Source organism: Pseudorca crassidens, chromosome 19 (assembly GCF_039906515.1).
Source record: "Pseudorca crassidens isolate mPseCra1 chromosome 19, mPseCra1.hap1, whole genome shotgun sequence".
In the NCBI taxonomy this organism is placed as follows: domain Eukaryota; kingdom Metazoa; phylum Chordata; class Mammalia; order Artiodactyla; family Delphinidae; genus Pseudorca; species Pseudorca crassidens.
The window spans coordinates 16,100,431-16,161,378 of NC_090314.1; the positions used below are offsets into that span (position 1 = coordinate 16,100,431).

At 41.1% G+C, this 60,948-nt stretch overlaps 1 protein-coding gene across 2 annotated transcripts; it reads left to right on the forward strand.

Moving 5' to 3' along the window:
* Window positions 1–15,828: 15,828 nt before the first annotated feature.
* YWHAE (tyrosine 3-monooxygenase/tryptophan 5-monooxygenase activation protein epsilon) lies at window positions 15,829–60,567 on the forward strand. Of its 2 annotated transcripts, XM_067716724.1 has the most exons (7): window positions 15,829–16,009; window positions 48,601–48,800; window positions 51,172–51,278; window positions 52,136–52,342; window positions 54,676–54,812; window positions 57,934–57,980; window positions 59,602–60,567. In XM_067716724.1, the coding sequence occupies exons 1-6, from the start codon at window positions 15,946–15,948 to the stop codon at window positions 57,939–57,941; spliced, it is 723 nt and encodes a 240-aa protein (XP_067572825.1). In that variant the 5' UTR covers window positions 15,829–15,945; the 3' UTR covers window positions 57,942–57,980; window positions 59,602–60,567. The 2 variants fall into 2 exon arrangements, with proteins under 2 accessions (XP_067572825.1, XP_067572824.1); XM_067716723.1 differs by lacking the exon at window positions 57,934–57,980 and having other exon boundaries at window positions 15,830–16,009.
* The last annotated feature ends 381 nt before the right edge of the window (window positions 60,568–60,948 follow it).

The following is a 60,948-nucleotide window of genomic DNA, read 5'->3' on the forward strand; positions in this document are numbered from 1 at the left end:
CGTTCAAAAAGAGCAGGGCTTAAGGATCCTCTAGGGACACAGGTTGAAGCGAGCTTAACTTGCCTCCCCCTCTGGCTTAAATGTCGCTTTCTCAGAGATGTCTTCCCTGAACCCCTAAATCCCGTTTATAATCATCACATCATTCACCTTCACAGAGCTCCTCTCAGATTGTAATTATTTCTGTGATTTCATTCCACCTCCTCTGTTAGACTGTCAGTCAGTTCCATCAGGGCAGGAGCCACATCTAATTTGTTCATTATTCTATCGCCAGAGCCCAGCACAGAGCTTGGCTCACAGTCGGCAGTACATATTTGTTGATCAAATAACGTTTTCCTTAGCAGGGTTTGAGTCTGGGGAATAGGGACCCGACCTGTTACCTCTCAGCTGCTGTCCCCAGTATCCCTGGTCTTATGTATGCTCGAAGGCTGTAGGTTCGTTTTAATATCGGTCAGAATAACACCCATTTCCGAAGGTCTTTCTGTTGTAGAAACATGAAATGCTTGACAAAGCCTAGTCTCAAGTTCTCGTGCTTTCCTGTTCTTTGTTTTTCCATAGAAAAGGAGGTGACTGGATTATTTAGAGGGGAGCTATATTCATACAATGAAGATTATTCACTGGGTGGTATTTTAATTTCTAGGTTTGACAATATTTTCAAAAAGGCTGAATTTCATTAACAAAAGTGTCAAGATTATGTCTAAATTATCTTGTTCTAAAATACCAATTGTAATGGAAGTAGCTTAATATAGCCTAAACAATATTCAAAGTAGTTATTCCTTATCCTGTTGTCATTTAGGTCTTTCAGTAACAGACCTCAGAGGAAGCAACTCAAGAAAGCATCTAAGAGGGGCAGGTAAATTCTCTCTGTGCATTATGGTAAAGGGCATGAACCCATTCTAATGTGAAAGTAGGTAGGAAGTAAAGACAAAATTGGCCTGAGTCTGAGGCCCAAGTCCTTTTATGAGCCTTGTGATATAACAAGAGAAAAGGAGAAAGCCAGATCCCATCCCCAAAAAAGAAGGTAACGAGGAAGTGGTTTATGTAAATTCTTTGGCCACATCTTTTCTCCCACTAGAATCAAGTTCTTCCTCTACTTTCACTTTTTCTTTTGAATAAGAAATTGCCCCAGTTTCTTATTTCCCTTGTTAAACATGCCTGAGGGGTTAGGTTTATGGCTGAACCAGCCAGTTGTTTCTTGTTCCTTAGCAAGCTCTGCCATTTGATCAAGGGCAGTCTTTTTTGTTGTCATGGCAACCAACATTTACATAAGCAAGAACTAGGGGAAAACATTTGTTTGGAATGATTTGTGGTAAATTTCATCGTAATGGAAAGGTAAAACACCAACTTGGTGGGCTAGCAGCTAGAATTGGGAAAAACAGGATGAACTTTTCCGGTTCTTTTTAGTGAGATCTATTTGATAGGTACCACTTTTGGCTATCAAAAAACCCTGATGTCTAGGAAAAAAGGAATACATGTAATGATCTTTAGTTCTGTCCTTGATCACATTTTCAATAGCAATTAGGACATGGTGTATGTGTGGATGCCTGTTCTTCTAAAGCAGAGGTTATTGATCCAGAATCTTGATCCCTGGGGAATCCACAGATAGACTCATAAAGGGTGTGGCAGAGATAGCTCACTCAAAGCCATGTTCTTTTCTTCCTGTGCATCGTACATTTTCCAGGCTTCCTTGTATTACATATGACCATGTGATTGAGTTCAGCCAATGGACTGTGTACAGAAGTGCCTGTACCACTTTCAGGCCTGGCCTGTAGAAACCTTCCACAGGTGTTCCTCCATGCTCTTCCTTTCCATCAGGTGGGAATGGAGATGACACCCAGGGCAAATCCTTCATCCACCTGAGCCCAAAGTGACTACACAGAGAAGGGCCTCTTTGGCTTGGTGACTGGCTTAATTAGCAAGAAATAAACTTTTGTTCAACCATATGTTTTAAGGTCAAATAGTTACATTAGTTAGCCTACTCCGACTAATCCAATTCAACTCCACAAGGGAGTTGAATTGGATAGGTGAGAGGTTGACCAACTGGCAGGTTGTTAGGACTACATGATGCCAAAGCTTTGTTGAAATCGATAAGATGCTTCAGGCACCTCAGATAAATAACTTTTTAGTGTATGTCTGTCCTGTGTAATACCTGAAATTGAAATTTAACTGGGCATCCTGTATTTTTATTTGCTAAATCTGGCAGTTCTATCCCTGGTCTCCCCTTTAGAGAAATACTGCTGCAGGGCTGCTGCTCTTTCCTCCACGGGAATTGAATTCTTCTGAAGGAGAAACAATCCAAACTAGGACACCTAGGGCCAACCAGCTCATTCCGTAGCTCACATTCTTGTCATCTTTGCTAATTGCCCCAAGTGTAAATCCCCCTAGTCACCTCTCATTTTGTCACTGGCATCCTCAAGCTGTACTGGGTCTTCTCTTCTGTCCCCCATTTTTGTACGTTACTCCATCTTTGAAGCTTTTGCCAAGCTGTTAGGCTCCCTGCCACTTTACTGTTGCCAATCAAATTTCTCCTCATTTATTAAAGATTTTTGACGTCTGGCTCACAGTGTTTCTTCTTGCCAAGGTCTGCTGTCTTCTGGGGTTACCCATCCATCACCTAGCTTTTCACTTTATTGACCACCTCAAATCCATTATCTTGTACTGTTATATCCCCGGAATCTTAAACATCTTACTCCCTGACCACTACTTTCTAGCCTTCCAGTTCTCTCACTGTCTTCCCAAAGCCTTTGCTCTTCCATTTCAAGGCACCTTCTAGTTCCTAAACTCTTCAGCTACCAGCCATCTACTACCCTTTTTTTTTCTAGTTAGATATGAAGAAATACATAAAATATTGTCACGTCTCAGATATATCCAACTGCCCACTGGACACCTTTTGGATATCTTGAAGGCACCTCAAACTCAGTATATTCCAAACTGGATTCATCATCCCTTCCCTTATCTGCCCCTCATACACATTCCCTATCTCAATGTCTATCACCAATTGGCTAAGCCAAAAACCTGGGGACCGTCTTTTATTCCTTCCTCTCGAGAGTTCATCACCCCATTTCTAGTCATTTACCAAGTCCTAACTCCTGAGCATCTAAAATCAGTTTACTTACCTCCATCCCCACTGCTGCTACCTTAGTTCAAACTACCAATGTTTCTCATCTGGATCAGCTCAAAAGCCACCTGGGTGCCTTTAGTTTTGGTCCCTCCAATCCCTTTGTTATATTGCAGCCTTGGTGAGCTTTCTATAATTTAGATTAGATTAGATTAGATTCTCCTTCAGCAGATATCTAAACTGCCTGCAAAGGGATACAGAGCTCTTTATGTTCTAGTTCCTGCTCCTCTCTCCAGCCTCCCCTCTTGTCACTTTCTCTGCTGTACTCTGGGCTCTAGCCATACTGAGTTAGTATACTTTTTTACCTGACCCACCTGCTCACCCCTCCAGGCTTTCGTACAGTCTGTACCTCTATCTGGCTCACCTTCGATTACTAGTCTTACCAGACACTCTGATTTGGGTTATGTATCTGTTCCATGTCCTCTCTTGGCAATATGTGCTTACAGTTGTCACAATGAACTGAAATTGCCTGTGCATGTGTCTGTCACAAGACCAAGACTTCTCATTGTATTTCCAACACCCAGCTCTGCTTGACACACAGCAGATACCCAGGGTATGTATTTTGAACAAAAGAATGAAAAACAGGATAGGTGGGCTAGAGGTCATCAAAAGCCAAGTGGGAGCAGTGGGTAGTATTACTCCTAGGGACTTAAAGTTAGTGTCAGTTAGCTTTTGCTGCAAAATAAACCACATCAATACTTAATGGCTTAAAACAACAGTCATTTATCTTAACAATTCTACAGCTCAGCTGTTTGGGTTGGGTTGGGTTCTGCTGGACAGTTCTTCTGGTCTGGTCTAGTCTCACTGATGTATCTGAGGTCAGCTTCTGGTTGGCTGGGGGCTGGCTGGTCTTGGATGGCCCTTAGCTGACCGAGTTTAGTCTCTGCTTCCTGTGATCTTCCATCCTCCAACAGAGCAGCCCACACTGGTTCTCATGGCTATTGACAGGGTTCCAAGAGAACAGATGGAATCACACAAGGCTTCATAAGGCCTAGCCTTAGAACTGACACAGTGTCAATTCCACTGCATTCTATTGCTTAAAGCAAGTCATAAGGCCAGCTCAAATTCAAGGAGTGAAAAAATAGATTTCACCTCTTGATGGGAGAAGCTATATAGTCATACTGCAAAGGGGTGTGGATATAGGAAGAGTGAAGGATTGTGGCTACTTTTGGAAGCTACACAGCTACCCCAAAGAAACTATTTGACTAAAATGTGTGAAGAAGCACAGATTCCTAGGAAGCATCATCACTGGGTGAGTCAATACCCAAATGTTCATAGTTTTTCTTCATTTTATTTTGTAACTTGAACATTTTGCATGTGTAATCATGATTTTCAGTACCTGCTAAAATAGGTGTTTGGAACTGGACCATGGGGACTGTTTGAGAAGAAAGGCACTTGCAAAAATGTCACTGAGAATGAAGACTCTGACAGGAAGCTTCATAAGGGAAGGGGCTGTGTCCACTTTATCAACTTATATCTGTAGCATCTCACATGATTAGCACATGGAAAGCACTCAGCAAATATTTGTTGAATGGTTAATAGTAAACGTCTATTTACTGTTGAACAGGAGAGCTGAATGTCTAGTCTTAACTAGCAGTATGGCTGCGTGTGGACATGCAGGTGATGCCCTTTCCAAGGACATGCCGAGCAAGGAGGAGTGGAGCCGAAATCCAACCTGCACTGGGCTAGCCAAGAAGCAGGCCTGGTCCCTGGCTTCATCAACCTGCAGGAGGCATCATTTTAAATCAAAAGCACATTTTGCTTGCTAAGCATTGAGCCCCTAGGGCTGCATATATGTGGAAAGGGCACCTATTTTATGTCTCAGAAGTGCCCTGGGGGCTAGCAGGGCCCCGATACTCAACCTAAGGTAGCAGAGAAATGGTTTCTGAGAAATGGAACATGAGGTGGCACAAAATGCACAAAGCAAGAAAAGTAAGCACAAAACACTGTTCTTATAAGTGGATCAAGATAAATGAATGAGGGATTGAGAGAACCAGGAGCAAGAAAAAGAGACTTAGGTTAATATGTCTGAATCGAATTCAGACACCAACTGAAAGTTAACAGACCAGAACATTGAAGCACCCAAAATGTGATTTGTTTCTGTAAAAGGCAAATCTGTATAGAGAGAAAATAGATTAATGGTTGCCTGGGGCTGAGAGTAGGAATGGGGATTGACTGCAAATGCGCTCACAGTTTCATTTTAAGGTGATGGAAGTGTTCTAAAATTAGATTGTGGCCGTAGTTGTACAGTTCTGTAAATGTACTAATGGTATATTGAATGGTATGCTTAAAATGGGTGGATTGTATGGTATGTAAATTATATCTCAATAAAACCATTTTAAAAACATGGTCTCTTCAGTGTTAACGTCACTAAAAGCGAACAAGACATTGTCTCTGTTGTGATACAACAGGAAGCTCACAGCAAGCATCACCTCTGAGGCATTCAAACCCCCCAAAATTGACCCTGACTCTAATCCAGCTATTAGTTTACAGGAAATGTGAGGAATAGGGGAACAAGTTAAATAACACCATAAGAAGCTGAAGAAACAAATCCAGGATGGGAGATGTTCTATAAAACAAATGGCCCAGTTTCTTCTGAAATCAGTGACATGAAAAAGGACAGGAAGGGATATCTGTTATGGATAAAGAGACTTCACAGACCTATCAACTGACGCTCTCTGTGAATTTAGTTTGTATCCTGACTCAGGTAAACCAACTGGAAAAAAACACCAGACAAACATGGGAAAGTGAACACAGGTTGGATATTAGATGATGTTAAGAAATGTGAATCTTCTGGGGTGTAATAATGTTACTGTGATTATACTAACAAAATCTGTTAGTGATACTGTGGGAGACAAAATAATAGACCCCCAAAGAGGTCTACATCCTGATCCCTGGAACTTGTTACCTTACATGACAAAGGGGGTTTTGCAGTTGTGATTAAGTTGAAGATCTTGACCTGGGGAAATTACCCTGGATTATCTTGGTGGGCCCAATGTAATCACAAGTGGCTTTATAAGAGGGATACAAGAGGAGTCCGTGAGAAAAAGAAGATGTGACAGTGGAACCAGAGGTTGCAATGAGGCACTTTGAAGATGGAGGAAGGGGCAGTCAGTAATGGAACACAGGCAGACTGAGTTGGAAATGGCAAGGAAATGGAAACCCTTTTAGAGCCTCCAGAAGGAACACAGTCCTGCTGACACCTTGATTTTCTTATCCACCAGAAACATAAAATAATATATTTGTGTGTAAACCACAAAACTTGTAATTTGCTGTAGTAGTTATAGGAAAGTATTACAAATATCTTCATGAATATAGCCTTTTGGTTCAACTGAATTATTTTTAGCACAAATTCCCAGGAGTAGGACTACTGGGTTGTGGCTGTTACCACCATGATTATATTGCTCTCCAAAGGACGTTTACCAATTGTCAACACTGATAACAGAATAACCTAGAAAGTGTGGACCACCATTAAGCTTCTTTTTTTTTGCGGTAGGCGGGCCTCTCACTGTTGTGGCCTCTCCCGTTGCGGAGCACAGGCTCCGGATGCGCAGTCTCAGCGGCCATGGCTCACTGGGCCCAGCCGCTCTGCGGCATGTGGGATCTTCCCGGACTGGGGCACGAACCTGTGTCCCCTACATCGGCAGGCGGACTCTCAACCACTGCGCCACCAGGGAAGCCCCACCATTAAACTTAAAAGATAAGTTAGTGGGGTTTCCCTGGTGGCGCAGTGGTTAAGAATCCGCCTGCCAAGGCAGCGGTCATGGGTTCGATCTCCGGTCTGGGAAGATCACACATGCCACGGAGCAACTAAGCCCGTGCACCACAACTACTGAGCCTGCGCTCAAGAGACCGAGAGCCACAACTGCTGGGCCTGCGTGCCACAACTACTGAAGCCCGTGTGCCTAGAGCCCGTGCTCTGCAACAAGAGAAGCCACTGCAATGAGAAGCCTGTGCACTGCAACGAAGAGTAGCCGCCCCCAACTTGACAAAACTAGAGAAAGCCCCCATGCAGCAACGAAGACCCAATGCAGCCAAAAATAATAAATAAATAATTTTAAAAAAAAGGTAATTTAGTATGCTTATAAGTATGCCTCCTATAGCAATGTGAATGTACTTAACATTACTGAACTCTATACTTAGAATTGGTTAAGATAACTGTTATGTGTATTTTACCACAATTAAATTTTTTATTTTAATTTTTAAAAAGAATTAAAACATTAAAAAAAATATTTAGTTGGTTGCGCCAGGTCTTCATTGCGGCTCGTGGGCTCCTTCGTTGTGGCACGCGAACTCTTAGTTGCGGCATGCATGTGGAATCTAGTTCCCCAACCAGGGATTGAACCCAGGCCCCCTGCTTTGGGAGCATGGAGTCCCATCCACTATGCCACCAGCGAAGTCCCTAAAAATTTAAAAAAGTATATCTCAGCCACTTTTTTTGTATATTTTTATTACCAGTGAAAATGAATCTATTTCCATTTATTTACTCCTTGAATTTCCTCATATATGAATTACCAGGTTATATCCTATGCATATGTTATTTATTGGACTTACTGTTTATTCAAGTAGTCGATTGTTACTTTTTAAAAAATAAATTTATTATTTATTTATTTAGTTAGTTTAGGCTGCGTTGGGTCTCCATTGCTGGGCGCGGGCTTTTTCTCTAGTTGCGGTGAGCCGGGGCTACTCTTTTCGTTGTGGTGCGCGGGCTTCTCATTGTGGTGGCTTCTCTTGTTGCGGAGCACAGTCTCTAGGCACGTGGGCTTCAGCAGTTGCAGCACGCAGGCTCAGTAGTTGCAGCATGCGGGCCCTAGAGCTCACGTGCTTCAGTACTTGTGGCTCGCAGGCTCTAGAGCGCAGGCTCAGTAGTTGTGGCGCACAGGTTTAGTTGCTCCGTGGCATGTGGCATTTTCCTGGAGCAGGGCTCGAAACCATGTCCCCTGCGTTGGCAGGATTCTTAACCACTGCGGCAAAACAGAGAAGTCCAAAGACACAATAACCTTTTAAAAAAATAAGCCCTAAACTGCAAGATCCTGTAGGCAATGAGTAATCATATTTTTTAACATCTTATTTCCTTCTTGCAGTGGTTAGTACACTGCCATGTGTCGGCGATTATTTCCTCAAGACAGGTCAAATGAGTTATTTCTATTAAAGGAGATTCTTCAGTAAAGTTGGAAAACTCCAATTTAGGGGTGTGATCTATTGACCTGGTGATGTTGGTGACATGTCCATCAACACAGCAGCATGAGAAGTGCAGTACCATACTGTGGGAGCCAACCTCAGTTCAGCACCATGATTTTTTTTTTTATCAGTTTATAATCCCAGATGCTATATCATAAATATTTCTCTTTATATTTTTGTTGCCCTGTCCACAATTTCTGTCCCTTTTAGTTCTGTTGGTTGAGAGAACAGGCAGTACAGAGGATCAATCTAAGGTTTCAGATTTCTGCCTTTTCAGCAGTTTCTGAAAAGGCACCTTCAGATAGACTTTAGCCAGTCTTGGGAGACTATTCAGGAGAGAAGACCCAGTGGTTAAAAAGATGTTACTCCTAATCTCTGCATATCCTGTGGTCAATATGGCAGCAGGGCCAGCTTTGTAAGGTGGGGTGGGTTTTGCGAACATGTGGACCAACTCTATGATTTGGCCACCCCTATTGGGGGATCACCCCTATTAAATGATCACCTTCTACCTTTTCACTGCTACTCTTCTCAAGAGAACCCTACACTTACCAATTCCACGTTCTCGCCTTCTTTGTGCTTCAACCAAATGCAGTCTGGCTTCCAAACACCCTTTTGAAACTGATCTTGAATGAAGGTCACTAATGACCTAATTGCTATAACCAGTGGCTTTTCCTCAGTGCTAATCTTGATGTCTCTGGAGAATTTAATTCGACCATCCCCTTATTTTTGAACGCTTCTCACTTGTATTTTATGACACTAACTTCTGGTTCTTGCTCAAGCGTGAACCATACAAACATTAATAAACATAGCTAACATTCATTGAGTATCAGGTTCTTTTCTTTCAATCTCCCACTTACAAGGAAAATTCTATTCTCATTTTATAGGTGAGAAAACTGAGGTGTAAATAAGTTGAGTAATAGGCTTCCATTGCACAGGTGATAAGGAGCCATTGAACCCAGGGATTCCAAGAGCAGAGCCCATCACCTTTGCTGTGATGTGTCTGGGAGGGATTTCTAGAGGTCAGCAAATTCAGCTGTTTCACTTCATTTCTGCAAAAAATGCCATTGGGATTTTGATAGAGATTGCATTGAATCTGTAGATCACTTTGTGTAATAATGTTATACTAACAATACTGAATCTTCTGATCCGAGAACACAGAGTGTCTTTCCATTCATTTAGGTTTCTTTTAATTTCTTTCAGCAGTGTTTTGTAGTTTTTCCAGGACATCTTTCACGTTCTTGATCAGTTTATTCCTATTTCATTATTTTTGATACTGTTATGAATAGAATTGTTTTTCTTAATTTCCTCTTTGTATTGTTCAATTTGCGACTGTATAAAAATACAACCGACTTGTGTGTTGCTTTTTGTATCCTCCAACTTTGCTGAATTTGTTTATTTTCTTACCATTTTTTTTTTTTTTGTAGAACCTTTAGAGTTTTCTACATACAAGGTCATGTCTGTGAACAGAGATAATTTTGCTTCTTACTTTACAATTTGGATGCCTTCTATTTCTTTTTATTCCCCAATTGCTCTGGCTAGAATTTCTAGAACTATGCTTGAATAGAAGTGGCAAAAGGGCGCATCTTATCTTGTTTATGATCTTAGGGTGAAGCTTTTGGTCTTTCACCATTGAGTATGATGTTAGCTGTGAGTTTCAAATATGGCCTTCATTATGCTGAGGCAGTTCCCTTCTATTCCTATCTTATTATTTTTATCATGAAAGGATGTTGGATTTCGTCAAATGATTTTTTTTTTGCATCAATTGAGCTGATGATTTTTTTTGTTCCCCTTCATTCTGTTAATGTAGGGTATCAATTACGTGGATTGAATTTCTTGAAACAGCCTTCCATTCCTTGGTTAAATCCTACTTGGGGGCTTCCCTGGTGGCGCAGTGTTTGAGAGTCCGCCTGCCGATGCAGGGGACACGGGTTTGTGCCCCGGTCCGGGAGGATACCACATGCCGCGGAGTGGCTGGGCCCGTGAGCCGTGGCCACTGAGCCTGCGCGTCCGGAGCCTGTGCTCCGCAACGGGAGAAGCCGCAGCAGTGAGAGGCCCGCGTACCGCAAAAAAAAAAAAAAAAATCCTACTTGGTCTTTTAAATTTAATAGGCTGCTGAATTTAGTTTGCTATTATTTTGTTGAAGGTTTTTGCATCCGTATTCATAAAGGATATTGGCTTGTAGTTTTCTTTTCTTGTAGTGTCTTTGTCTGGCTTTGGTATTAGAGGCCAGGTAATGCTGGTCTAACTAAATGAAGTAGAAAGTTTTCAATTTTTTTGGAAGAGTTTAAGAAGGATTAGTGTTAATTGTTTATCGTGTTTTGTAGACACATTCACCAGTGAAGCCATCTAGTCCTGGGATTTTCTTTGTTGGAAGATTTTTTTTCTTTGATTGTGGTAAAGCATGCATAACATAAAATTTACTCTTTTAAGAATTTTTTAGTGTACAGTTTAATGGCGTAAGTACATACATTCACATTGTTGTGCTGTTGGGAAGTTTTTTGTTTTTTTTTTTTTTTTGCGGTACGCGGGCCTCTTACTCTTGTGGCCTCTCCCGTTGCGGAGCACAGGCTCCGGACGCGCAGGCTCAGCGCCCATGGCTCACAGGCCCAGCCGCTCCGCGGCATGTGGGATCTTCCCGAACCGGGGCACGAACCCGTGTCCCCTGCATCGGCAGGCGGACTCTCAACCACTGCGCCACCAGGGAAGCCCTGTTGGGAAGTTTTTGATTACTGGTTCAATCTCCTTATTTGTTATACATCAGTTCAGATTTTCTATTTCTTCTCGAGTCAGTTTTGGTAGTTTGTGTGTATAATAATCTGTTTCTACACACAACATTTCTGATACCAAGTGTGTGTGTTTTCCACATCAAGCAGTTTTCCAATTCTCTGTGGATACCAACTGGGTGTTCTATAATTTAATTCATTTTTGACACTACCTGGAGTTAATACAACCAATTATACATTCAAATTAGGGGGAAAAAAAAGTGCTGCTGGAAAATGGCACCGGTAGACTTGCTTGACGCAGGGTTGCCACAAACCTTCAATTTGTAAAAAACCCACAGTATCGGGCTTCCCTGGTGGCGCAGCGGTTGAGAGTCTGCCTGCTGGTGCAGGGGACATGGGTTCGAGCCGTGGTCTGGGAAGATCCCACATGCCACGGAGCAACTAGGCCCGTGAGCCACAACTGCTGAGCCTGCTCGTCTGGAGCCTGTGCTCCGCAAAAAGAGAGGCCGCGACAGTGAGAGACCCGCGCACCGCGATGAGGAGTGGCCCCTGCTTGCCACAACTGGAGAAAGCCCTCGCACAGAAGCGAAGACCCAACACAGCAAAAATTAATTAATTAATTAATAAACAAACAAACAAAACCACAGTATCTGCAAAGTGCAATAAAGTGAAGTGCAACAAGACGAAGTATGCCCATACAAGAGTTTTAGGAGCTCTCTGTTAAGAACCAAGGACAAAGACCAAATATATATTTCTTATTGTATCATGATATCAGTGTGTTTCTAGGAATTTGTTCATTTCATTTGTTATCCAATTTATAAAACCCTTACACTCCTTATTTCGGTAAGGTTGGTGGTAACGTCCTCACTTTCATTTCTAATTTTAATAATTTGAGTCTTCTTTTTTTCATAGTTAATCTAACTACAGGTTTTTCAGTTTTGTTAATCTTTTCAAAGAACCAACTCAGTTTGTTGATTTTCTTTTTTTTCTGTTTTCTATTTTACTTATCTCCACTTTAATATTTTTTATTTATTTCCTTACGTTGTACTTCTTGTAGTTCCTTAAGTTGTACAGTTAGGTTATCAATGTGAGAGCCTTCTTTTTTAAAATCTGTTTAACACATATATGTTTTAATTGAAGTATAGTTGATATACAATATTTCAGGTGTACAGCAAAGTGAATCAGTTACGTGTGTGTGTGTATATATATATATATATATACAGATTCTTTTCCATTACAGGTTATTACAAGTTATTAAATATAGTTCCTTGTGCTATATAGTAGGTCCTTGTTGTTTATCTGTTGGTTTTTTTTTGGCTGCGCCACGCGGCTTCTGGAATCTTAGTTCCCTGACCAGGGATTGAACCGGGCCCTCGGCAATGAAAGCAATGAGTCCTAACCACTGGACTGCCAGGGAATTCCCATTGTTTATCTATTTTATATATAGTAGTGTGTATCTGTTAATTCCAAACCGAAATTCCCAATTTATCCGCCCCCCCTTTAACAAGTATTTATTGAACACCGGAAGTGTGAGTGCTTAGATCTGATCCCCAACTCCTACGTGCTAATTGAGATATTTACTCCTCACTCCCTCAGGTTTTCTAAGGATGAGACTGCTCAGTGAGACTCTGACTGTACCTGCTGCATCACAAAGATCTACGCAGAGCACGATGGGCATGGGGGCTGAGGGAGGAACACCCATGTAGGCAGTGTGGATCTCACCAGGTACATTTATTCATGCCAGCAGGTCAGTGGCAGGTTCCCATCTGACACAGCTTGCTGAAATCTACAGCCAGACTGACGTTCCCTCCAAGTAAAGCTGGTTAATGATGACCAAGAGCAGGCGCAGGACTGCTCACGGTCATCATGAGCAGTCAAATTTCAAAGCTTTACTTCTTTTATCAGTACTCCTGATTTTGTCTGTTTGTTTGTGTTTTGTGGGTTTTTTTGCAGTACGCGGGCCTCTCACTGTTGTGGCCTCTCCCGTTGCGGAGCACAGGCTCTGGACGTGCAGGCTCAGCGGCCATGGCTCACAGGCCCAGCCGCTCCGCGGCATGTGGGATCTTCCCGAACCGGGGCACGAACCCGTGTCCCCTGCATCGGCAGGCGGACTCTCAACCACTGCGCCACCAGGGAAGCCCAGTACTCCTGATTTTATAAATGAAGCCCACCAACTCCATTCCTACCCAAACCTCTTGGTAAACTTGTGTATAGTAGGGCTTCACAGGGATCCAAATATTTTTTTTTCCAAACATTTTTAATAAAGCTTTGAAGCATATGGGAGTAGGACCAAAGACTCAGGCTGACCCAACCTGCAAGATCCTTCTGCTTTTTAAAAATTTTTTTAAACATTTTTTTGTTTGTTTTTTTGCGTTGGGTCTTCATTGCTATGCGTGGGCTTCCTCTAGTTGTGGCGAGCGGGGGCTACTCTTCGTTGCGGTGCGTGGTCTTTTTGTTGCTGTGGCTTCTCTTGTTGCGGAGCAGGGACTCTAGGTGCATGGGCTTCAGTAGTTGCAGCACGCGGGCTCAATAGTTGCGGCACGCGGGCTCAGTAGTTGTGGCTTGTGGGCTCTAGAGTGCAGGCTCAGTAGTTGCGGCGCACAGGCTTAGTTGCTCTGCAGCATGTGGGATTTTCCTGGACCAGAGATCGAACCCATGTCCCCTGTGTTGGCAGGTGGGTTCCTAACCACTGCGCCACCAGGGAAGTTCCCTTCTTTTTAATGTAGACATTTACAGCTATAAATTTCCCTTAGCAGGATTTTTGCTGCATCTCATAATTTTTGGTATAGTGTATTTTAATTTTTATTCATTTCAAGGTATTTTCTAATTTCCCTTGTATTTTCTTCTTTGACCCATCAGTTAGTTAACAGTGTTATTTAATTTCCACATATCTGCAGATTTTCCTAGTTTTCCTTCTCTTACTGATTTCCAACTTCATTCCTTTGTGACAAGAAAAGACACTTTGTATGATTTCAATCTTTTTTTTTTTTTTTTTTGCGGTACGCGGGCCCGTCACTGCCATGGCCTCTCCCGTCGCGGAGCACAGGCTCCGGACACGCAGGCTCAGCGGCCATGGCTCACGGGACCAGCCGCTCCGCGGCACGTGGGATCCTCCCGGACCGGGGCACGAACCCGTGCCCCCTGCACCAGCAGGCGGACTCTCAACCACTGCGCCACCAGGGAAGCCCTGATTTCAATCTTTTAATATTAAGATTTGTTTTGTGGCCTAACATATGGTCTCCAGTTAACTTTACAGATGAACATGAAGCTTGGAGGTGAAATGACTTTCTGAAGGTCACACATTTGTTTAGTTATAGAATTAGGGCTAGAACCCAGGTCTTTTGATTCTTAGTCATTCATCATTGACATTTGATAAGGTGTATTAAAAGTGTGAAGGGGCTTAAGGAGCCAAACTTTGCTGGCTCTTCTGCTTTCTCCTATCACTTGAAAGTAAGTATTCTCCAAGGTTTTGTTTGTCCTCCTACCTCCACACATTCTCTAGCTGCTTCCATTGCAGCCTCCCTCCAGCTTGGAATGCCAGTCCCCTTTTCCAATTCCATGCCTGTTATTTCTACTTTAGTGATATGTGAGAACCTTAGAACCAACATGTGATAAAAGGAACTCACGTTTTTCTCTGCATTCCGTCAGCAAATTTTCCTAGCATTCCTTTTTTTGTTGTTAATGGTACTGCCACTCATTATCCCAGTGACTCAGGGTGGGAAGACTGCAGGTCAATTTTAATTTTTTTCCCTTCACAAGGTCTTCAAATCTGATTAGCTGGAAACTGTTGTGGTTTCCCTCTGTAGTACTATTCCTATTTGTCCTTTCTTTCACATTTTCACTGCTATTCTATTACCTTTTGCCTGTATTACTGTAATAACCTGATAATTCATGCTGCTCTTTAATTACTGCTATACAATATTTATAATCTTTTAAAAGAATAACTATGACGGTGTCATCCTCCTCGCAAAATCATCAAATAGCTTTCTTGCGCCCACTGAATAAGGTGCACACTTCTCAGCTTGCCATCCAGGGCTCCTCATAATTTTGTTCCAAGCTTTTTATTCCACATTTATTGCAGACTTTACCACACGGCATATGCTCTAATTACCTAAGCCTTAGTCTTGCAACACATACTGTACTGAGTACAAGGTGCTGCGAATCCATTGGGAAGCAAAACAGACCAGGTCCTTTCCCATTCTTGCCTCCTGGATCTCAGTCTGATCTTGGACCTACTCTTCTGCACCTTGCACTCCAGACCAGGCTCCTGTAAGAACTTCCCTGTTCCTACCCATGGTGGGCCTAAAGGGAAAAAGGCGGCTGAGGGAGAGGAACAGGAAAAGATTGCAAAGTGCGAAGGTCAAGTGTGAAATCTGCAGCCCTTCTTCCCCTATCAACTACAGCACGGCCCAACTCTTTACCCCGGAGTTAAACGGGTCTGAATAAGGGCCAGGACTGGGCTTGGCTGAGAAAACAGGGGCAATGGGAGAGAAGTTGGTTTCGGAGAGGAAAGCTTGCGATTTCAAAAACCTTTACAGCCTCTCGTTTCTCAGTCCGCAGTCCAGGCTCTCCTGCTCACTCTCTCCTGGAGCAGTCCAAGCTAGCCTCACCTGGCCTCCCTCGCTCCCTCGTGGCGCTCTCCCTCCCCGCAGTCGCAGTTCCCGCCTAGAGCAGCCGCTGAGCCCACGGAGGAGGGGCGTCTAGCTGGTTCCAGCCTCTTCGGGCACTTAGCTCGCGGACCCGCCCCCCGCGCCAGTTGCCAGGGAGCGGTTGCCATAGAGCTGAGCAGTTGTCCGCGTGCGCAGGCGGAAGTCCCGGATTGAGGCGCCGCCATTTTTGCAGCCCGGGCGCGGAGCGAGAGGCTGAGAGTTGGAGACGCTATCCGCTTCCATCCGTCGCGCAGACCCTGCCGGAGCCGCTGCCGCTATGGATGATCGGGAGGATCTGGTGTACCAGGCGAAGCTGGCCGAGCAGGCTGAGCGATACGACGGTGAGTTGGCGGGGCAACGGGGGGCTGGAATTCTCGGACCCTCTGCCGCCGCCCACAGAGGCCGGGAGCAGGAGACAAAATGGCGGCATCGTCTCTAAGCCTAGCCCGGGGACGTGGATTCGGGAAGCAGGAAATGGCCTCTGGGCTCCCGGAGCGGTGGGAGGCTCCAGGCTCAGGAATTTGACCTGTTCGCAGTCCTCAGCTGCAGACATTCGCGAGCCGAGGAGACCAAGGCCATAGGGTGGAGGAGTTGGTTGTAAAATGGCGGCTTGGGGGGGGGAGGGCGAGTCCCGGGGCGGGGGCGGGGGAGGAGATGGCGGGTGCTGTCTCCGGGCGAGCAATCCCCAGGGGAGTTTCTGGGCCGGTTTTGGGACGTGGTGAACAATTTGGTGGCGTGATGAGGGAAGAAACACCCGCCACATGGGGGAGAGTGGCGACTCGGCGCTGTAGCGCGGGCGCCTTTCAGGGAAATATGGCGGGTGGGGGCGGTGGCTTTTCCCCGGAGGCCCAAAGTGGGGCGGCGGCTGTGGAGTCTCACAAAGGAGAACCCTTGCAAGCGGAGGGCTTCTCTGGGCTTGTGGTGGGGGGCCGTCTTGGATGAGGGTGGGGGAAGGGGGGAGAGAGTGGGAATCACTGCAGTTCATCCTTGGGCGGAGGCCAGCTGAGATGCTACGGTCGGATTTCCTTCCCGTAGGCCGGCACACCTTGTAGCGGGGTTTTTTAGGCTTTCCGTTCAACCTCGCTTTTTTCTAGGGAGGTCTAGAAAAATCTCTTTCACGTTCCCTGTTCTCAGACTTATCCCAGAGAGCTCGAAGTTTCTGTAATCATTTTCTGGCTCCATAAGTTGTGGGTTCTGCTGGATAGAACATTGAACAGGAAACAAGGAGATCATGACTCTTAGTCTCTTTTCCATGCCTGTGCTTCAATCTACCGGTATTTAAAAATGATGACTTTCCTGTTTACACGCAGCGTTATGACAAATGGAAGGACCTGTTGAAAAATAAAGTTTTTTCAAATAACGTGTAGTAACTATTTTGGTTGACTCCCCTGGCTTGGAATGCGTGTTCGTACTTCATTGGGGATATTCAGTTATTCCAAAGCACTCAGCAGAGACTTCGGTTTTTGTATTAAGAACATAAGGGATCCCAGCAGATCCTGTTTTCTTTTCTCCAGTTTTAATAGACGGCTTTATATACAGATTGGAACAGTTCTTCTTTGTTCATCGCTCCTTTGTTCCTAAAGGTGCTATAGTCATTTTTCAGAACTTTATCGAAGTGGCCATTGTGTCTGTTTGCTCAGTCCCAAACTGCTGCTTTTTTTAATTGCCCCTCCCGGCCTGGGTCCCTCCCTTCCCCCATTTTGGACCTAGGTATTTGAATTATCCCCACATCCTTTAAACTAGTATTATCAAAACAAAAAATCATATGTATGCTTTTTGTGTTTTTAATGCTGTTGTGGGGTGAGACATGGTTGGAATCAAGTGTCAGTGATCTTTAGATTTTGCTTCATTAAACCATTTATTTTTCAACATGCTGTGTGGGAACCTTGCTTTCCTTGAATGCCTGTTTGGTCATGTGAATAGCTTCAGGGCTAGTCCCAGTGTGTCATCATACCTTAGGATTCAGGAATTTGAAAATTAGGAGAAAAGACCTCGAACTCAAATTTAGGAAAGATCACTAAATTTCGTTTTGTAAATCCTTAAATTGCTGTTTGTATTGAACAAGATTTCTGTTGGGAGGAGGAGGGGAATAAGATGGGGAAATACAGCTCAAGGTCAGACTTGTCTTTATTTCAGTATTTAAAAGTCAAACAAATGTAGGTGTGCTTGTAATGGAAGTTTTTTTCTTCTTCCCCTCTCCTGCCCCAAATAGGTTCCTCTCTTAATCTATCAGTGCCCTTGGGAAGAAACTCTAAATTGTATTTGAATGTTTTTTGTTGTGTAGGGATTTAGGCTTTGAGTAAACCTGCTGTGATCACCAAAAAGGACATGGAGGAAGGTTTTTTTAAGAACTTATTTTAAAAACTGATTTGGAAGCTTGTGATTGTAGCTTCCAAGTAAGTGACAGTTTAGTGTGAAAATCATATTTTTGGAATTGGGTGTTGAGGATTTTTGACCAAAGGCTTAATTGGTTATTCATCACAGGACTATAGAGCCACATCCTTACTGTTGTTTAAACATTAGGGTTGTCCTTCAGGATCTAAGGGTGGGGGGTATATAGGATCTCCCAGGTTGAGAGGATCTCTTGTGACTTTTGGGCACAAAATTGGGAGGGATTCATTGGAAAGGAAGAAGAGGAAGACAGTCATTAGGAATCATCCTCTACCTTTGTCCACTCCTTTATTGGGTGCAATAATTCAGTTTTGTTTGTGGTCACAAAAAAAATGACCCCATAGTTATAAGTTGCCAAACAATATATCAGGTATGGGGAAGGTGAAGAGTGCTTTTGATGATTTGGTTTGGTGTAGTTGGATATACATATTGGCTTTTTTCCTTGTTCTCGCAGTACCTTTAGCTTTTATCTTGCATGTTATGTTGAACCTAGTACTTCAACTTTTTTGTGGCATCATTTAACTTTGTCCTGGTGAATTGGAATCAATTGATGCAGATTATTTAATGGTACTGGAGGACGAGCTAAGCTGTGTTCAGGAAAAGGACAGTTTGGTGTTGCAGATGGGAAATATTGAAGTTTGGGGCTGGGACTGTTCACTTTGAAGATTAAATCTAGCATCTTATCATGTAACAACAGTAGCCTAAGGGATGGTTTTTATATCATTCATAACCATATTAAGCAAACCCATCATCTTTTAGCATTTCTGAAGTCTTAACTTCTCATGTATATAAACCATATTAGTATGGGAAAGTGGGGAATATAGAGGGGAGAAAATGAGTACTTTCTACATTTTTTGAGAATAGAGCAGTCACCATAAACTACATTTGGGTTGTGGGGTAGTGCTGGTTTTGGCCTTTTCTCACTTTTCTTCTCCATGTGATGATTAGCTCCACATGAGGTAGGGGTAACATTTTGATGGTCGAGTTTGATTCAGTCTGTGAACGGAACACCAGGAATGCATCTGTTCTGTGTCACTTGAGAGCTGTCCTTTTAAGACACCAGAGCCTCATCTCTGGCTTATTTTGGTAGTCAGTGAGGGGTGGGGGGCATGTTTTGAATTACCTCCTTAATATACATCTTGTTAGGGAAAAAAAAATGGGTAAGAGTAAATTGACTTTAGTAATGAGTTTAAAAGCACAGGTTAATTATCAGTTCCTTGATTATAGGCCAGTAATAATTTTTATTGTTGCTATTTCACTTAATGCTGAAATTGCTATTTTAGTTAATGGAGTTAAATTTATTGAATACATTTCTCCTATCTAAACATAAGCAGAGTTGGATAATGCAATTTAAAAATTCCTCCTACAGTAGCTTTTAGTCTTTGTGTTTAAGGTAGATGCTCTTTTGTGTATATTTTAGTGCATATACACAATATATAGTTCAGTCTATTCTGTTGGCTTACAAAACTATAGAATATAATGAAATCATGAATCATTGCAATTTGAGGTGGTGATGGGGTAAATTCTTACTGTGGACATTTCTAGGCACCCTTTTCACCTTTGAATTCTAGTATGGGGAAGAACACAGATACTAAACTGAGCAAATTTTGGATTCATTAAGTACAAGCAAACCCGCTGAAAGTCCATACGAATAAGCAGGCTTTTCATAATTGTTTTATAGCTTGGTCAAGGGAATATGAAATATTCAGAAAATTTCTTGACTTTAACCTGGTATAGCAAGTGAAATTTCAGCACAGTGAATTAATGTATCTAATTTTACAAATGAATTTCAAATACTTTAAGAAGCTGATCTGAAAGCATGATTTTTTTTTTAAAGGGCTGTAAGGCTGATTTTCCAGCAATTTTTTAGCCTTATATTTAAGTAAAGTGTATTTAAACAGTAGTGACAGGCATAGGATAAAGGTTAAAATTTTAAAGTTTACGTTATATAATTTCATATTTATATAGAACTTCACATTTCACAGACCACTTACAGAAAATTTTTTACTTATTTCATGTGATATTGAAGTAGGTGATGTTAATTCCATTTTATGGTTCAGGAAAGTGAATTTGAGAAGATTTAGTGATTTTTTGTTTTGTTTTTTAATTTTCCTGTATCACATGATTAGTTGGCAAGTACATGGCAAAGCCAGAACTTGTCTGTCTGATGACCTTTAGACTGGTACTCTTATTTCTCCTGAGCCACTCACAAAAGACCCATGTGTAACTAAATCAGATGGTGCCTTGTGGGAGGAGGGGTATGCTTATTTTTTTAGCAGTTACTTCACATAATATGTTTTGGTATTTATGACTTGACTCGTATCCATTGTAAATAGGTAAGATATCTTCATACTTTTCTAAAGAAACCTCTTGTTTTCTTTCAAAAACAAGGCACAGTGAATGAAGTTAGAGTGATGAATTTTAGGTAGTCTCAGAGTGTGTTTATATTTAGATTTTTTGCTTTACCACAATTTCTGTATTGAGATACAACTTAATGCCATGCATTTCTGTAAAGTACTTCTAAAACGTTTCTGTCCCTCACCTTAGTCTTAATGAATGCAGCCCTTAAATTAATGATATAGTCATAAAAATTTGGGGGGCAGGGAGGTTGGCAAATGATTCTCAAATGTTCCAAATAGTAGCCTAGCTAGCTGTTAAGCAGAATCTATTCAGGGGTAGTGGGGAACAGAAACAAAATTGTTTTCATGGTTTTTGAAATGGTCAGTTAACAGTTGGATACAGTTAAATACAGATACATCCCAGTTGACAGATTGGTTTACCAAGATAACATTACTTTGAGCTCATTAACTAAATATTCATGCAAGTCCTAGGAGCAATTTCAGAAGCTCGTTTAAGTTTACTAAGTTGTAATAACAACTGCCATAATAATAGAAGGGTCATCATAATTTATTCAAGTCAGAATACCTTGAAGTGAAGGGGTGCCAATTCATAATTGTGCTGAAACTGCAAATTTGCCCTATGGTCGTCCTACTTAAGACCATTTGTTGCTACTAGTTGTCTCATTTAGAAAGTTTCCTAAGCTTTGCCCATCCCTCTACCACCAAGATATCTTAGATCTGAATCCCCACAATATTGGTTTTCTTCTTTTAAATGAAGTTATTATTTGGCAGAACATAAGACAGATCAAAGGCAAAGTGAAAGCTTTCCTCCTCTCACTCCCCTTTCCCCCAAATGGGAGCTGGAAAAGTCAAGAATACAGTAGTTGCTGAAAATAGAGCTTACTGGCATACTAACTAGTCAATCAGACTGATAGTGTCAAAGCCAAGTATGTTTTATGTATGTTTACCTTGAGCTAGATCTGTGTTTAAAAATACTTGACTTAGGGCTTCCCTGGTGGCGCAATGGTTGGGGGTCTGCCTGCCGATGCAGGGGACACAGGTTCGTTCCCCGGTCCGGGAAGATCCCACATGCCGCGGAGCGGCTGGGCCTGTGCCCCATGGCTGCTGAGCCTGCGCTCCGCGGTGGGAGAGGCCACAGCGGTGAGAGGCCCGCGTACCGCAAAAAAAAGAAAAAAACTTAGGTGTAGACCCTTAGCAGCAGGGTCTGTCTTAAGTTTAGAACTTTCCAAATAATATTTTTAAAGTCTCACCCACGTCTTGTTATGATCATTGTGTTTAGAACACTGAATCCTGAATAGTTTAGAAAAAATATGATCATGATGCTGGTTTATCTTTTTGAAATTTAATCTTGAATTTATTGCTCTTCTTCCAGTGATTGATCCATCATAGTAGCTGGGCATATCTGTCATTGGTAGGCTTCATTTGTGATCAGGACAGGATTTTATCTAGCTAAAGCAATATGAAATGTGTTAAGCCCTTCTCTTCACATATAAAAATTTGGAGGAGATGCGTTACTATGAGTAAGAATTAATGACTTTTGGACTTCCCTGGTGGCGCAGTGGTTAAGAATCCGCCTGCCAGTGCAGGGGACACATGTTCGACCCCTGGGCCGGGAAGATCCCACATGCCGTGGAGCAGCTAAGCCCGTGCGCCACAACTACTGAGCCTGCGTTGCGTTCTAGAGCCTGCGAGCCACCACTACTGAGCCCGTGTGCCATAACCACTGAAGCCCGTGCGCCTAGAGCCCGTGCTCCGCAACGAGAAGCCAGCGCAGTGAGAAACCTGGGCACCTCAACGAAGAGTAGCCCCCGCTCACCGCAACAAGAGAAAGCTGGCGTGCTCAACGAAGACCCAACACAGCCAAAAATAAATAATAAATAAATTTATAATAAACAGTTACCTTGTTAAATTTGCTTGTTAAGAAGTCATAATACTTAAAAAAATGACTTTCATACTTTGGTGGATGTAATGTAGTGCAAAGGCCTTGGAATCATTTGGATTCCTCATCTGTAGAATGGGGATTAATGATATCTACCTTGCTTGCTAATTTCAAGGGTGGTTATGAAGTTGTGGGGTTTTGTAAACTGCGAAGTATAATTATCAGGTAGTAGTCTTAATTGTGAAAATTTACTTTTACCCATTGTCAGAGATGAAGTAAATGTTCTTCTGTTGATCTACATTCATATTAGAGGATAACGTACTTTTTTTTGGGGGGGGTTATACGCGGGCCTCTCACCGCCGTGGCCTCTCCTGTCGCAGAGCACAGGCTCTGGATGCGCAGGCCCAGCGGCCATGGCTCATGGGCCCAGCCGCTCCGCGGCATGCGGGATCCTCCCGGACCAGGGCACGATCCCGCGTCCCCCGCATCGGCAGGCGGACTCTCAACCACTGCACCACCAGGGAAGCCCTGACGTACCTTTTTTGAGTTATTCTTAGAAAGTGTACTGTCATGGGTTTAGTGTCCAAGTTAGATTTGCATAAAGGTTAGTTCCCAAAACAAAATCCTTAATCTTAACTCATCTGTAAAATTGCATATCCAGAGTATGAAGGTTGTCCAAATTTATTCCCAAGCAGTTTAACCTATACTTTGGCCATGTTGAGGTATGTAGTACCTGATTTTTTTGGCTGCACCTTGTGGCATACAGGATCTTAGTTCCCTGACCAGGGATGGAACTTGCGCCCCCTGAAGTGGAAGCGCGGAGTCCTAACCGGTGGACCGCCAGGGAGTCCCTGGTATGTAGTTCTTCCTTTTTTCTTTTTAAATTTATTTAATTTATTTATTTTTGGTTGCATTGGGTCTTCATTGCTGCATGCGGGCTTTCTCTAGTTGCGGCAAGGAGGGGCTACTCTTTGTTGCAGTGCATGGGCTTCTCGTTGCAGTGGCTTCTTTTGTTGCAGAGCATGGGCTCTAGGCACGTGGGCTTCAGTAGTTCTGGCACTCGGGCTCAGTAGTTGTGGCTCTTGGGCTCTAGAGCGCAGGCTCAGTAGTTGCGGCACATGGGCTTAGTTGCTCCGTGGCATGCAGGATCTTCCTGGACTGGGGCTTGAACCCATGTACCCTGCATTGGCAGGCGGATTCTTAACCACTGCACCACCAGGGGAGTCCCTGTAGTTCTTTTGATATTAATTCCAGGTTAATATTCAGGAGGATATACTTATCTCCCTAGCAGATATAGCACCTGTTGTCTATGGGTTTGGGATGAAAGGTTCCACAGTACAAAAACGTAAAAGTAAATCAGTGTTAAATATTTGCATGTTAGCAGTCTCACGTTACTGACTAGGAAAAAATATTATGTGTAACCAGTATCGTGAGATGTGATTTTAAAGGCTTAGTGTAAGCCTTGGGCAGTGAATGGGTTCTGATTAAAGAAAGCTACCAATTATGAGCTTCCCTGGTGGTGCAGTGGTTAAGAATCCACCTGCCAGTGCAGGTGACACGGGTTCGAGCCCTGGTCTGGGAAGATACCACATGCCGCAGAGCAGCTAAGCCCATGCGCTACAACTACTGAAGCCTGCGCACCTAGAGCCCGTGCTCCACAACAAGAGAAGCCACTGCAATGAGAAGCTTGCGTACCACAACAAAGAGTAGCCCCTGCTCGCCACAACTAGAGAAAGCCCACATGCAGCAATGAAGACCCAACGCAGCCAAAGACAAATAAAATAAATAAATTTGTATGAAAATAAGCTACCAATTAATACTGCGTAATCCTTGGTGGTTAGTCATTTGAAGATTTAAGGACCTTGGAATGGTGGTGGTGAATACTTTTGTGTTGTAGAAATGTGTCCTGCTTAACAGTTTATGTGATTGATTGATTTTGTTTGCTCATAATGGGCTAAATCATAAATTAGTAAAAATTTATAATAAGATTACCATGAAAATTTCGACACATTTTATGCCCTTTGACTATAAAATATCACTTAGGACAGTTATAATTTTGCTTTTATAAGTTTTTCAAAAGGTATTCATTAATACAAATTATTTTTTTGTGCAGAGTAGAGTTTTCCCTCCACAACTTTAAAATACGTTACTATGAAAGTGCTGCAATTTTGATGAGAGTTTCTTGGCTGTTCAAAGACTTAGGAAAATAAATCAGATTAATAAATCTGAATAAGAAGTATAACTCTTCTCCTGAATCAGTGCATGGGTTATTTCTGGTCATTTTACCTCTCATGTACTCCAAAACAAAATTTTAAGGTTTTTAAATTTCAGTATCAAATTCTACAGAAATTATGAAAAGAGATTGACTTTAAGCTCTTTTTTTCCCACTCCCATATGTACCTTAGGTCATTTACTTCCCCAATCTTTTACATTTTTTTTGGTTCTAGTACAGGTAAACATGTTTGCATGCCTGAGGGAGTATCTTCGTAAATTCTAAGAGGAGAAATCTCCAGTTCTGATGGAGTAAGAGGGATCTTTTTTTTCCTCTCAGTATTGAGACTCGTGGGCGAGATACCTTTCTGGAGTCAAAATTGTAGAGTCGCTGTAAAAGGATGTCTGTTTTCTACCTATCAGAAGCTAATCAGGAACGTTTAAAATTTTTTTTTAATAAATTTATTTATTTTTGGGTGTGTTGGGTCTTTGTTACTGTGCGCGGGCTTCTCTAGTTGCGGCGAGCGGGAGCTACTCTTCGTTGGGGGGTGCGGGCTTCTCATTGCGGTGGCTTCTCTTGTTGTGGAGCACGGGCTCTAGGTGCGTGGGCTTCAGTAGTTGTGGCTCGTGGACTCTAGAGCGCAGGCTCAGTAGTTGTGACGGACGGGCTTAGTTGCTCCGCGGCATGTGGGATCTTCTCGGACCAGGGATCGAACCCATGTCTCCTGCATTGGCGGGCGGATTCTTAACCACTGCTCCATCAGGGAAGCCCTAAAATTTTTTTAAGGCTAGATTTTTTCTGGCCAGCTGCGCAGCTTGTGTTATCTTAGTTCCCCAACTACGGATCGAACCTGGGCCCTCAGGAGTGAAAGTGTGGAGTCCAAACCACTGGACCACCAGGGAATTCTCAAGGCTAAAAATTGTTTTACTCTTTTTTAAGGGAAGGTATGAGTTAATTTTAGAGTGAGAGCCCTCCTCTGTTTAGGCTGGTGCATGAAGAAGAAAAATGGTACATATTTGAGTGTCAAGATTATTGTGTTTTGAAAAGCCTTAGTATTCAGGGTATGTACCAGGCACTGTTCTAAACAACTTGGGATTCACCAGTGAACAAAACAGACAAAAGGTCTGTTCAAGGGGCTTATTTTGCAGTGAATGCATAAATGCTTTTAGAATTACTTTTCTGTTAGTATGTGTAATTAAGAGTTAATTTGAGGGTGGGAGGGAGGGAGACGCAAGAGGGAAGCGATATGGGAACATATGCATATGTATAACTGATTCACTTTGTTATAAAGCAGAAACTAACAAACCATTGTAAAGCAATTATACTCCAATAAAGATGTAAAAAAAAAAAGAGTTAATTTGAATTAGTCAATAACAACAGTGGTGTTTGGTACAATGTAAGGCATTATACCTGGTGCTGGTCCCTGTCCCATATCAAATTCTTTCTTCATTGACTACTAGTGTTAAGTGGTATTAACAAACAAAAGTTTCCTCAAAAAATTATTTTCATGGACTCTGTGATAATAAAACCCTGTAACAGTACCATCTACAATTTATTGAAAACTATTCCAGGTGCTTAACATTCCCTCAGTCCTCAAAAACAACCCTGCAGAGTAGGTACTTTTACAGATAAGGATTAAGAACTTTAGGAAAGGTGACAGCAGTAGGGATCACTGGGATTCAGCTAGTCTATTTTATTCCCAAGCTCATAAGTCCATCCACTTCCATACTTGTATGTAAACATTAGTCCAAACCACTTGAAGCTCTCTTTCTGTTCCTTACATTAAAAAAAAAGAAAAATTTTTTTTTTATTTGTTTCTGGCTGTGTCGGGTCTTTGTTGTGGCATGTGGGCTTCTCTCTAGTTGTGGCGTGTAGGTTCTGTAGTTGTGACACGCGGGCTCACTAGTTGGGGCTTGTGGACTTAGTTGCCCTGCGGCATGTGGGATCTTAGCTCCCTGACAAGAGATCGAAGCCGAGCCCCCTGCATTGGAAGGTGGATTCTTAACCACTGGACCACCAGGGAAGTCCCTGTTTCTAATTTTTTTTTTAATATATATAAATTTATTTATTCTTATTTTATTTTTTTGGCTGCACTGGGTCTTCACTGCTGTGCCGGGTGGGCTTTCTCTAGTTGTGGCAAGCGGGAGCTACTCTTCGTTGTTGTGCGTGGGCTTCTCATTGCGATGTCTTCTCTTGTTGCAGAGCACAGGCTCTAGGCACGTGGGCTTCAGTAGTTGCACCATGCAGGCTCAGTAGTTGTGGTGCATGGGCTTAGTTGCTCCGTGGCATGTGGGATCTTCCCGGACCAGGGCTCGAACCTGTGTCTCCTGCATTGGCACGCGGATTCTTAACCACTGCGCCACCAGGGAAGCCTTGTTCTTTAGGTTTTAATTTTATAACTTAAAGGTTATTTTCAACAGTCTTTTGGCTTAATTTGTGTTTTCTTTCATATATGAATAAGGCAGAAGGGTATGTAGGTTTGAGTATATTTTTTATTGAAGAGAGAGATGAGATAGTAGAATGAGCACTGGACCAGAAATCATTAAATTTAGGGGAGGTCTGTCATGTCCATGTTTTATTTCTGATTACTGTCCCTTCAGACATGTAACTTAGTCTCAGGGCCTGTTTTTCTCATCTGTGTAATAGAATTCTTTTATTATTATTATTTTTTATTGGAGTATAATTGCTTTACAATGGTGTGTTAGTTTCTGCTTTGTAACAAAGTGAATCAGTTATACATATGTTCCCATATCTCTTCTCTCTTGTGTCTCCCTCCCACCCTCCCTATCCCACCCCTCTAGGTGGTCACAGAGCACCGAGCTGATCTCCCTGTGCTATGTGGCTGCTTCCCACTAGCTATCTGCCTTACGTTTGGTAGTGTATATATGTCCATGCCTCTCTCTCGCTTTGTCACAGCTTACCCTTCCCCCTCCCCATATCCTCAAGTCCATTCTCTAGTAGGTCTGTGTCTTTATTCCTGTCTTACCCCTAGGTTCTTCATGACATTTTTTTTCCCTTAAATTCCATATATGTGTGTTAGCATATGGTATTTGTCTTTCTCTTTCTGACTTACTTCACTCTGTATGACAGACTGTGGGTCTATGCACCTCATTACAAATAGCTCAATTTCGTTTCTTTTTATGGCTGAGTAATATTCCATTGTATATATATGCCACATCTTCTTTATCCATTCATCTGATGATGGACACTTAGGTTGCTTCCATCTCCGGGCCATTGTAAATAGAACTGCAATGAACATTTTGGTACTACTACTATTATTATTACTGTTATTTTTATTATCATTTTTAGGTCGTGCTGTGGGGCATGCGGGATCTTAGTTCCCCAACCGGGGATTGATGCCCCCTGCATTGGGAACATGGAGTTTTAACCACTGGACCACCAGGGAAGTCCCTGTATAATAGACTTCTGAAAGCTGTTTTATACAATTTGCAGGCAGAAACTTTAAAAAAAGTAATCTTTGCCTTGTGACCAGCAGAGTGGAGGGCTATGAAAGAAATTTAAATTCAGCTGTGGATTGTGTCTACAACTTTGGGTTTTACTCCAGTCAGCTAAGCTACTGGTTCATTTAATAGAGGAACTCCCATTTGCCAAGTTTTCATATATACTCCTGCTTGTGTTGAATGAATTACAAGGTTCAACTATATGAAATTGTCAATTTCAGCCATTTTTGACCTACAAAAATGATGATTTTATATGATTTAATGTAATGTTAAGTTGTGGTTGGAAGGTCTGGAAGATGAGGCTTCAATATACCCCAAAAGGCATCAAGCTTTTAAGGAAGCACCAGGATTAATGAGGGACTGTGCACGAATACTTTCCCTCAGAGGCTGGTTTAGCTTTTTTACTTACCTTACTTGAGTTGACCTATTTTCACTTTGTAGGTCTGTTCTCTGTTTTTTTTTTTTTTTTCTTTTCTCGGAATAATGGATTCGCATTTGCTGTATTTGCAATTCTCTCTTTTTTTTTTGGGCGGTACGCGGGTCTCTCACGGTTGTGGCCTCTCCTGTTGCAGAGCACAGGCTCCGGACGCGCAGGCTCAGCGGCCATGGCTCATGGGTCCAGCCGCTCCGCGGCATGTGGGATCTTCCCGGACTGGGGCACGAACCCGCGTCCCTTGCATCGGCAGGCGGACTCTCAAACACTGCGCCACCAGGGAAGCCCTGCAATTCTTTTAATGCAGCACTATCATGGTCACTTTGGCATGATAAACTTCTCTTGGAACTGTGCAACATAGGGACCCCAGATATTTTGATCATTTTGGAGAAAAGGTGCTGCATAAAATACTGTTTTTTCTCCCGAATAACATGAATGTAATTTCATGCTGTTTTGCTAGTTGTCAGGAGAAAGAGAATGTACAAGGCTACTACCCTCATTGTTCTTTCCAGAGGAGAGTTGGTCTCAGTATTATACTTTACAGTTGGTAAAATGCAGTTGTAAGAAAATGTTTGGATTTATTAGATTATGTAGTATTAATATGATTCCTTAAGTGTAACCAGTAGAATCCCACTTATTAATGTGGAATTTTTCTTACTGTTTTATATTTTAAATTACTGTTGTCTTTCTCCTTTCCCCTTATGCATTGTGAGATTCTTTGTTGCTTTCTAGCTTTGAAGTCTTAACTAGTGCTTATTCCTAAACCCCCCTGGCTTTTTCACATGGCCATTGAAGATGTTCACATGTTATTTAATCAAGGAATAGAGAGATTATGGGACTTCCTTGGGGGCACAGTGGTTAAGAATCTGCCTGCCAGTGCAGGGGACACGGGTTTGAGCCCTGGTCCGGGCAGATCCCACATGCCACGGAGCAGCTAAGCCCGTGTGCTACAACTACTGAGCCCGTGCTCTAGAGCCTGCGAGCCACAACTACTGAGCTCGTGTGCTGCATCTACTGAAGCCTGTGCGCCTAGGCCCCGTGCTCCACAATAAGAGAAGCAACCGCAATAAGAAGCCCGTGCACCACAACAAAGAGTAGCCCCTGCTCGCTGCAACTAGAGAAAGCCCGCCTGCAGCAATGAGACCCAACACAGCCATAAATAAATAAATAAATATATTTAAAAAAAGGAATAGAGAGATTAAACAGTGTTGAGCAGGAGAAAAATACCACTGTTTGTAATTTCTTATTTATTTATTTTTGGCTGCATTGGGTCTTCGTTGCTGCATGTGGGCTTTCTCTGGTTGCGGTGAGCAGGGGCTACTCTTCATTGCGGTGCGCAGCTTTCTCATTGCGGTGGCTTCTCGTTGCAGAGCACGGGCTCTAGGCGCGTGGGCTTCAGTAGTTGTGGCACATGGGCTCAGTAGTTGTGGCTCGTGAGCTCTAGAGCACAGGCTCAGTAGCTGTGGCACACGGGCTTAGTTGCTCCGTGGGATCTTCCTGGACCAAGGCTCGAACCCGTGTCCCCTGCATTGGCAGGTGGATTCCTAACCACTGTGCCACCAGGGAAGCTCTCCCCACTTTTCTAAAAAAAATACTTATTTTCTATTTGGCTGCATCAGGTCTTAGTTGCGGCATGTGGGATCTTTCATTGCAGTGTGCGGACTTCTCTCTAGTTGTGGTGCGCGCGGGCTCTGTAGTTGCCCTGTGGCATGTGAGATCTTAGTTCCCTGAACTGGGATCGAATCTGCATCCCCTGCATTGGAAGGCAGATTCTTAACCACTGGACCACCAGGGAAGTTCACAATTTCCCTGATTCTTTTTTTTAACTACAGAAGTTAAAATTAAATGTAAAAAAGTTAAACAAGTACAGCTCTATCAAGTAAAATATTGACAGCTACTCCAACCTGCCGGATGTAACGATTGTTGACAGTTTGAATATACTTTTAGAACTTCGCTCAAGTGCCAATTCGTGTATTCACAAACATACCTTGTTTTATTGACTCTAATGTTATTGATATAACATGCATCATACTAATACAGAAAAATGCTAACTGCATCATGACATGCCACTGACTAAGAGAAATCTGGGTTTCAGAGATGTTAATGTAAAAAAAAGTGTCCTAAAGATAGATACATGTTTATAGTACATACACGTAATGTACTGCATTCTTTCATAGAAATCACATTATATATGTTATTCAGCCACATGCCTTTTTCCCTCAACAAAACATTGTGAATATAAAAAAGTTTTTTTTAAAAAAATTATTTATTTATTATTTATTTTTGGCTGCGTTGGGTCTTTGTTGCTGCGCGTGGGCTTTCTCTAGTTGCAGCGAGCGGGGGCTACTCTTCGTTGTGGTGCGAGGGCTTCTCATTGCAGTGGCTTCCCCTGTTGCAGAGCACGGGCTCTAGGCGCGTAGGCTTAAGTAGTTGTGGCGCGTGGGCTCAGTAGTTGTGGCTCGCAGGCTCCAGAGTGCAGGCTCAGCAGTTGTGGTGCACAGGCTTAGGAGCTCTGCGGCATGTGGGATCTTCCTGGACCAGGGCTCGAACCCGTGTCCCCTGCATTGGCAGGCGGATTCTTAACCACTGTGCCACCAGGGAAGCCCTAACAAAGGTTTTTTAAAACAAAAATTGGGACTTCCTTGGTGGTGCAGCGGTTAAGAATCTGCCTGCCAATGCAGGAGACACGGGTTCGATTCCTGGTCCGGGAAGACCCCACATGCCGTGGAGCAGCGAAGCCCATGAGCCACAACTACTGAGCCCACAAGCCACAACTACTTTGCCTGCGAGCCACAACTACTGAGCCCGCATGCCACAACTACTGAAGCCCCGCGTACCTAGAGCCCGTGCGCTGCAACGAAGACCCAACACAGCCATAAATAAATAAATAAATTTATTTTAAAAAAAATTGGACCATTTCAACCAGACTAACATAACATTTAAAATGTCTGGTTTGTTCACCTATGTCAGTCTACCTTTAAAGGAGGAAATCTTCCCAAGGGATTTTACTGTGCAGCCAGGGTTGAGAAACACGGGAGTAGATCGTTTCTCAAACCCCTGACTAAGAGTTACTGAGGGTGCTTATTAAAAATTAAGGCATTTGATCAGTACTCAAATTTAATACATATCTCCGGGTATACAGCTAGATTTGACTAGACAACCTTGTAGAGCTCCCTTCTTAGAGGCTGTCTCAGCTGTTTTTTCAGCAGTGAATTGCCAGAGACCCTGAGTTGGAGAATATGGGAAATTCTGTGGCAATATTGCATAGTTTTTTGTCCAGTTTTTTAAAAAACATGATCAGTTAACTCTTGTTTTTGAGTGGTGCTGCATACTTTGAGTATGGACCTCTTACTGTTTTTTCTCTTCATTTATGTAGTTTATTGATTTCTGTCGCTTTTCCCTGTATCTGTCTCTGTATTTTCATATTATGTTTTTTAAAAAATTTATTTATGGTGCATTGGGTTTTTGTTGCTGCATGCAGGCTTTCTCTAGTTGCGGCGAACGGGGTCTGTTCTTTGTTGAGGTGTGCAGGCTTCTCATTGCAGTGTCTTCTCTTGTTGCAGAGCACGGGCTATAGGCGTGTGGGCTTCAGTAGTTGTGGCGCGTGGGCTCAGTAGTTGTGGTTCGTGGGCTCTAGAGCACAGGATCAGTAGTTGTGGCGCATGGGCTTAGTTGCTTCGCAGCATGTGGGATCTTCCCAGACCAGGGCTCGAACCTGTATCCCCTGCATTGGCAGGCGGATTCTTAACCACTGCCCCACCAGGGAAGCCCCCAGAGGTCGTCTTTAAGTAGAGATTACAACAGGAGGGTTGTGATGGTGCCTGGGATTTCTGCTTTTTCGTTAAGCCCCCAGGTGATGTCTGATGTTCCTGGTCTGTAGACTACACTTCCTGTAGCAAGGATTGTAGACTATGTTTTTCAACCGCAACTTTGTCTTAGCTTGAGTTTCCTTAGAAGTGCACCCTAAAGCAAAGATTCAGGAGCCAATGATTTACTTTGTTGGGGAAGGAAACATCATTTGGGGAGTGAGGGCCAGCAGATAGTCAATAAAGGTGTATTATCAGGCTAACTACCACTGTGGGCAACTGTAACTGAATGACCCTGGAGGAACTTTGAGAGCCATTGTCAAACATATGTTTCATAGCCTTCTACTGGAAAAAGATCCCATCTGTGACTTTCATAGCTAGAGAGAAATCAGTGCCTGGCTTAAAAGCTTCAAAAAACAGGCTGACACTCTTATTAGGTGCTAATGCAGCTGGTGATTTAAAGTTGAAGCCAATGCTCATTTATTGATTTTTTCCTTAAATTTTATTTATTTATTTATTTACTTTTGGCTGCGTTGGGTCTTTGTTGCTGTGCGCACGTTTTCTGTAGTTGCGGCGAGTGGGGGCTACTCTTCGTTGGCGGTGCGTGGGTTTCTCATTGCAGTGGCTTCTCTTGTTGTGGAGCATGGGCTCTAGGCGTGTGGTCTCAGTAGTTGTGGCGCTCGGGCTTAGTTGCTCTGTGGCATGTGGGGTCTTCCCAGCCCAGGGCTCGAACCGATGTCCCCTTCACTGGCAGGCGAATTCTTAACCACTGCACCCTCAGGGAAGCCCCACATTTATTGATTTCTGAAAATCCTAGGGCCCTTAAAAATTATGCTAAATTTACTCTGCCTGAGCTCTGTAAATGGAACAACAAAGCCTGGATGACAGCACATCTGTTTACAACATGGTTTGTTGAATATTTTAAGCCCACTGTTGAGATCTACTGCTCAGAGAAAAAGATTCCTTTCAAAATATTGCTGCTTATTCACAATGCACCTGATCACCCAAGAGCTCTGATAAGAGATGTACAATGAGATTAATGCTGTTTTCATGCCTGCTAACACAACATCCATTCTGCAGCCCATGGATCAAGGAGTAATTTCAACTTTCAAGTCTTACTATTTATGAAACATATTTTGTAAGGCTGTAGCTTCCATAGTTAGTGATTCCTCTGGTGGATCTGAGCAAAGTAAATTGAAAACCATTTGGAAAGGATTCAACATTCTAGATGCCATTTAGACTAAGTTCACTGTTCTTTATTTAGCTTATTACTGCTTCAAGCACAGTGTTAACACGTCTCTAAGTGCTTACATCTTCCTGGATTCCTGTATGTTTTTAAGTCTTAAAAGAGGCAAGCAGGGCTTCCCTGGTGGCGCAGTGGTTGAGAGTCCGCCTGCCAATGCAGGGGACACAGGTTTGTGCCCTGGTCCGGGAAGATCTCATATGCCGTGGAGGGGCTGGGCCCGTGAGCCGTGGCCGCTGAGCCTGCGCGTATGGAGCCTTTGCTCCGCAACGTGAGAGGCCACAACAGTGAGAGGCCCGTGTACAGCAAAAAAAAAAAAAAAAAAAAGAGGCAAGCAAATAAAAGGATTTTAACATATTGTTGAGTTCCTATTATGTGCCAGGGAGTTTACGATGCAATCTCATTTTAACTCTCATAACCCAATGAGTGATGGGGTATCTTCCAAGTTGTAAGTGAGGAAACAAGTTCATAGAGGTTAAGTGATATAGGTCAAATAGCATGTAAGTGAATATCTAAGCCAGAATGAAAATCTAATCTGCATCATTCTGGCTATAAATGTGGTTTCCTACCATGCTGTTTCCCAAAGTGTGTGTGTCTTTTGGTCCACCTAGTAACAGTACAAGTGGTATGTAGATATGACAAGAATAGTAAAAATGTTACTGGAGTAAAATAAGACCTCTTCAGAGAGGCTTCCCAGATCTCCTGTTTTGTTTCAGCATCCTATTCATTTCATATAGTACTCAACACAAACTGTATTTAGATGTCAGATTTATTCTGTCAACTTTAAGACATTTAAACTTTTGCTTAAAGAAGAATCCCAGGGACTTCCCTGGTGGCACAGTGGTTAAGAATCCGCTTGCCAATGCAGGGGATACGGGTTCTATCCCTGGTCCGGGAAGTTCCCATGTGCTGTGGGGCAGCTAAGCCTGTGCACCACAACTACTGAAGCCCGCGCATCCTAGAGCCTGCACGCCGCAACTACTGAGCCCACGTGCTTAGGGCCCATGCTCCACAACAAGAGAAGCCACTGCAGTGAGAAGCGCGCACACTGCAACTAGAGAAAGCCTGCACGTGCCACAACAAAGACCCAACACAGCCAAAAATAAATAAAATATTAAAAAAAACAAAAAGCCAGGAGTGGCTTCCAAATCTTGGCCAAACTGTTTACTCAGATTGCTTTTTAAAATAAGTCATCTTAACATATATCTCAATATTTTGTTGGTTTTAACAAAATATAACTAGTGATTACTATAGCTTTTTATCTCTCTAGGAAAATATACGTGACATAAGTCTCCTAAAGCTACAAACATCAGCTTTTAATTGTATTTTTAGATCCTTTCCACATTATTTACTGTTGGAATTAAAGTAGTTAAGAATTTTTATTTATTTATTTTGGCTGCGCCACATGGCTTGTGAGATCTTAGTTCCCCAGCCAGGATTGAACGTGGACCCTCGGCAGTGAAAGCACCGAGTCCTAACCACTGGACCGCCAGGGGATTCCCAGTTAAGAATTTTTTAATAGATTGACTTACAATTTTGAGTAATGTAAAATCTTAAATTGTGTTTTGGCACCTCAGAACTCTTCAGTGATTTGGAAGCACACTCACACAAGTGCAAAAAACATTTTAAAGTGATGGCATCACAAACTTTGTGCAGACTTAGGCAGCTGAATTATTAGTGATGAAACTAAATTGTCGAATTTGGCAGGGATTTAATGTTCAGCAGCCAATTTAAGTCACGTTAGTTTTCTGAGAATGTTTTGTAACCAGCTTAATCTGATGGGCTTATGAGAGTATAGCTCTGTCAAAAATCATGTTCCATAGGGAATCATACTGAATTTCTTTTATGGTTAGCTGACAATACCTGCCCTTAAAATTGTCCAAATCAAATTTCTTTTCCATGCCTTATGGTACAGAATTATTGGTGCCAGTAGAGTATTCATCAGTGTGACAGAGAAAATGCATAGTTTTAGAAAAAATTTGGCTCTTACCTGTATATTCCTAAATATTAACAGTCATTGCTACCAAGAGATATGACTCTTAGAAATCTGTAAGACAGGATGGTGATTGTCATTGCATTATCCATATGCATTGATTATATTTAGTGGTTGTACAAATTTTGCTTAGCTGGTAATTTCACTCATTTCTTGGAGGTTGTCTAAGTCCATCAGATCATCTGAAAGCAGCATAACACCTGGACATTCACATAGGTAACTTCCTGTAGAAATGCTCTCATTGATTTCATGAGATTAGAAGTGTCAGAGTGAAGACTGCTTCTCTTGTGTAAATCTAGTCAAACGTTTTCTGTGACTCTTTTTACGTAAAGATCCATATGGTAAATTCCTCTTAGATTTAGTACCTTGGAAATTTTTCCTCCAACAAACTTGCGTACTTCTTGTTATCAAATACAGGAACAAAATTCAGCTTGGGACATTTTTTATTTTAATTTCTTTTTTTTGGAATTTTTAAAAAACTAATTTATTTTTGGCTGCACTGGGTCTTCGTTGCTGCATGCGGGCTTTCTCTAGTTGCGGCGAATGGGGGCTACTCTTTGTTGCAGTGCGTGGGTTTGTCATTGTGGTGGCTTGTTGTGGAGCACGGGCTCTAGGCGTGCGGGCTTCAGTAGTTGTGGCTCGTGGGCTCTAGAGCGCAGGCTGAGTAGTTGTGGCACATGGGCTTAGTTGCTCCGTGGCATGTGGGATCTTCCTGGACCAGGGCTCGAACCCGTGTCCCCTGCATTTCAGGTGGATTCTTAACACTGTGCCACCAGGAAAGTCCAGCTTGGGACATTTTAAGTTGTTGCTTCAATTGTCATTAACCATAGACAAAATTCGTGGTCTGTGTTAATTAATTGCCCATAATTCCTATGCGTATCTGTGACCTTATAAGTAATGTCTGGTTTGATAGCCTTTTTTTTTTTTTTTTAAATAAATCTTAGTGTGGTTTCATTGGTTTTTTTTTTTTTTTAAAGCTATATTGAGACACTGTAGTGCGCCCTCCCCCCTTCTTCCAGCTTCTTGTACTTGGGCAGCAGCAGGGTCATGTGAGCTGTTTGGCCAGTGAAATGTGAGCAGAAATTGTATGTGTAACTGTGTACAGTAAGTCCCTTACATACGAACTTGTTCTGTTCCAAGAGTGCGTTTTTAAGCCCAATTTGTTACTAAGCCCAACGAAGTTAGCCTAGGTACCCAACTAACACAATCTGCTATATAATACTGTACTGTAATAGGTTTATAATACTTTTCACAGAAATAATACATAAAGAAAACAAACAGTACCTTGAAAAGCACAGTAGTGCAGTACAACAGATGGCATACAAGGGCTGGGCATCGAGTGAACAGGCAAGAAGAGTTACTGGCTGGAGGAGAGAGAGGAGGTGGGAGATGGTAGAGCTGAAGGATTGTCAGCAATAGGAGACAGAGGGCAAGCTGCAGTTTCACTCACACCTGACGTTGATGGCACAGGTTCTGGTTCCTTGATGGATTCAATTCTACCTACACTCTTGAGAAAATGATCCAGTCATGTCTGGGTAATAGCTCTTTTTTTCTCGTCATAAATGACACATAAATCCAGTAGGACTGGATTGCAATCTGAACGGCTGCTGCAGTACCGTTCTACGTTTAGGTCCTGTGCCTCAAAAAACTAAAATCCTCAAGTAAAATCTCTTTGCCATTTCCCACATTGTGAGTCTCTTTGATTCTTCAGTTACTACTACTTTTGTCTCTCTTCGTCTTTTCTGTGCGTCTCCTATTCCATCAGGTCTTCATTAGTAAGCTCCTCATGTTGCACAGCAAGGAGTTCAGTGAAGTCATCCTCTTGCAGACCTAGCTTGAAATAAAGACACTATACTATTGTACTCTATACAGTACTGTAAAGTATACAAAAGCACAACCACTTGTAAAGGATGCATGCACATGACAGTGTACTCCAGACAGGTGAACTGACTCAGGTGATCGGACATGCTAACGCATGTTCGTATCTTTGAAAGTTCACAGCTTGAAGGTTCGTATGTAGGGGACTTAACAGAGACAGTGACGAACTCTTTCCTGATTCTTCTGTTTCTTCCCTTGCTTCCTTGACTAGAGAAACCTCAAGTACCGAACCATACAGCCTCAAGATGGTGGACTCTCACAAACATTTGAGTGAAAAAGAAACCTTTGTTGTGTGAAGGCTCTGAAATTTGATGAATAATTTGGTTCCCAAGCTCACCTCTCCTTTGGGAATACAGAATTATCAATCACAGTTCAGAATAGGTTGAAAACATGTTTACTGTCTCTTGTACTTTCAGTTTTGAGATATTAAATAGATTGCATCTAGGCCTCTGCTTTCCAGATCTTAGGGGAGGCAGAGCTGTCTCAAAATTATATGCCAGCTTCTCTAAAGGTCATCCTTTGGCTGGTATGTTAAATATGTGCATGCTATATGAAGGACATTTTGCTTTCATGGCATGCCTCAATATGAATGAATCATTAAAGGGCATAACACTTCCCCCTTCTCTGCACACTAAGTCTCTGGTGGATTTCCTTCTTTTCATTCCTTAATTTCTAAACCGTATCTCTTCAGAACTAAGTATTGAGATTTTAAGGGAGATGTTCATCACATTAAGCTCTCTGGCCAGCCTGAGCTCTTTCATCTTAAGCCTTTTAGTTCTCCCTTTGGTCCTCAATCTAGCTATTCTCTCCTGTTGCTGGCACAAGTCTGGTTTTCTGCTTTTTATTCATTTGGGAACTCCCCCACCCCCCTACCCCAACCCATGCCAAACATCAGGTTTTCCTTTGCTGCTGTACTTATCTTCCCCACTTTTGACCCAGAAAACACAAATATTTTTTCTGTGTATGGTACAAGAGGCATCACCTTCATACATCCCAGCTTTCAGTGTTAAGTTTCTCTGATAATCATAAGATGGAAATGTTCCCAAAATTTAAACTTTTGAAACTGGGACATTCCCTGGTGGTCCAGTGGTTAGGCCTCCATGCTTTCACTGCAGGGGGTGCGGGGTTGATCCCTGGTGGGAGATCCCGCATGTGGTGCGGTGCTACCGAAAGAAGAAAAAAAAAAACTTTTTTCTTCAGCAACTGGGAAAATACTTCAAGATATTTGTTCTCTTCCTTTTGCTGTTCTCTTCTAGTGCAGAATGGCTTTCTGTGATGATGATTCTTTTCTCTTTATTATCTTATTATCCTTATTTGAGGTTTTTAGTTATTTTGTAAAGTGTCTCTAAGATAATAGTCATCATGTGATAAAGTGAAAAACTCAGTGTGAGGGGAAAATGGTTTTTATTTTATTATATTGAAAAGTATAGTTTTTACACTTCTATTTTAACAATAGATCTTCCTGTTTTGAGGAAGTACTCTCATTTGATAGAAATACTAATATGTCTTGGGGGAGGGGTAAAGACTTCTCTATATGTCAGTCCAGATGTATGCATATAAAATATATTCTGGGACTTCCCTGATGGTGCAGTGGTTAAGAATCTGCCTGCCAATGCAGGGGACATGGGTTTGATCCCTGGTCCCAGAAGATCCCACATGCTGCGGAGCAGCTAAGCCCGTGTGCCACAACTACGGAGCCTGCGCTCTACAGCCCGTGAGCCACAACTACTGAAGCATGTGCACTCTAGGGCCCGTGTGCCACAACTACTGAGCCCGAGGGCTGCAGCTGCGGAAGCCCGCACGCCTAGAGCCTGTGCTCCACAGCAAGAGAAGCCACTGCAATGAGGAGTCTGTGCACCACAACGAAGAGTAGCCCCTGCTCAACACAACCAGAGGAAGCCCGCGGACAGCAATGACGACACAACGCAGGCAATACACACACACACACACCCCCACACCCCCACACACACACGTATGTATGTGTGTACTGGGACTTGCCTGGTGGCACACTGGATAAGACTGCACTCCCAACGCAGGGGGCCTGGGTTTGATCCCTGGTCAGGGAACTAAATCCCACATGCATGCCACAACTAAGAGTTTGTGAGTCGCAACTAAGGAGCCCACCTGCTGTAACTATGGAGCTTGTGAGTCGCAACTAAGGAGCCCACCTGCTGCAACTAAGACGTGGTGTAACCAAATAAATATTAAAAGAAATATTGTAACGAATTCAATAAAGACTTTAAAAATGGTCCCCATCCAGGGCTTACCTGGTGGCACAGTGGCTGAGAGTCCGCCTGCCGATGCAGGGGGACACGGGTTTGTGCCCCAGTCCGGGAAGATCCCACATGCCGCGGAGCGGCTGGGCCCGTGAGCCATGGCCGCTGAGCCTGCGCATCCGGAGCCTGTGCTCTGCAGTGGGAGAGACCACAACAGTGAGAGGCCCGTGTACAGCAAAAAAGAAAAAAAAAAAAGTCCCTATCCAAAAGAAATTAAAAAAAATATTATATATATTCTGATAGATCCCAAACTAACAATTTCAAACAACCATGCCTGATAACTAATAATTGGTCTAGAGAGATTTTTACTGAGGTGATTTTTATTATTTCAACAAGGTGAATTTTACAGAGTTTTATACAATTTACAGAGGTACCTTGGTTTTTTCCCCCTGGCTTTTCTCATGGTAGTTCTGCATCACCTCTGAGATAACTTTGCATTCTTTCCATTTGACATAATGATTTGGGAAGCTTGCCTTCATGCAAGCCAGAAATAAATGTATTGTCTTAAGTTTCTTCTCATGTTGGGTCTTTGGAGGAGTTTCTTTTCAACAGTCCCTAGTTAACTGAAGATTTTATCAATACTATCATCATCATGTGTGTCATCTGGATTACTTTTCATTGAGAAGGGGGGACTACAGGGTTTGGGACAGAGCTACTTCATCTTCGTCGTGTGTGTGTGAGAAAATACACACAACAAAATTTACCACGTTGATCATTTTTTTTAAACAGTGATATATATATTTTTAAAATTATTTATTTATTTGGCTGCGCTGGATGTTGGTTGCGTTATGTGGGATCTTTGTTGCGGCATGTGAGATGTAGTTCCCTGACCAGGATCGAACCCTGGTCCCCTGCATTGGGAGCTCAGAGTCTTAACCATTGGACCACCAGGGAAGTCCCACCATGTTGATCATTTTTTAGTGTATAGTTCAGTGGTGTTAAATACATTCACATTTTTGTGAAGCCATTACCATCCATCCCCATGATTCTTCCATCTTGTAAAACCGAAACTGTATCCATTAAACAGTAACTTCCCATTGTCCCCTTAGCCCCTGGAAACTAACATTATACTTTCTTTACGACTAATTCAAGTATCTCATATAAGTGGAATCATGCAATATTTGTGTTTTTTGTGACTGGTTTCTTTCACTTAGTATAGTGTCCTTAAGGTTCATCTATGTCGTAGCATATTGCAGAATTTCCTTTTTAATATTCCATTGCATGTATATACCTACCTTTTGCTTATCTCTCCACACGTCAGTGGACACTTGGTTGCGTCCATGTTGTAGCTATCATGAATAATGCTGCTATGAAAATATCCAGATATATCTGTTCAAGATCCTGCTTTCAGTTCTTTTTGGTATATACTCAGAAGTGGAATTGCTGGGTCATATGGTAATTCTGTTTTCAGAATTTTTCGAGGAACTACCATACTGGTTTACGCAGCAAATGTACCATTTTACATGCCCACCAACAGGGCATGGGGTCCAATTTCTCCACATTCTTGCCAACACCTGTTTTCTGGTTTCTTGATAGTGGCCATCCTAATGGGTGTGAAGTGGCAGATGATCTTAGTCTTTTAAATAAAGGAAAGAGCTAGATGTTTTTTCCCCTTGATTGTCTTGCTCTGAATGCACCCTAGGAGGCTCTTGATTGGGAATCAAATCTGGTAATTGTTTAAAATGGCACTTTTGTATCCTCTGTTATAGATTGCTTTGTTGGGCTTATTTCCTACCCTTGCCTTTTTTTTTTTTTTAACATCAACCAGCCACTTTTCCATATAAAAGACAAGTTATAACCCTTCGCATTCTTTGTGCCTTTTCTTGATAATCTATAGCAGATGAATTGGTAAGACTTCTAGACTACAGTATACCCAGTTCTCAGAATAACTCCAAATGCCTTGACTTTTTGTATTATGAAAGAGTTTTGGTCTTCTTTAGTCATTTCATGTACAGAATTCAAGATCAGATCATATAATACTAGATACTTCATAAGTCCCTAAGATGCCATGGTCTTGTTAATTGGGTATATTATTTGAATGTACTATAGGCATTTAGCTAAAGTTTGATAACATAGGACACCTATACTAAATTCCCCTTTATGTATTTAATGAACAGAATTCAGACCTTCAGGATGATTCTTTGGGTCTCAGAAACTTCTTTAGGGGCAGATACATAGCTAAATTTTCTACAAAATAAAATGGGCTGCAGAAAAAGGGCCTATTGAAATTGCTGAGAAGGGACTATAGAATCTCTTGTTCTATCTAGGAGGGGGGGATCCTTAAATAGGTTTCATTTATCTGTGATATAGTCAGGCCCACCAGAATATATTTCTCAATCTCTGTTAACATAGTTCAGTTTACATTCTTCATTCTTTCATCAAATGTTTGTGTGCCATTTATATCATTAGATACTGTGCTTTTCTGGGAATAGAGAGATAAAGACACAGTTAATGCCCTTTTAGGACGGTAGTATTTGATGGGAAGAAAACACTGATCCTCAACACAGAAAGAAGTATGAACATGGGTTGGAGAGCACAGTAAGGCTTTGCAGAATAAGAACTTGATCCAGAGGGATGAATAGTTTCCTAGACAAAGAGGAAAGGTCATGGGTCAACTGATCAATCTTACATAAAGCAAACCCAAGACCTCTCCAGAACCTTGAGTGACAGAACCTTTTTAAGGCAGTGTTTGATTCTGTGGCCCTTTCTGTCCTTGGGGTGTTTGCCGTTAGTGTTTTTGGACTTAAGAATTTGTTTCTATGAGCACACTACTTGGAAAGTTAGTTGAATGTGGTTGTTAAGAGGGAGCTCAGGCACTTAAGTTAGATTGTCTGGGTTCGAATTCTGGTTTTACCACTTAATAGCTGTGTGACTTTAGGCAAGTTACTTTTTCAGTTTTTTGTCTTTAAAGTCAGAATTATGTGTTCTGACAGCCGGCAGACATTTTTTTCCATGTTCAGAGAAATTATGGTTATGACCCTGTATACTTTGGTAGGAGGTACATGAGTCCCATCATCCAATACACAGCCTGCTTGTTTTCCTGTGACTGATTCTGAACAGTTTGCTTCCATCCTGAGTCTGGCTCTTACTAGAAACTGTAGGCCCCCCTTTAGATTTTGTACTCTGTCTTTATAAAATTAAGACGATTGGACCTCAGCAGAGACCTGTTTTACCATCTGGCAGGGACAGTCTTGGGAGAATCAAGTTTACTGGGATGTTGTTTACTACTAGGCATTGGCAGTTAAGGTTTTTTTTAGATGTTGGGGGTAAGAGTTAATTAATTAATTAATTTTTGCTATGTTGGGTCTTTGTTTATGTGCGAGGGCTTTCTCTAGTTGTGGCAAATGGGGACCACTCTTCATCGCGGTGCGCGGGCCTCTCACTCTCGCGGCCTCTCTTGTTGCGGAGCACAGGCTTCAGACGCACAGGCTCAGTAGTTGTGGCTCACAGACCCTGTTGCTCCGCGGCATGTGGGATCTTCCCAGACCAGGGCTTGAACCCATGTCCCCTGCATTAGCAGGCAGATTCTCAACCACTGTGCCACCAGGGAAGCCCGGCAGTTAAGGTTTTTGAAGATAATGTTCTGGGAGGTTAACTTGTAGGTGGAAGAAGATGTAAGCAGGAATGAACCACATTTTAATGTATTAAGCTTGTATGTCTGTTGTCATTGAAATCATTTATCTTGCATCTATTCTTATAAAAGCAAATGAAAGGATCCCCATACAGATGAATTCAAATAAATGTTCAAATCTGAGATAATATGATTAAATCAGAGCATGACTGTGGAGTCAGAGTGCCTGTTGTAATCCACTGAATTTGTGATTTTGAGCAAGTTTCACCCCCACAGTTTTTAGTTTCCTTTTATAAAATGGGGATAATACTGGTACCTACTTCAAAGGTCTGTTCAGATTCAGTGCATTCAGATTCAGTGTCTGTTCCGGTGTAAAGCATTTGGAACAGTGCCTACCGTGAGGTGTTTTATTTGTGAATCAGTTTATCGAAGGAATGTGTAAATAGTTCAGAGAGCAAAAACCAAGAACCAAAGCTAAATTAAAGTTGGGGTGCAAAACATTTGACTCTCCTGGCAGGATAGTCAGTAACAAAAAGAAGTAAGCTGGTTTAATGTAATGGATGTCTAACTAGGCTATTACCACTCAATGAAGGAGAAATGACCTGGAACAAAACAAGCTTAGTATTTGGTTAAGATGTCCTTTGAGTTGTGAGGATTATAATGTTTCAGAGTTTCTGTAACAGTGGTGATTTTCAGTCAGCTACCCGTTGTTCCCAAACTATCAAGAGTCCCAGAAATGATATTTTATTGCCCAAAACTCATGTACCAAACTGCGCATCCACAAGTAGTGATTTGACCATGAGATGCAGTTCTCTGGTTCATAAATTGTGATCATATCTACTGCAGATAGATTTGACAGTCTTCTGCCATCTGAGAAATGCTGAGATCGCATTGATAAAATAGTTGCTGCAATAATGATTTCATGAAATACTAGTGTTTGAGAAGGTTGTGTGAATATAACTGGTGTTAGTCCTCTGCTGATGGAGGTTTTAAGGTTGTGGCTAGTCTAGAGTTTTGGATAAATTAGGGTTTTCACATACTTTTGGGGTATATTATAGTTAGGATTGTGTGTCTGTTGCTGGTGTAAAAAAAAAGGATAAGGATGACACCAGTGTTATGGGAATTTCTCTATAGTCATAATTTGTACAAATTGGTACAAAGCCTGGTCGTAGAACTTTTAGCTCTTTTCTCTTCTGCTTCGTGCTACTACTGTCCCTTAATCTAGTTCCTTCGGGAGTGAAGAAATTCCTGAAGATAAAGGGCTATGAGGAGTAGTTTGGCTTTTAAAAGTAACTACTATAACTCCGTAATAAAAAGGCAGATAACTCAAAAATTGTCATAACATCTGAATGGTATTTTCCAGAGAGCATACAGAAATAGCCAGTTAGCATATGAAAAGATGCTCAACATCATTAGCCATCAAGGAAATGCGAATCAAAATCAGAGATACCACTTCACGCCCACTAGGATGACTATTAAAAAAAAAAAAAAGGGAACAAGTGTTGGTGAGAGTATGGAGGAATTAGAATCCTCCTCTATTGCTGGTGGAATGTAAAAATGGTGCAGCCCCTGTTAAAAAAGTTCAGCAGTTCCTTCCTCAGAAAGTTATCATATGACCCCGCAGTTCCACTCCTTAAGTATATATTCAAGAGATTTGAATGCATACTTACATGAATGTTCATAGCAGCATTTTTCATAATAGCCAAAAAGTGGAAAGTCAACTCAAATGTCCATTAACTGATGAACGGATAAGTAAAATGTGGTATACACCTGTATACATTCAGTAAATGAAGTATCGATAGATGCTGCACTATGGCTGAACCTTGAAACATGCTAAGTGAAAGAAGCCAGTTACAGAAGACAACATACTATATAGTTCCATTTATATGAAATGTCCAAATAGGTAAATCCATAGAGATGGAAAGTGGATTGGTGGTTGCCTAGGGCTGAGGGATTTGGGGGTAAATGGGGAATGACTGCTAATGTGTATGGAGCTTTTCTTTTTCGAATGATGAAAATGTTCTAAAATCGATTATAGTAATGGTTGTGCAAATTCTGTGAATATAACCACCATTGAATTGTATGCTTTAAACAGGTGAGTTGTATGTGAATTATAGATCAGTAAAGCTGTTATTTAATAATAACAGATAACTGCTACTTTTGTATTTGTACCACAGTCTTTTGTGCATTGTTTTGTGGCTTTTTCAATGAAGGGAATTGTATACTTAATTGAAGCTGGGGTAGTAGAATATCATTGAGTATTTAAAATATATTTCTCCCCTCACATTGTAAAACTATTATATGATCATTGTTGAAAATTTCTAGAGCACAGAAAAATGAAAAAAATCTGTCATCTGGAATAGTACCCAGAGACATACCATTGTTAAATTTTTAGTGGTATTAGATATTTGGGTACAGTTTTTCCATATATAATGTTGCAGAGCTCTACAGATTAAAAGAATTATGGTCTTTTTTTGGTGTAGCTAGGTTACTTTTTAAATTGCTTTGTTGTTGGAACAACTTAGATGAATTACTGGTTCACTTCTGAGGCGTGTTTTATTTGTTGTTAGTTTTTGAGAACTAGTATGGCAGTGAGCTTGAAATGATACCCTCTTTACTCCACTGCCACTAAATTTAGGCTTTTTTACATGGCTGTGGTTAAAAAAAAAAATTGGATGTTTCAAATGAATGTGCTCAGGCTCCCACAGATGGTCTTAAATATGCCTTAATACTTTTTTTTTAATGCTTCAGAATTGCATTTTAAAAATTCAGCTGTATTGAGGTAAAGTTTATAATACACTACTTATACACATAAAATTCGTTGTTTTTTTAAAAATTATTTTTGGCTGAGTCGGGTCTTCGTTGCTGCGTGTGGGCTTTCTCTAGTTGCAGCGAGCGGGGTCTACTCTTCGTTGCGGTGCGCGGGCTTCTCAAATTGTGGTGGCTTCTCTTGTTGCGGAGCGCAGGCTCTAGATGCGTGGGCTTCAGTAGTTGTGGCTCACGGTCTCTAGAGCGCAGGCTCCGTAGTTGTGGCGTGCGGGCTTAGTTGCTCCACGGCATGTGGGATCTTCCTGGACCAGGGCTCGAACCCGTGCCCCCTGAATTGGCAGGCGGATTCTTAACCACTGTGCCACCAGGGAAGTCCCAAATTCATTTTTTTGATAAATGTATTCAGTTGTGTAACCACCACGGTAGAACAATTCTGTTACCCCCCCAAATTTCCCTTGTACTCCTTTGCTCAGAAGCCTCTCACTTCACCCCCATATCTTGGTAACCACTTACTTGCTTTCTGCCTTTATAGTTTTGCATTTTCTATAACTTGATTTAAATGGAATCATAGTCCTTTTTGGTCTGGCTTTTTCCTTTTGTTTTTAAAAATACCTTTATGGGAGTATAATTGCTTTACAATGTTGTGTTAGTTTCTGTTGTACAACAAAGTGAATCAGCTATAAGTATACATATATCCCCATATCCCCTCCCTCTTGAGCCTCCCTCCCTGGTCTGGCTTTTTTCAGTTAGCATGTTTTTTGAAATTCATCCATGTTGTTACTTGTATCAATAGTTCATTCTTTTTTATTCTTGAGTAGTATTCCATTGTATGGATGGACATTTGGGTTGTTTTCACCTTTTGGCTATTATGAATAAAATTGCTGTGGACATGTATGTAAAAAAGTCTTTGTGAAGATATATGTTCATATCTCTTGGGTAATACCTAGGAGTGGGCTTGCTTAGTCTTACAGTGTTGAACTCTGTAAGAAACTACTGAATTGTTTTCTAAAGATCATACCATCTTAATATTTCTATCTAACTTCTGTTTTTAAAAAATATTTATTTGTTTATTTGGCTGGGTCAGGTCTTGGTTGAAGAACATGGGATCTTCATTGCAGCATGCAGGATCTTTCGTTGTGGCGTGTGGGCTCTTTGTTGCGGCACACTTGCTTTTCTTTAGTTGTGGTGCGCGGGCTCCAGAGTGCGTGGGCTCGGTAGTTGTGGCATGTAGGTTCTCTAATTGTGGCTTGCGGGCTCAGTAGTTGCAGCACGCGGGCTCAGTAGTTGTGACACTTGGGCTTAGTTGCCCCCGCAGCATGTGGGATCTTAGTTCCCCGACCGGGGGCTGAACCCAAGTCCCCTGCATTGGAAGGTGGATTCTTAACCACTGCACCACCAGGGAACTCCCCCCACTATGTAACTTCTTGATATTCCTGAAAGGATAATTTTTGGAAACATATCATTTCCTGGGATTACACATAATTTATCATATCATTAAGCAGTGTTTCATAAAGTCACCATCTGCATTGTGCTTTAAGGTATGCTTATGCTTAGAATGTGTGCTAAGGGTGCTTGTTAAAACGCAGATCCTTGGGTCTCATCACCAAAAATTCTGACACAGTAAAAGTTGGAGAGCCACATGCTAATATGGCACTTAGTCTTTTCTAAAAGCATAGTTTTCATTATTTATTCAGTTAGTGTTTATTGAGCTGTTTTTGGCTCTTCCTTTGCATTCACGTACATTTTATTAACTATTTTTTCCTATACTTGGGATCACCCAAGGTTTATCTGGGCCCCTTTCTTTGCTCGCCACCTAGTGGTGACAAATAAGAACCATACAAAACTTTACTGATGAATGAATGCATAGGAAGTGGACAGTGTGCCCTTCTAAAGGAGGAAGGATTGCAAATACCCAAAGATAAGTTTGTGTTTGTGACTAACCAAATGCTCAGTATATGCTTGCTATATGAATGAATTCCCTTTTTTCCAGTGACTGCTTTTTGGGGAAGTTCAATTTATTTGTATTTAATTGGGGGATAATTTATTTGAGAGAAAATGCATTTTAGAGCCTGTAAATTTAAAACTTTTGTTTTAAACTGCCAGCTGAATTATTTTTACTGGGAAACAGATAGGTGTGCGCTCCTAGTTCTCTTAATATGGGAGAGATGCCTCCAAGCCATACTTGATACTGTATGAAGTCATTTTGGTTCCATACAATTTATATTCTAGATACTATTTTTTCTGGGCTCTTAATTTACTTTATCTTTTACATGGTTTTAGTTTTTTACTCATACTAGTTTTGATGATTGTGAAGTTATTTTGTTAAAAATTTTTTTCTTTGTTTTACATTAGCTTGACAGCAAAAAGATCTACTGTGATAAGAATGTTTCAGGGCTTCCCTGGTGGTGCAGTGGTTGAGAGTCTGCCTGCCGATGCAGGGGACGCGTGTTCGTGCCCCAGTCCGGGAGGATCCCGCATGCTGCGGAGCGGCTGGGCCCGTGAGCCATGGCCGCTGAGCCTGCGCGTCCGGAGCCTGTGCTCCGCAACCGGAGAGGCCACAACAGTGAGAGGCCCACGTACTGCAAAAAAAAAAAAAAAAAAAAAAAAGGATGTTTCAACAAAACATAGTTTGTACGGTCTCATTTTATTTTCACTTATAGAAATGGTGGAATCAATGAAGAAAGTAGCAGGGATGGATGTGGAGTTGACAGTTGAAGAAAGAAACCTCCTATCTGTTGCATATAAAAATGTGATTGGAGCTAGAAGAGCTTCCTGGAGGATAATCAGCAGCATTGAACAGAAAGAAGAAAACAAGGGAGGAGAAGACAAACTAAAAATGATTCGGGAATATCGGCAAATGGTGAGATTGTCATATCCTAGACAAGTTTAAAGAATGATGTCTTAGGTGGTGGACTGTTTAAATCATAGCCTAGTACACACATTGTTGTATACCTGTGTAATGTATATTTTACATTTTAATGTATTTACATCTTTCACCCACCTGGATTGGGAATTATAGGCTATTTCAGGACAGAGGAGAAGAAATTTTTTTCCTTGGAAGCTGCAGAGAGTAGTGTTGAGCACCACACAAGTAAAGAACTAATTTAATCTCTGTTTTTATTGTGGTAACTACAAAATACTTCCTTGAGTGACTTGAAATTACCATTCAGGACAATTTAACAAATATTTGTGTGCCTGTTATGTGCCACACCAGTTGCTAGGTGTTATGTGCAAAGTTGAGACAGTTACAGTTAATATCTTTATGGAAGATCAGTCTAGTCATTGTTTTTTTAATAGAATAGAAAGTATCCGAGGGCATTGGACGTTATTTCATAAAGTTATTGTTTCATATATTACACGTGGGTATATACGGATATGTAATGTTTTATTGTGGGTTTTGGTCAAAAAAGTTTGATCTAGTGCAGTGGTTCTCAACCAGAGGTGACTTTGCTCCTCAGAGGATATTTGGCAATGTCTAGAGGCATTTTGGGTTGTCACAACTTGACAGTTCTGCTGGTATTTTAGTGGGTAGAAATGAGGATACTGCTGAGCATCCTGTTATGCATAGAACAGCTCCCACTGTTGAGAAACTGATTCTAGTGGAACTGATTCTAAACACACTCTTAAGAGTACAGTGAGGGAAATAACAGAAGCAGTCACAAAGTTAGCATGGGGAGTAGTAAATTTGGTAGGGGGAGGGAAAAGGGAAACGTTTACTGACTAACATGGGGAGATATTTGTAATATATATAATTGTGCAAGATACTGTATTTAATCTTTAAATGACCGTGTAAAGGGTATTACTCCAGTTCATAGATGGGAAAACAGAGGTGTTCTGAGTGATTAACATACCTGGGGTTACAGAGAAGGTGGTTAGCTGGTACCAGTGTGACCATTACTTTCAAATATGTTGAAAAAAGAATATGGATTGTCGGTAGACAAGTTTGGTGTCTCAGAGGGATGAGGAAATGAGCAAGTGCTAAAGAGGTAAGTCTGTGAACTAGATTGTGGGATTTGGGATAAGTAGGAAAGGAAGCAGGAAGCAAAGAGAGGACCTGATAAATTGGGAGAAGATGAAAGAGTCAAGAGGCTGGAATTTAAGACTTCCAGGATAGAACAGCACAGTTAGGAGTATGGACAAGTGAGGGTCATGGAGTTGAGATGAAGGAACTGTGTTGAAACGAACATGATAATACCTTGATGTGATACCCGGAATTGGAGAGGTAAGCTGTAGATACTCAGTGAATGTGGGTGAAGAGCCTGTGGAGATCTACTAATAACAGAAATTGAGAAATTAAAACATAGTGGATGAGCTTCCAAGGAGGAAGGGTTTTGGAGTATTAGGAGAGCAGTCATACTGAGTCAGTGAGGAGTTAAGAGAGTCAGAAATCATCCTTCTCTTAGAGCAGACTATCTTTTCTTGAAAAGCCATAAAGAAGGTAGTTTATTCAGGAGAAAGCTGGTTTTACTTAGGATTAGAAAGAGATTATAGGAGAAGAGAGAGTGGGCGAATTATTTACAGTGGGAAGGAGGAGGTTCCAGAGGGCATGAAATGAATTTGGAAAGGTTGAACAATGTCACTGTAGTAATAGAAAATGGAAAGCAGACTGTGTATATATGTTTAGGAGTAGTGTGCGTTTTGGGCATGATAAACGAATTGGGACGAGTGGCAATATTTCCTTTAGTTTACAGATTTTTGGTGTTGTAACTGGCTATGGATCTACCACTCAGGTGGTTGGCTGTTGAGCATAGTAGTGGTTAGAAATGTGAGCCTTGGAAGCAGAATACCTTGGTTTGAATTTTTATTCCATCCCTTACAAACTGTGACTAACCATGCAACCTTACCTGGGTTCAAGTTCTCACTCTGCCTCTTAAGTTCTTTAAGTTAGTGATCTTTGGACGAATATAGTAATCTTTGTTTTCCCATTAAGTGGAGACAATAGTTGCTACCTCGTTAAAGAAGCTACTTAATATAAATGTGCTGCACTTAGTAAGTAGTAATCACTGTTAGTTCTGTAGTTGAACTGTGAGGTTTTTTTAAGCACTTAAGTAATGGCACATAGGAAGAAAGACTTTCATTAACCGGACACAGCTTGTCTCTGCTTTTTTATCAAGAGAGGGAAGGGGGGTTTGGAGAGGGAGGGGTATGCATGTTATCTTCTCCAAAACCAGAGATAGAATGTGGTAATTTATATATAATTTCTTAAACAATTTTTTTGACTTTTTTTTCAGGTTGAGACTGAGCTAAAGTTAATCTGTTGTGACATTCTGGATGTACTGGACAAACACCTCATTCCAGCAGCTAACACTGGCGAGTCCAAGGTTTTCTATTATAAAATGTAGGTTCTATACTAGAAGGGAAAATGTCAGATTAAATGTTGGCTCTCTTAGAATCATCACTTTTTTATGTAGGTTTACAACATTTTATTTAATGTTGGAAAGATAGTTACGGGAGGAGTGAGTCTCAAGAATTAAATTAATTTTTGAATACTCATTTGCAGATTCACTGCTAAGAAGAGTCAATATTACTGCATTTAAGGTGGTCAAACTATTACTGTAAAAATGTACTAAGTTTTGCTTTACCTATTCATAGTCATTTGCTTGTGTGGGGCTGCCCCCCTAGCTACAAGCAGTGCATTACACAGTTCAGTCTTTTTTTTTTTTTTGCGGTACGTGGGCCTCTCACCGCTGCGGCCCCTCCCGCCGCGGAGCACAGGCTCTGGACACGTAGGCCCAGTGGCCATGGCTCACGGTCCCAGCCACTCCGCAGCACGAACCCGCGTCCCCCACATCGGCAGGCGGACCCCCCAACCACTGCGCCACCAGGGAAGCCCCACAGTTCAGTCTTAACAATTTATATGGAAGTTTTATTTCATGATTAACAAACTGTTGTGCCATTCTTTGGAACCACTTTTTATATTTAATTCTCGTCTATCAAGTGATAAATTTGTTGATTTTTGAGCCTTTTCAGTTAATTTCTCTAGGATTTGGCTTATATTTGGCAATGTGAAATCTCTGAGGAGGAAAACTAAATAGATGAGTCAGTCATTCCTGAAAGAGGCTTTTTGAAATTATTGAAGTATACCGGTTTCATATTTTTGTCACATATGTGATCTTATGTAATACAGAAAACTTGTAACAACTTATTTAAAAAGCATTATTCCTAATTCTGTGTTTTGTTTTTGTTTTGTTTTAGGAAAGGGGACTACCACAGGTATCTGGCTGAATTTGCCACAGGAAATGACAGGAAGGAAGCTGCGGAGAACAGCCTAGTGGCTTATAAAGCTGCTAGTGATATTGCAATGACAGAACTTCCACCAACACATCCCATTCGCTTAGGTCTTGCTCTCAATTTTTCCGTATTCTACTATGAAATTCTTAATTCCCCTGACCGTGCCTGCAGGTAGGTCATGAAGGAGAACAAACGCTCTCACTATGAAAGTAAAAAAGGGTTACAAAGGAGAATAGCAACTTGTTTTTTGTCTTGTTCCTTGGGACTGCCTTCGTTGGCTTGGTCCTGTAATAAAGAATTATTCTGGCTTTTAATGCAGCTGTTTTGAATGATATAAAGACAGACCTATCTCATTTCACTAGGATAGCAGTTAGGATAATTATGTTGATGGGGAAAAATTTGATTGGTAGATTGAAAAGAATCTTGTTACAGAGTAAGAGGAAGGAATGAGAAATTTTCATCATAGAATTATCTTCATTTCTGTATATTAGCTTTCAGTCTTTATAGCATGTGTTTAATATAGTTATGCTCTTAGTGTACATGTCATTTTGTATTTTCTGTCATAAAATTTGGCATCCTATTGACGTATGTAAAAGTACTCCCCCATTTATACTTCAGATTGTTACCTTTTTTTTTTTGGGGTGGGGGTGGGGGTGGGTACGCAGGCCTCTCACTGTTGTGGCCTCTCCCATTGCGGAGCACAGGCTCCGGACGCGCAGGCTCAGTGGCCATGGCTCAAGGGCCCAGCCGCTCCGCAGCATGTGGGATCTTCCCAGACTGGGGCACGAACCCATGTCCCCTGCATTGGCAGGCGGACTCTCAACCACTGCGCCACCAGGGAAGCGCTGTTCCCAATTTTTGATACACATATAAATTTAAGAAATATCTTTATGTACATAGCTTTTTACTTTTTAAATATACATAACATGAAGTTTAGCGTTCTTTTTTTTTTAAATTAATTTATTTATTGGCTGCATTGGGTCTTTGTTGCGGTGTGTGGGCTTCTCGTTGCGGTGGCTTCTTTTGTTGCGGAGCACGGGCTCTAGGTGCGTGGGTTTCAGTAGTTGTGGCTTGCGGGCTCTAGAGCGCAGGCTCAGTAGTTGTAGCACACGGGCTTAGTTGCTCTGCAGCATGTGGGATCTTCCCGGACCAGGGCTCGAACCCCTGTCCCCTGCATTGGCAGGCGGATTCTTAACCACTGTGCCATCAGGGAAGCCCTAGCATTTTGTTTTTAAATGTGCAATTCAGTGGTATTAAGTACACACACAGTATTGTCTGTCACCACTATTTCTAAAACTTTTTCATCACCTGAAACAAACTGATCACTAAACAATAACTCCATATTTCCTTCTGCCCCAGTCCCTGGTAATCTCTACTTCCTGTCTTTATGAGTTTGCCTATTTTAGATATCTCATATAATAGGAATAATGTATTTGTTCTTTGTAACTTCAGTGTTCTTGAGTATGTAGGAATCACATATTCCATGAAAGGAGAGATTTTCCTGATGTAAGGTGGATTCATTTGAGTGCAAATAAATATTAATTTATCTGAAAATATTCTAAATGTTGCTAGTCGAGTTTGTCCAAACAGGTAATATGTCTTGACTAATAAAGAAGCTATAGCTGTTTAGCTGATAGTACTGGTTGAATCTCTCATTGCCATTCTCCAGGCTAGCTGTCCCACACGTAGCTTCAACTTAGTCCTTTCCATGCTTTTGCTTTAATTGGAAGTGTGCTATTTGTGCTCTTTTCCTACCCATTAATTAGTTCAAATATGACTTCCCCATTTGCTCCTCCTCTTGGGTCCCTAAAGTACTTTCTCCAGGATAGCACTTCATCCTCCTATTATAGTATTTATGTGTCAGTCCCTCTATTCTTAGATGTTTTAAAAAGTTCATTGTGGACCCAGGTTATGTCTCTCTTTCCTCTTTTCTTTTCCCCACCCGTGTCCATCGTCACTTGGTGTACATAGTACACAGTACTCAATAAGTGAATGTGAATTTTGTTTCATTTTAACTGTAGTAATTCGCTTATGTGATCACATTTTTGTGAGTTCTAGATTGCCTAGTTTTCTTCCTTGCTCCATTAACATTAAATTCTGTTGGATTAAATTGTGATACTGTCTCAGAATTTTCTTTTTGCATTAAAACTTTGGTGAACTGTTGACTAGAATTTGGAAATACCTTTAATATGCATGTATTTTGGTGGTGGATTAGAATGGGATTTGGTCTGCTTGTCAAAAGCATAGTCATAAGTGGAACTCCAAAAGTTCCACTAGTTCCAAAGTTGCTGGATTACAAAATTAAAAAGGGAATTAATAGGAAGTTAATTTTCATCAGTTACATCTGCTTTTCCTTTATTTCAGTGCCTAAACCCAAGCATTCAGTGTCGATATTACTGTGTGATAACTGAAGAAAAGACTGAAATTTAACTTATGTCATTTCCAATTCTGGTTTTGGACTTTTTTAGTTTATTTTTGTAATACATTTATGTAAACACTTGTAGGTTGGCAAAAGCAGCTTTTGATGATGCAATTGCAGAACTGGATACGCTGAGTGAAGAAAGCTATAAGGACTCTACGCTTATCATGCAGTTGTTACGTGATAATCTGACACTATGGACTTCAGACATGCAGGGTGATGGTAAGGAGACTGAAGTTAAAGTGTTGTCTCTTTCAGTTGTTGGATCTGTTTACTCTTAGAAGTTGAAATTTCTTTACATTAAGCTACAATTTAGACTCAACAGCCTTTCCTCCAGACTATCAAATTTTGATTACTGCCTTTACCGGAAATGATATCAAAGTACAGTCTTCCATTTTGGTCTGTAAGATGATAAAAGACCTGTTTGGGAAAGGGGATCTTTTGTTAATATTCAAAGATTTAAAGTTTTGCCTCTAATACTGTTTGCTAAACTTAGTTTACCTCTTCTCTCACACTGTGTTTTGAAAGATGGAGGGAGAGGAAGCAGTTCATATTATCATTACTCAGATTCAATTTTAGGGGGTCTAAGGTTAATTGTATTTGATTGTCATGATCATTGCTTTGGCTGAGTGGTAATCCTCAGGTTAAAACTAGATGGTTAGGGGGAAAGGTAAGCTGTGACAAAGTGAGAGGGTGGCATGGACATATATACACTACCAAACGTAAAATAACTAGTGGGAAGCAGCCGCATAGCACAGGGAGATCAGCTCGGTGCTTTGTGATCACCTAGAGGGGTGGGATGGGGAGGATGGGAGGGAGGGAGACACAAGAGGGAAGAGATATGGGAATATATGTATATGTATAACTGATTCACTTTGTTATAAAGCAGAAACTAACACACCATTGTAAAGCAATTATACTTCAATAAAGATGTTAAAAAAAACCCAAAAACAACTAGATGGTTATAAGCAGATGTTTATGAAGCATCTTTTCTGTGTGGAAATCTTTTATCTAAAAAAAGAACTAGTGTTACCTCTGTATTCTACACAACAAATGGCATGTCCTGCCCATAGGTCCTTATTTAAGAGGTCTGTGTAGTGTCTTGTTTTCTAGCGTTGCAGTTGTAAATAGTTACTAGAATATTTTATAAAATTTAATCTTGTGATGGGCGGTGGGGTGGGGTGGCTGCTTAATGTTTCTTCCAGTTGTAAAAGGCCAAATTTGTCACGTTTCTTGATTTTAAAGGATATTTTATTCTGCCCATTTCTAAAGAATTGTTTTAATCCATGATACATCATTGAAGGAGGGGGGATGGGACAGGGAGATGGACACAAACTAGTGTGGCATGATAATTATGAGAGTTTTTGTAATTGGTGGTGGTGATATGGGGAGTGGAAATAAAGTTTCTTGTCATTTTCAGCTACAGATCCTTTAAGAGTGTATTACCCAAACTGAAGCATATGTTGTATTGCTTGAGGCTAGCTGTACTTTCCGTTGGTCAAACCAACATGTTGTACTGTATTTGGAAGCATACTTTTTAAAGATGTATTTGAAAATGGGTGTCAGGGCATGTAGGTTGGCAGTGGAAGGATAGAGTCAGATTTTAGAATTACCTTGAGTCATGGTCCTGAAGTGAGAATTAGGTGACTCAGCTTCTAAAGTGCACCAGCTTGATGAACTATTTAGAAACTTGACTAGGGTTGGCATGAGATATGTGGCACATGTGACCTACTTGCACACTTTACCGACAAAGCCAGATGGAGTCACAGATGACTTTTCATTCAACACAGCACTTGAGGGGCAACCAGTACCAGTCTGTGGGACTCAAAACCAATTTAACTATCTCTGAACTAATGACTAAGGTTCCTTCCAGCTTTAAATTCTATTGTATTCTAACAATAACTACTAAGAAGAATGGCCAAATAGCTGTGGACTCTTCACAGTCACCCCCAGCTCAGAGAAGACTAATATCTCTGCCTGTTTGAGGGGATAAAAGGAAAGCATGTGGAGAGTTTGGTAAGCGGTTATTGACCTATAAGTAAGCTCTATACCTCTTTGACCTCTGGGGATGTTTTTTTGAGGGTGAAAAGTAACAAAAAGAAGGTGACTTTGAAAAGCAATTTTTTTTAGACATTTGATCCCAGCTCTTATAACTAAGTTGCTAGATTACAAAAATAAAGTCTATATTTTTCATTATCACTCATAACCAGGAATTGATTGAGGGTAGACTGTATGTCACTCCATTTTTATACAGAACCAAAGATATGCTTTTTCTTGGTTATTGAGCATTGTTTTATGAAATGGATCATTTAAAAATAGGGTATCTTTAGATTTGTTATGTTTTCATAGTTGGGAAGGTTCTTTGTACAAAATGTTTTATTACATTTTAGGGTAGATTTCTCTTTAATCCTAAAACACTTAAAAATCTAGTGAAATTCAGTTGCATCAGTTCCTTTTCATTTTGTAAATTGACCAATTAATTAAATTTGGTCGAAACAGACTGATTTTCATTTAAGAGGTTTGTCACAAAATATTTGGAATTAAGAAGCAGTTTAATGTGAAAAATTCAAGTGGTCTATCTTGAAATTTTAGCAATATTAAGCTATCTGGATTTACAAATTGTTGTCGGTACTAGGAAATTATTTGCTAGTTTTGCTAAAAGGTAGAGTATTACATGTTTCATTAAATTGGTTTTGTGATTTAGAATCAATGCTGAATGTAGAAGAATTTTGGTCATGAAATTGGTCAGGATGTTACTTGCATTTATTTTAAGGATTATTTAGATGGTTTTCTCCTTTTTTACTTTAAATATGAAAAATGGTGTCAAAAACCTTTTGAATTGAGGGTTTCTAAAGGAAGAAGTATATATTCACAAGCCTTTACTTACACGTTTATATGTTATTAACAGCAGAGTATGTTAATGTCTGTCTGGGTCTTTTGAAACATAATTCTTTAAAGGGAGCACCACTTTTTCTCATCAAGTGATTTCAGTCCTTTTCTCTTAACCTGTGGTCAGAGGACTGTTAAATACACAAGTCCATAGAGAGGAAATGTGTTCGCTCTGCCCGTTCCCCTCCTCCCCTCCAAATCTAGAAACTGGGCAAAGAAATATGTATCTGAAGAACCCTTTTTGCCCCCCTTCTGTATACCTTTTAAGAGGATATTATTACATCCTCTTAAAAAGGAACAGATTATTTCTTAGAGTGAAGTTCATACAAAGTAAAAGGATCAAAATCTGACTCCCCTAAATCATTGATGTTTCCTTTGTCCTGCTCTTGGTTTATTTTTCTTGTAATGTTGCTTTCATATGATTGTTCTCCCTCCCTTTCTCCTTGCAATATAGATTCCTAAAGGAAAATCCAACTCTTCCTTTCCTAAAAACTCTACTTTGTAAGTCATTATCATGGCACAGTGAATTCTGCTTTTAGTTTTGGTTCTTCACTAATCATGCCTGCATATCATCATCTTGTCGCTTAAAAAACTGCCTGTTCTACATTCCAGGATGTGAAACCTTCTAAGACATTTATGATCTGCTACCCCTGTCTACCTCTGTTTGGGTGTGACTTATGTGACAGTATTTTTATGCCAAAGTTACTTGGAACTTTTGGCAAATCTAATGGTTGCTTATGAGTAAATTAGAGTGTGCTCTGTTGTTGTATGTTAACCATATTTTGGCAGTGTATGGCTGTTAAAAATGAGTGAACGTTCCTATCATTTCCTAAGTTTGAATACATTATTCTTTGGGGGAACAGTTGGGTGGACCATCATTTTTTCCCTCAGTAAATAGTTACTTTTGTCTTTCCTTGCACGACTTTTTCTAAATGTGATTCAAAAATCTTCATGTACATTAAGTACTTTTACACAATCAGTGTCAAATATTTTTATCACAAAAATGTTAAAATGACTGAAACTATCTTTACTTAACCCTTATTGTCATGACAGCATTTATTGTATCAAGGTCTTTAAGACTGTTTAAAAGCATTCCTCAGAGTTTTGCTTTATGTCTGTAGGCAGCCGGTCTTAGTGTCATTTGTCCATTCTAATTAAGTAATTTAACAAGCACTATGAATGGATGGGTTGTCTGAACTATCATATAATGATTGTTGGGTTAGTTAATTGATTTTCATTTATTTTGATCAAACTAATAACTACATAGGAATTACAAGTGGTTTGTTAAAGAAGAAGAATGTAACTTTTACACGTTTATTTTTTGGCAGAAGCCTGCATGCTTCCTTATTATGGCTGACTTATTTAATGCTTATTAATAGGTAGATGATTCTCTGGTAAATAGGCTGGCTTTCTGTTGCATGTCATAGTGCAGTTGAAACTCCTCAGGCTAATCATCGTGTTCAAAGGGAAAAGAAAAGTGGCATGAGAGAACTGGTCCAAATGCCCTTCTTTAATAACCTCAGTGGTCTGGTTTACTTTGAGCATGCTATTCCACTCTGGAGTGAGAAATTGTGATTATGGTTTGGTGTGACTGTCCAGGATACAAAATGTGTAAAATATTCGTTTACAAAAGCAGAATCCTCCCTCTAAAACTATAGAACTCCTTTGAAGAATTTTACTGCTCAGTTCTCTTACTGAAACATTTCTAATAATGGGGCCTGCAGAAAAATTATATTTTGCAAAAAATTATAACATACTCTTGGTTCTTGAAGAGGTGAGGTTATTGAGAAAGAGTATTTTGACTCAAGATATACATGAAAGCTTGAAAATCATTTTAACAATATGGTTACCTGGCTGTCTGTCTAAGAGCTTTTTTAGCATAAAAACACTGACTTTTACTATGCATCAGTTTTTTTTCATCCTGTTGATCATTCAGGACCTTGATCCAGCAGCACCTCTTGGCTTAGGCATCTCAGGTGTCAAGGTAGAAATCCTTTGCCTGTCTGTGTTCAAACCAATTGTAGCAAATATAAGGAGTCTTTATGCTTGGAATGATACCTTTGTGACCACAACAGCCTAGTTTAGTCATTATGAAATAATTAACTGTCATTCTTCTTTGCAGGTGAAGAGCAGAATAAAGAAGCGCTGCAGGATGTGGAAGATGAAAATCAGTGAGACATAAAAGCCAACAAGAGAAACCATCTCTGACCACCCCACACCTTCCCATCCCACCCCTCTTGGAAATTCCCCCATTGTCACTGAGAACCACCAAATCTGACTTTTACATTTGGTCTCAGAATTTAGGTTCCTGCCCTGTTGGTTTTTTTTTTTTTTTTTTTTTTTAAAAAAAAAAACAGTTTTCAAAAGTTCTTAAAGGCAAGAGTGAATTTCTGTGGATTTTACTGGTCCCAGCTTTTAGGTTCTTTAAGACACTAACAGGACTGCATAGAGGCTTTTTCAGCATTACTGTATTGTCTCCTGCCAGATGTGGCAAGATCACCATTAGAAATGGAAATTACATTCGAAAGCCATTAGACTTTTAGGTGATGCAAGCATCTAAGAGAAAAGTTAATCACACTATAGAGGTGTATGTGGTATCATTTTCCCTTTTTCTAATTGTTTAAATTGAACTTTATACCAATGTTTAAAAATAATTGGATGTTAGCTTGAGGTGGTTAAAGGTGGTTTGGGGAGTTTGTTGTAATGGTTTTGCTGTAAAAAGTGTTTCAAACTCTGCTGAAATGTTGCTGAAAAGCATGGTGCTGGTAACAGTTCAACAATCCGTGGCTGCTCATTCTTGCCTACTTTACTCTCCCTCTGAAGCAGGTTAGCATTGAAGGTGGTAATGGAAAAGCCTGCATGCGTGTTCAATTCTTTGTTTCTTCTCCTTCCCTCTCCCCCTGGGCCCCGCCCCTCCCCTCCTTCGCTCGCTCAACCTCTTTTGTTCAGTATGTGTAACTTGAAGCTAATTTGTACTACTGGATATCTGACTGGAGCCACAGATACAGAATCTGTATTGTTCTTACTGAAACACAGCATGGATTAACATTAAACTTAAATAAAACAAACCTAAATTAAAAATGCCAAACATCATTGCGCCTCCATCCTTTATCCTTCTAAAATAAAATCTCTAGTCTGAACATATTGATTATATTGTTTGCCTGAATGTGAAAAAGATCCCATTTATTTTTTTCCTTCCGTAAATCACTTGTCTGTTTCCCAAAAATGATGTATATTTCTGGGGGGAAAATACCTGTAACCTGGTTGTGAAGAACAAGTATAAGTAGCGCAAGTATCCTGTCTTCTAAACCAGATAACAACACAATGTTTATTTTAATCATTAAAGTGCAAGTGTGTATTTATAATACAAGGTGTAATTGTGGATCATCTAGCATGGAATTTTTGGGGTTGTGCAACGAAAGGCTGAATATGTGAATGTGTCAGAATAATCCTTCTTAGGCTGAGGGAA

Coding starts and splice junctions, on each gene's coding strand:
- YWHAE (XM_067716723.1), top strand. CDS start 15,946: ATGGATGATCGGGAGGATCTGGTGTACCAGGCGAAGCTGGCCGAGCAG. Junction 16,010..48,600: donor GCAGGCTGAGCGATACGACG/GTGAGTTGGCGG, acceptor TTTCACTTATAG/AAATGGTGGAATCAATGAAG. Junction 54,813..59,601: donor TTCAGACATGCAGGGTGATG/GTAAGGAGACTG, acceptor TCTTCTTTGCAG/GTGAAGAGCAGAATAAAGAA.